This window comes from Triticum urartu, chromosome 5A (genome assembly GCF_056163025.1).
Source record: "Triticum urartu cultivar PI428250 chromosome 5A, HENAU_Tu73, whole genome shotgun sequence".
NCBI classification, from domain to species: Eukaryota; Viridiplantae; Streptophyta; class Magnoliopsida; order Poales; family Poaceae; genus Triticum; species Triticum urartu.
In genome coordinates, this window is record NC_141877.1 from 365,221,979 (window position 1) to 365,294,067 (window position 72,089).

The 72,089-nt window shown below is 49.1% G+C and overlaps 1 protein-coding gene across 1 annotated transcript; it reads right to left on the reverse strand.

The window, feature by feature from the left end:
* Positions 1-19,932: 19,932 nt before the first annotated feature.
* On the reverse strand, positions 19,933-27,869 carry LOC147971409 (uncharacterized). The gene is made up of 2 exons (XM_087523962.1): positions 26,936-27,869; positions 19,933-20,057 (listed from the first exon to the last, which is right to left on the reverse strand). Exons 1-2 carry the CDS (start codon positions 27,867-27,869, stop codon positions 19,933-19,935), a joined length of 1,059 nt encoding a protein of 352 aa, XP_087380088.1.
* Between the last annotated feature and the right edge of the window lie 44,220 nt (positions 27,870-72,089).

The following is a 72,089-nucleotide window of genomic DNA, read 5'->3' on the forward strand; positions in this document are numbered from 1 at the left end:
AAAGCAAATCATAAACTGTGCACAAATTTAGGGGGAGCTCTTGCTTTTCACATACTTCTCAAAGTGACAATGTTTTTCACTCTTATTATCATTCGTCGAAGCTTTGATCTATATGTTGTCATCAATTACCAAAAAGGGGGAGACTGAAAGGGCAACTATCCCTAGGTGGTTTTGGTAATTCCTAACAACATATAGCTCATTGAGCTAATGCTATTCCAAGATTAATATTTCAGGAAAAGCTCAATGAATGGCATGGCATGGATGAGGAAAGTGGACCCCTCAAAATACTAAGGACAAAAAGATTGGCTCAAGCTCAAAGCTCAAGACTCTACATTTTATATTTTAGTGATCCAAGATCACATTGAGTCTATAGGAAAAGCCAATACTATCAAGGAGGGATGAGGTTTTGCTTGATGAGGTTCTTGCTTCATAGTGCTTAGTGATATGCTCCAAAACCCTCAACTACCTTCCCACATCCACATATGACCAAAACCAAAAGTCAAACTCGGCCCCACCGATTCTTCCTATCCGGCGCCACCGAGTTCAGATGTCATAGCCACTGCCACAAACCCTAGGCAAATCGGTCTCACCGATAGGTATCTCGGTCACACCGAGATGGGATTGTAATCTCTCTGTTTCCCTTCGTAACGCTTCGGTCCTACCGAGATGAGAGATCAGTCTCACTGAGACTGCAATGTAAACTCTCTGTTTCCCTTTTGTAACATTTTGGTCCCACCGAAATGAGCGATTGGTCCCACCGAGTTTACCTGACCAACTCTCTGGTTAGCTTATTACCAAAATCGGTCCCACCGAGTTTGTGTAATCGGTCACACCGAGATTACGTTATGCCCTAACCCTAACCATATCGGTCCTACCGAGTTGCATCTCAGTCCCACCGAAAATCCTAACGGTCACTAGGTTTGCTAAATCGCTCCGACTGAGTTTCTAAATTTGGTCTCACCGAGATTGGTAAATTGTGTGTAACAGTTAGTTTTTGTGTGGAGGCTATATATACCCCTCCACCCACTCTTCATTCGTGGAGAGAGCCATCAGAACATACCTACACTTCCAATACACATTTTCTGAGAGAGAACCACCTACTCATGTGTTGAGGCCAAGATATTCCATTCTCACCATATGAATCTTGATCTCTAGCCTTTCCCAAGTTGCTTTCCACTCAAATATTCTTTCCACCAAATCCATATCCTGTGAGAGAGAGTTGAGTGTTGGGGAGACTATCATTTGAAGCACATGAGCAAGGACTTCATCATCAACACACCATTTGTTACTTCTTGGAGAGTGGTGTCTCCTAGATTGGCTAGGTGTCAATTGGGAGCCTCCGACAATATTGTGGAGTCGAACCAAGGAGTTTGTAAGGGCAAGGAGATCGCCTACTTCGTGAAGATCTACCGCTAGTGAGGCAAGTCCTTCGTGGGCGATGGCCATGGTGGGATAGACAAGGTTGCTTCTTCGTGGACCCTTCGTGGGTGGAGCCCTCCGTGGACTCGCGCAACCGTTACCCTTCGTGGGTTGAAGTCTCCATCAACGTGGATGTACGATAGCACCACCTATCGGAACCACGACAAAAACATCCGTGTCTCCAATTGCGTTTGAATTTTCCAAACCCTTCCCTTTACATTCTTGCAAGTTGCATGCTTTACTTTCCGCTGCTCATAGACTCTTTGCATGCTTGCTTGAATTGTGTTAAGATTGCTTGACTTGTGCTAAGATAGCTAAAATCTGCCAAAGACTAAAATTGGGAAAAGGATAGATTTTTAATTGGTCAAGTAGTCTAATCACCCCCCCTCTAGACATACTTTCGATCCTACAGAAGAACAGCCTCCTGAGGTTGAGGTGTTCTTGTGTTTTGTGGATGTGATTGTGGGGATGAACTAGTTCTAGTCTAAGTTGAGGTCGCCCTAGTCTCCGATGACGTTGCCCCCGACTACGGTGGTGGCTAGTTCTATTTATAGTGGCCTTGGTCCTCTTCCCAAATATTGAGCGGAAAGGGATGCCACAATGGCCAATGCGAAGGGGGACAACTAGTACAGCTTATCCTGACAGAAGTGTTCTTCGCCTGCAAAAGGCTCTGGTGGTGATGCCGCCTTGGGCTCCATGGTGACCTCCATCTTGCTGTCTTGCTGGTCTTGGTCTCGTTGCACCAATATGGAAACCTTTGCTTGATGCCTCGGTACTCCGTGCCTGCGCTTGCCCCCTTAGCACCAAAGAGGAAAAAAGGACGATGCGCACGCTGGCGCCCGCCTGGTCTCGATCGCCATGGCTCACGTCATGAGAACCTCGCAAGGTTTGCCTTGCCTTGATCTCTCTGCCCCTCGCGAGCCTGCCTGGGGAGGCCGCTCCCGAGGAGGTCTTGCACCATCCGCCTCGCGAGGCTTGGCCCCTCGCGAAGGTCTTGAATGCCTTGTTGATGAAGATGGGCCGGAGAGGCCTGCTAGCAAAGCCACGCCGTGGGCTGCAGGCAGGCAAGTCTGGGGACCCCCGTTCCCAGAACGCCGATAGTAGCCCCCGGGCCCAAGGCGTGCTGGGGCTTGGCTTCGAGGCGAAGCCAAAGGTGAAGTGCAGAGCGCCGCGGGCCCCAATAGCCTGCGGCCTTGGTTGACGCATGGCGGTTGATTGGACATGGGCATCTCCGCTTCCCCATGCTGCCTCGGCAGCTGCCCGACTTGTCGAGTCCCTACGAGGAATCAAGAAATGAACCCCGTGGGGGCGTGTATAGTGTCTTTAATGCCTTTTGTCAACATAGCCCTCATTATGAAGATTTGTGCGCGCATATCCTGTCAAGGCTCGGCATCCCCTTTCCAATCCCGCGACAGCTTGGTGCTCTACGCTCACAGGTCCCGGTTCCCAGGCAGGTTGCAGTCGTCGCTGGTATGCCAGGTCACAGGCTGTGGTCAAGGCCAGGAGGTGAGCGGCCCGAGGTCCAGTGAGAGCTCCTGAGGCGCGATGCTTAAGAGGCCCCCTTTAGCGCGCAAGCAGCTGTCTTAGGATGGGAAAGGAAGAAAACGTTGCTGCAGCAGGGCAGCGAAAGGAGTGAGCGAGGGTCTCTTGCCGTAGCGACTGGTGGATCCAGAGCAAGAACTTATCTTGGCTGCCTGGGGTCAGCTCCTCGAGTCGTGCCGAACTCGTACGTCGGCCACTATAGTGTAGCCTGGTCAGACCCGTGCGATTCTCCCCCTCCCCTCCATGTTCTTATTAGTGCTCTGCATCCTCAGGTCCTGGCCCTCGAGCGATCTCAGCCGCCGCTGGTATGCCAGGTCGCATGCCATGGTCAAGGCCAGGGGGTGAGGGCTGGAGAGCCAGTAAGAGCTCCTGAGGCGTGATGCTCAGGAGCCCCCCTTTTAACACGCAAGCAAATCGCATGAGAGAAGAGGGAGGGTCCGCGGTACCGCCTATTGTGTCCCTCAGGAAGTTCCTGCAAGTTAGCACGAGGAAGGGCACCGGTCGCTGTGGTGATTGCTGATTCGCTTCTAGTGCATGAGAGGGGACTCCCTACTGCGGAGAGCCCCCGGGGCGTGCATAGCCCCGCCCTAACATGTGGCTTGCACGGCAGGGCTAGACGAGGTGTGTCTGGGCACTCGTTAGCCGGCGCGGGACTCACGAGGCCCTACCTCATGGCGGGTTGCGCCTGGTCTTGGTTCTTGTTCGCTGTCTTGGTCCTGCGAGGTGGTTAGACAACCTGCGCCGAACGAATCTCCTGAGGTTATCGCGTGAGAAAGATAAGCACCAACGGCCCCGGGAGGTGATGTGAACGGGGCCGGCACGCCAGATAGAGCTCAACCGCTAGATTTATCAACACTGCAGGGACGGGCCCGAGCACAGACATCGTGCTTAACTTACTCATGCGAAGGGTCCTGAAGAAAGACGACCGGCGCGTGGCCCCCGTGATGGGTGACAATCAAGCAGGTGATAGTCACACATAGATTAAGCATGGAAGCAGCAGGCTTAAGTAAATGCAGGGAAGATGCATGCCACTGGGTCAGGCCCAAGCGGCTTGGGGATGATGCAGCCCGAGGGGCGCCCCCAACAAGGTAAGGTAAAGACATAAAAAGGGATACATGCCACAGGGACGGACCCACGCGGCCTGGGAATGATGCAGCCCTGGGGGCGCTCCCAACTGAATGAAGTTCGAAAATGTCACCTAGTACTGTTGATGAAGGAGAGTTGGGGCAGCTGAAGGTACGCGGCGAAGGGGCTACCCCTCATGAGCCACCGGGGCCCTGAGCCTCGGGAGGCTCTGGGGGTCTAGGTGGTTCCTTGAGGACCGTCTTCATCTCCGTCAGCGCAGCGTGGTGCCTGACCTCCTGAGCCACAAGGATGCTCCGTAGATTGCGCTGATAGGCGGCCGCCACGCTCAGCAGGCCAAAAGGCATGCGAACGTAGCTGTGAGGTGGGCCCTCGCAGCATCCCACGCGCGAAGGCCAGAATAGCTCCTGAGAGGTGGCCCGGTTGAGCCCTGGGACGTCAATGCAGACGCGCAGCCCGACATCCTCGCCTGGATGGGGAGCTACGCCTGGTGAGCGGCGGCTGCCGTGCATGGCCCTTGCGTCTTGCAGTTCCTGACTGGTCTTGGTGATGAACTCCTAAATGGTAGGCACTCCTTGCCCTGTGTTCTCCTGAGGGAAATGTGCCGCGAAGCACACCTCCAAGTGGTGCCCAAGCGCCTCCCTCGTGATGTTGGTAATGTCTGAGGCCCTCCAGAAGAGAGCCCCTGAGCCCTGCCTGAGAGGGGCGTTGGGCGCGCTTTCCTATGCGATGGAGGGAGGCGCCCCAGGCGCGGGCGCCGATCCTGACGAGGCGCCGCTTGCCTGAGGCCCTGCGTGGCGCATCTGCTTCTTCTTCTTGGGGGTGGCCTCAGGAGGGCGCTCGCCCTGGCTGTCAGGGTCGTCGATTGCTGCAGCTTGGAAGGCACGCTTGTCGGTGTCAAAACCGGCGGATCTCGGGTAGGGGGTCCCGAACTGTGCGTCTAAGGCGGATGGTAACAGGAGATGGGGGACACAATGTTTACCCAGGTTCGGGCCCTCTCGATGGAGGTAATACCCTACGCCCTGCTTGATTGATCTTCATGATATGAGTATTACAAGAGTTGATCTACCACGAGATCATAGAGGCTAAACCCAAGAAGCTAGCCTATGATTATGATTGTTGTTGTCCTACGGACTAAACCCTCCGGTTTATATAGACACCGGAGGGGGCTAGGGTTACACAGAGTCGGTTACAAGGGAGGAGATCTACATATCCGAACTGCCAAGCTTTCCTTCCATGCAAAGGAGAGTCCCACCCAGACACGAGACGAAGTCTTCAATCTTGTATCTTCATAGTCCAACAGTCCGGCCAAAGTATATAGTCTGGCTGTCCGAGGACCCCCTAATCTAGGACTCCCTCAGTAGCCCCTGAACCAGGCTTCAATGACGATGAATCCGGCGCGCAGATTGTCTTCGGCATTGCAGGGCGGGTTCCTTCTCCTAATACTCCATAGAAGATTTTTAACACAAGGATCATGTCTGGCTCTGCAAAACAAATTCCACATACCACCGTAGAGAGTATAATATTCCCACAAATCTAATCTGCTGACAACTTTTCATAACGTGACATCACTCCACGGCCCGGTCATTATTCGAACCGTTTTTCTCAACCAGCTACTACACGTATTGCAAGACGGTTTTCTTGGCACGTCTTGTCGAAGCAGAGATCGTGTCCCCTTATCACGGGATTCTCATCAATACGGGTGTGGGTAACCCAACCATGCCATCAATTACGGTGCTTGGGGAATAAGTGAGTTTACCAGGCAATTGAGGAGGCACATAGCTTCTTCCACCCTTATAAAGGGACAAGGACTCCTCCTTTTCATCCACGCCTTCTTCTTCCGTGCCCATCCATTCTTGCGCACTTGAGCTCCAGCGCCCAAGTTCGCATTTTCTCCGTAAAACCACTCCAAACATGTCTGGAGCAGGAGGCAAGTGGATGGTTTCCTCCGTTATGGAGGAGAACATTACGAAGCTCCGGGAAGCTGGATACCTGGCCGCGGACATAGCGCACCGGCTCCCAGATGAGGGGAAGATCGTCCCTACCCCCGAATCCCACGAAAGGGTTGTATTCCTTACCCATTTCGTCCGCGGGCTAGGATTTCCCCTCCACCCATTTGTTTGCGGGCTCATGTTCTACTACGGGCTGGAATTCCATGATCTAGCCCCCAATTTCATCCTCAACATCTCGGCGTTTATCGTCGTGTGCGAGGCCTTCGTCCGCATCAAGCCCCACTTCAGTCTGTGGCTGAAGACCTTCAATGTTAAACCGAATGGGGGGAGGGGAAATCCATAGTGGGAAAAATGCCCAACGTCACCTGGCTTGAAGGCTCCTATGTGGAGACAGTGAAGGGGTGGCAATCAGGGTGGTTCTACATCACTGAGCCGCGTGACACCAACTGGGTGGCAGCCCCCGAATTTCGATCTGGCATCCCCACGCGGCTCACCTCCTGGAAAGAGAAGGGCCTATCCTGGGGTTCATCGGTGGAGCTGACCGTACTCCAGAACTATGCTAAAAACATGATAAGCAAGAAAATCAAGCTTGTCAACATGGTCCAGGTCATGCTCTTCCGCCGGATCCTCCCATGTCAAATACGGGCATTCCATATGTGGGAGTTCGACCTGGCTAAGCACCAGACGCTGCGAGAGCTCTTCGACATGACACACCAGGACATCTCGAGGGTGCTGTTCAAGTCTGCCGAGGTACCCCCTCCCCTTACCGAGGATCGCGGACTCAGCGCAAAGCGCCCTGCCAATCCGGTAAGATTCTTATATCTCCTAAGACATTTCTTTCCCCAGTATAATCATGTGGGGGATCTAAGATTCCACGCCATTTAACAGGAATGGGTCGCGACAGCGTAGCGGATTGACTGTACGGCCCCACTGCCCAAGGATCAAGCAAGTGCTCTCTTAATGGAGATGCTGGTTTCGGTGCCCTATGAGGCGCCGGAGAAGAAGGCCAAGAAGAAGGCCACGGGGACCAGGAAAGGTCTCCGGCGCAAGGTCGTATCAGAATCATCGTCTGATAACACCGAGGCGCCCTCATCACACGAAAACGAGGAGGAGGAAGAGGAAAGTTCTCCCCCCAGCCGGGGGACACAAGAAAAGGAAGGCCGCCCTGTCAGGGGAACCCGAAGGGTCCAAGAAGGGAAGGACTCTCCTTCCGGACTGCTCCACGGCGGCCGCTTTTAGTGACGAGGAGTGGTTACCCAGGGACAAGCCCCTTGCGAAGTTGTAAGTATCCAGATACCGCAATAATTCTTGGTATACTTTATTTTATTACTTCTTATCATGCCGAACATGATCATGCAGCCCCTCCAAAGCCCGTATCGATCTATCCTCTTCGGATGAGTCTTTGGGCCCGTCGGAGATGAACAACGATTCACTCTCGACCGCCTCCTCCCCCCGCCCTACGGATGACGTCGAGGTGCTATCTAAAAGGGTACCGAACCAAGGGGAGACAGTTCCGGAAGCGCCCCTATAACACCCACGATGCGGCTATATCTCCTACGTGTCGGGGCACGACTTAGAGGCATAACCGCATTGTAGGCATGTCGCAAGAGGGGTAATCTTTACACATCCCATGTACTGAATAAGAAAGGGATAAAGAGTTGGCTTACAATCGCCACTTCACACAATACATGAATATAGCACTACATCACCCATAATACAATCAAGGTCCGACTACGGAACCAAAATAAAGAAAGACCACCCCTATTGCTATGTCCCCGATCGCCTCGACTGGGCTCCACTACTGAACGAAAAGAAACGAAACAATACAACGAACACGATCTTCGTCGAGCTCCTCCTTGAGCTCGGTTGCGTCACCTGCACGGTTATCATCGGCACCTACAACTGTTTGAAGTAGTCTGTTAGTCACGGGGACTCAGCAATCTTACACCCTCACGATCAAGACTATTTAAGCTTATGGGTAGGAAAAAGGTAGTGAGGTGGAGCTGCAGCAAGCACTAGAATATATGGTGGCTAACTTACGCAAATAAGAGCGAGAAGAGAAGCAAAGCAGCGTTCGTGAACTAGAAGTGATCAAGAAGTGATCCTGAATCTACTTACGTTCAAGCATAACACAAGAACCGTGTTCACTTCCCGGGCTCCGCCGAGAAGAGACCATCACGGCTACACATGCGGTTGATGCATTTTAATTACGTTAAGTGTCAGGTTCTCTACAACTGGATATTAACAAATTCCCATCTGCCCATAACCGCGAGCATGGCTTTCGAAAGTTCAAAACCCTGCAGGGGTGTCCCAACTTAGCCCATCACAAGCTCTCACGGTCAACGAAGGATATTCCTTCTCCCAGGAAGACCCGATCAGACTCGGAATCCTGGTTACAAGACATTTCAACAATGGTAAAACAAGACCAGCAAAGCCACCGATGCACTGACATCCTGATAGGAGCTGCACATATCTCATTCTCAGGGCAACACCGGATTGTCCAAGATTCCGGTAGGCCAGCCCAGAGTTGCCCTTGGTGGCCATCGGCTGCTGACAGGTTCGGACCAACACTTAGACAAGCAATAGCCCGGGGGGTTAAAATAAAGATGACCCTTGTGTCTGAAGAACCCAAGGGAAAAGGCTAGGTGGCAAATCGTAAAACCAAGGTTGGGCCTTGCTGGAGGAGTTTTATTCAAAGCGAACTGTCAAGGGGTTCCCATAACACCCAACCGCGTAAGGAACACAAAATCAAGGAACATAACACTGGTATGACGAAAACTAGGGCGGCAAGAGTGGAACAAAACACCAGGCATAAGTCCGAGCCTTCCACCCTTTACCAAGTATATAGGTGCATTAATTAAATAAGAGATATTGTGATATCCCAACAATATCCATGTTCCGACATGGAACAAAGTCCAATCTTCACCTGCAACTAACAACGCTATAAGAGGGGCTGAGCAAAGCGGTAACTTAGCCAAACAACGGTTTGCTAGGACAAGGTGGTTTAGAGGCTTGACATGGAAATATGGGAGGCATGATATAGCAAGTGGTAGGTATCGCAGCATAGCCATAGAGCGAGCAACTAGCAAGCAAAGATAGAAGTGATTTTGAGGGTATGGTCATCTTGCCTGAGATCCCGCAAGGAAGAAGAATGAGTCCATGAAGAAGACAAACAGACGTAGTCGAACGGATCCTCACAAACGCGACGTTATCGGAACTAACCCGAAGAAGCAACACCGGAAAGAAGCAAACAACATAGTAAACAACCACCACATAAGCATGACATGATGCACAATCAAGTATGATGCATGTCTGGTTTAAATATGCCTGGGATGGCAAAGGGCACAACAAAACTACAAGTTAAGTGGAGCTCAATATGCAACGAGTTGCATATTGACGGAACACCACATCAATTATTTAGTTCTCTCTCGTTTATGTACCCAACAATATTAAATATTGTTAAACATGGCAATAGGTGAAGCATAATAAAACTACCTAACTAGGCAAGTTTAAAAGAGGCCGGAAACATCAAACAACGATTTCCGGTAAATCCCCATGTGCAAAATATGGATTTGGTACTGTTCTGCCCTATACACAATTTTAGAGTTATTAAACATGCAAGGTACTGCCAGCATGTTAAACTAGGCATTTTCTATCCCATTTACATATAAAGTTTGTTAAGTTTGAAGCTACGGTTATTTAGTTATGAATTAAATCATTTTAACATGCCATTTAGCAAAAATATAAGAAAACATCATTTTAAACATTTTTAACATGGATGAAAGTTGGATATTATTAATCTACACAAAATTTTAAGCAAGTTTCATATATTAAGTTTTTACATGTGATGCATGGTTGGTGAGTTATTAAATGAATGAAGTAAGAGGGCTTTTCTGTAAAACAACTATCTCTGGATAAATAGGAAAAACGCAGATATGTAAAAAAACATAAGTGGGCCGAAATTGCTGGGCGGAGGATAGTATGCAGCGCACGGGGCAGGGAAAAAATGGTGGCTTCTCACATTGGGCCAACGGGCCGAAGGGAAGCAGAGCGGTGGGCCGGGGGATCTGGGCCGCCAGGTGAGGCCGAAGCGTGGCAGCGGTGACGCGGTCGATGGGGCACGGTCAACGAGCGGGCGAGTGGGCTCGATCCTGAACTGCTCGAAGCAGGGTAAGCAGAGGTTGCAGCGAGGGACTTGGACGACAGCGGCGGACTTGGCGCGATTCCGGCGGCTCCAGGTGAAGGAGGGCGACGAGGAGGAGTGAATTCACCTGGGGCGACGGTTCTGGCAGGATGCGGGCGCTGCTTGTGCTGCCCACCGGCGGGACTATGGTGAGGGCAGAGGAAGGCGACGGCGTGCATCCGGGTCGAGGAGGCTGCAGCAAAGGTGCTCACGGGCAGAGGATGCAGGGCCTTGGGAACGGCGGAGTCAACGGGCGCGGTCGCTGGAGTGGTCCACACAAGGAGCAGGGGTGCATCGTCCCGTCCGCTCGAAGTACGGGAAAATAGGGGCGGCGACAGGGACTTGGCATCGGCCAGGCAAGCAAAGGCGGACTTGGACGGGAGCAGACCGGGTGGAGGTCCGACGGGCGGAGAAACGGGTGGATCAGGTCGTCCATCACTGGATCCGGTCAACGGTGCCCGCGGACTAAGTTCGACGGCGGCGCTGTTCCAACTCCACGGCGAGCTCCTGTGAGAGGAACGGGAGGGAGAGAGATATTAGAGAAGAAAAGGAGCCTCGGGAAGGAGGATGAAGGACAGAGAGGAGGCCGGTCCTGGTGGCTGGGTTCGCCGGCTGCGACGGCGCCATGGAGGGAGGAGAGGTGGAGTTGAATCGAGGGGATGCCTCGAGTGCTGGTTGGGCCATTGGGGAAAAATGATGGGGTAGGTGGGTGGATCAGGAGGGATCCCGAGGAGGATTTGGAAGGTGGCGGCGAGTGATGGGACAAGGGAGCTAGATTTTAGGGTTTGTTCAAAAATAGGCTAGGTAGTTTTATATAAGGAAAGAGGGGAGTTTAGGGTAGATTCAGACCCTCCGATCAAAATCGGGTGGTTCATGAAAAACTAGGTTGGGAAGTCCAAAAAGAAAAACGGAGATGTTTTGTAGATATTTGGGGATGTTGTGAGTCCAACGGTGACAACTGTCCGGATCGGGTCCGGGACAGCTTTTGGACGCGCGCGAGAGGAGGGCCGGGGGCGGACAAGAGAGGTTAGGTTGGGCCTGGCGATATGTAGTGGACTGTGTAGACGGTCTAGGGAGGAAAGAGAGGGAAAGCCGGGCACATGTTTCCGGATACCGGAAACGTCCGACGTATGACAGGCTATACTGCCGCTATAGTTAATCGTTGGGGCGTCAAACGAACTCCGAATGCGATGAAATTTGGCAGGCGGCCTACTGACAACATAACAACACCGCATGTCAACTTTCAACCCATTCCGAGGAAATTTTCTGGCCACTTATAAAATAATATTTCGGACATGCCGCAGGCGCGTGCAAGCGTGTCTAGGCTCAGAACGGACAACGGAAGGAACGGGGAGACCGGGATGGATGCAAGTTTTGAAAACATGATGATGCAATTCATATGATGACAAGACAAGATGCAAGACGTAAGCGAAAGACATGGCAACAACGGCGAATAACTGGGAGACACCTGGCACATCAGTCTCGGAGCATCACAACACTCCACCACTACGAGAGGATCTCGTCCCGAGATCTAGGATGGCACCGGGGAAACGGAAGAGGAAGAGAAGAGGTAAAACTAAGTTGCTTCTTTGACAAACGAGTGAAACCAAAGAACCTTGAGAGGTTGAATAAATTGAAAAGAAGAATACAACGGAGATGAACAAAGTTGAAAACACTCCGTTAGAAAAGAGGAACAAGGAACATTACGGAAACCTTGTAGGTTGAAAGACATAAGAAAAAGGTTGCAATGGACAAGAAGTACATGCAAGCACTCCGGTTGAAACGAGATGCACAAGGAACGATAAAGATCAGTTACGACAACACTCCGGTTGGAAATGGAAGGCATAGAATATGCACTTGGCAAAATTATAGAACTTGGATGAGACTCCGGTTAGAATAGGAATGATAGACACAACACTCCGGTTAAAATAAGATAGAGAAGGAATAAGAATGATATAATTTGGGCAGCACTCCGATTGTAACAGGAAGGAATTGAACATGATCTTGACAAAACAAGATGATGGGTCGAAGAGAGCCACATCACAATGCCTCCGTAAGAAGAAAGAATATAGATCATTGAAATGAAAAGATGGAGAAGAAAAGGTAAACTTATGCCACAAATGAGCTTGAAGATCACCCTTCCAAGAAAATTATAACGGAGTTGTTGGAGAACCAACAACGAAAAGGATAAGCTTGATATGGACTTATAGAAAACATCTCAAGATTATGAGGTGACAACCTGCCACTAACGGAAACAATAAATTGGATTGATATGAATAAGGAGACAAGAAGCTTATATCACCGGGAGGATGAAAGAAAAACTTGGGTCATTTATGAGCACCATAAATAGCAACAATCCTTAGGGAAGGCTATAGGTGAAACATGACACAAGATAACTCCAATGAAGAGATTGGTGGATTTAAAATATCTCATTCTTGACAGCATGTGAATCATGAAACACGAGCTCAAATTGTCAAGAGTGGCATAACACCAACTCAAAAGATAAGGGAGAAACAATTGCACTCCGGATTTCAAGGTGAAGAATGCTTGAGCTCCTCTGAAAAGAATCTTGATGAACACTTCGAGATGGAATTAAATCATTGATGAACCATCATGTAGAGCCTCCATGAAGAACTCCGGCAACAAAAGGATGACCAAATGAAAGGAAAGAGAAGTTGACAACACAAGGTGAAACCTGCAATGATTTAGATGGATCTTCGCGACGATATAATGTGGAAAACTTGGAACTCTGGGAAAAGAAAGATGAAACAATTGAAACCGAGAACTTGATGAGCCTCCGGAATAAGGAATTGAATTTACTTGATGAAACAAGAATAAGAATTACATTATGCTTATCCTTCACCAATTAAATTGATGACAAGCAAACGGATTTGGCATACCACTTACTCTCGTAGAAAGGATTAAGAAGAGATATAGCACAATCTTGGGAAGGTCTCGACGAACCACCGGTAGGATTGGAAAGAACTAATGAATTAATATGATAATGAAGGAAGAGAAATCTTGAACGAACCACCGTAAGGATTGAAAATGAACGAAGTAAAGGGATGAATCACCGGTAAGAATTAGAGAACGAATGAAGATACTTGAGGGAATTTGGTACAAGTGAAACGAAGAGCTCATGAACTGACTAGAGAATACTTGAGCGATGCACCGGTAAGATTTGGAGAACGAGAGCTGAAGGCTGGAATGAATAATTCTGAGATGATGGGCTCTGGAGAAACAAACTGAAAAGACTCATGAATTACTCCAGATGGGTGAAAAGAATTCTCGCAATCGAAAAATATTTATGAGAGGATGGCATCAAACTAGAATCACGAATCTTTGAGAGAACTGATAAGATTTGGAGGAAAACTCTTCTTTGGTCTTCAAATGTTGATAATGATGATGAGAAACACCACCTTGAATTGTTGAGCCACCCGGAATGGAAATTAGAAAGGTTGAACCAACGATGAAAATAATTTGAAAGATCTTGGAGAAAGGCATTTGACTGATGACAAATCATTCTTACGTCAAACTTCGAAAAGAAATTTGAGGATAGCTCCGGGAAAATAAGAAGAGTCAGGTAAGATCCTGGGAAAAGACCTGTGGGTTAGGGCCCACTCAAAGAAACATCATTGAAAGATTTGAAAGAGAGATTGCGCCGGTTGAATTAAATGGCTTGAATGAGATAACAATCTCGAAAAGGCTTGAACGAATACAGAGTGGAAGCACGAATCTTCGAGATATCTTCAGCACTCCAGAGCAAATGAATAGCGAGGAGTGGATGATTAAGAGGTGCACCGGCATGAGAAAGCATTTGCGACAATGAAAAGGAATATAATCAACACTGAAAGCTTGAATTGAATCCACCAGAGAAGAAAAGAATGGAGAATGATGAACGGGTAGAGCATCTTCATTAGAAACACTGGGTAAGAACATGAACGGAAAATAATGGAGAGACTTCACATCAATAAAAGGATACTTGATTAAGATATATGAGTCCTTGAAGAAAAAGGGTGGGAGGGCGGTAAAAACAAAGGCAACTTGGCACGGATGAAGCAAACACCCTTGAGAAAACTTAGAGTTGATCTTGTGGATGTTGAAAAGATCGGATCCACTTGAAGAGAAACACACCGGTTGAAAAGGATTGACATGACAATCTTGATTATCATGAAGGATTAGTATTCACATAGAAATATGAGGACACTGCTTAAGGAAGGTATGGAATCAACATTTGACTTCGAAGCAACTCGAATACCACAACTGAAAACAAAACAAAGGATTGGCTTGCAAAATAAGCCGGAACAAACATATGATAGAGATTTCGTCCGAAGTTTTCGTGGTGGGGCCCACACGGGCTCGATCGTACAACACCATCATGTACAAGGCAGTGCACATGACATACGAAGCATCCCCGAGTCAGCATAGCCAAGGACTCTTTAAGACACAACGAGACCACTATAAAACCAACCATGGATGGGCGGACCACTAGACGTCGAACCCCAATCTCATATCATGCATCTGTCGGAAAGATATTATTAGGAGCTACTTGAATTCCCACTTATAAACTCCCGAAACTTTCTGGTTATGCAATCAGGTGTTGGGGATACAGGGGAAGCATAATATCTCACCCAAAACTAGCAAATCCTACATCAAGTTGTATCCATCCTTCAACACATAACCAAGAAACCTTCGGAAATCATTTACCTCAACCTTTGAAAAGCATCCGTTATACGAGTTATGGCAATACTCCTGAACTCCCGCCCCAGTACTGGGTGGAGTCGAGGTTATCTCACCAACAACTGCATAAAAGAGATTTTTGATGTCGGCGAACTTAGGTATTCCAGAACTACAACGATAAAATTGTGACAACAATACCTCGGAGCTCAACTCCCCGGGACACTGCCACAACCCCTAAATGTCAGGAGGCACCAAGAACAATGTTCTCATCACAAAAACATCGGAACGATTCCAAGATACCCGCGTGATCCTAAAAAAATTCGTGAAATTTTAGGAGAGAAGAGTCAAAACTCTACGTCAGGATACCTCACCAGAGCGACGAAGGGACTGAGTAGTATAAAGAATCCTACTCTCCGATATATATAATCCTATAAGACTCAAAACATTTTTCTAGACTCAACAACGCCAGTGACTCGATCAAGCAGGGGGCTCCTAAGTCGGGGAAGGCTCTGATACTAACTTGTAACACCCACGATGCAGCTATATCTCCTATGTGTCAGAGCATGACTTAGAGGCATAACTGCATTGTAGGCATGTCATAAGAGGGGTAATCTTTACATCCCATGTACTGAATAAGAAAGGGATAAAGAGTTGGCTTACAATCGCCACTTCACACAATACATGAATATAGCATTACATCACCCATAATACAATCAAGGTCTATCTACGAAACCAAAATAAAGAAAGACCACCCCTATTTCTAGGTCCCCGATCGCCCCGACTGGGCTCGACTACTGAACAAAAAGAAAACGAAACAACACAACGAACACGATCTTCATCGAGCTCCTCCTTGAGCTCGGTTGCGTCACCTGCACGGTTATCATCGGCACCTGCAACTGTTTGAAGTAATATGTGAGTCACGGGGACTCAGCAATCTCACACCCTCGCGATCAAGACTATTTAAGCTTATGGGTAGGAAAAAGGTAGTGAGGTGGAGCTACTGGAAGCACTAGCATATATGGTGGCTAACTTACGCAAATAAGAGCCAGAAGAGAAGCAAAGCAGCGGCCGTGAACTAGAAGTGATCAAGAAGTGATCCTGAAACTACTTACATTCAAGCATAACACAAGAACCGTGTTCACTTCCCGGGCTCTGCCGAGAAGAGACCATCATGGCTACACACGCGGTTGATGCATTTTAATTACGTTAAGTGTCAGGTTCTCTACAACCAGATATTAACAAATTCCCATCTGCCCATAACCGCGGGCATGGCTTTCGAAAGTTCAAAACCCTGCAGGGGTGTCCCAACTTAGCCCATCGCAAGCTCTCACGGTCAACGAAGGATATTCCTTCTCCCAGGAAGACCCGGTCAGACTCGGAATCCCGGTTACAAGACATTTCGACAATGGTAAAACAAGACCAGCAAAGCCACCCGATGCGCCGACATCCTGATAGGAGTTGCACATATCTCGTTCTCAGGGCAACACCGGATTGTCCAAGATTCCGGTAGGCCAGCCCAGAGTTGCCCCTGGTGGCCACCAGCTGCTGACAGGTTCGGACCAACACTTAGACAAGCACTGGACCGGGGGGGGGGGGTTAAAATAAAGATGACCCTTGAGTATGCAGAACCCAAGGGAAAAAGAGGTGGCAAATGGTAAAACCAAGGTTGGGCCTTGCTGGAGGAGTTTTTTTCAAAGCGAACTGTCAAGGGGTTCCCATAACACCCAACCGCGTAAGGAACGCAAAATCAAGGAACATAACACTGGTATGACGGAAACTAGGGCGGCAAGAGTGGAACAAAACACCAGCCATAAGGCCGAGCCTTCCACCCTTTACCAAGTATATAGGTGCATTAATTAAATAAGAGATATTGTGATATCCCAACAATATCCATGTTCCGACATGAAACAAACTCCAATCTTCACCTGCAACTAACAACACTATAAGAGGGGCTGAGCAAAGCGGTAACATAGCCAAACAATGATTTGCTAGGACAAGGTGGGTTAGAGGCTTGACATGGCAATATGGGAGGCATGATATAGCAAGTGGTAGGTATCGCAGCATAGCCATAGAGCGAGCAACTAGCAAGCAAAGATAGAAGTGATTTCGAGGGTATGGTCATCTTGCCTGAGATCCCGCAAGGAAGCAGAATGAGTCCATGAAGAAGACAAACGGACGTAGTCGAACGGATCCTCACAAAGACAACATTATCGGAACTAACCCGAAGAAGCAACACCGGAAAGAAGCAAACAACATAGTAAACAACCACCACATAAGCATGACATGATGCACAATCAAGTATGATGCATGTCCGGTTTAAATATGCATGGCATGGCAAAGGGCACAAACAAAACTACAAGTTAAGTGGAGCTCAATATGCAACGAGTTGCATATTGACGGAACACCACATCAATTATTTAGTTCTCCCCCGTTTATGTACCCAACAATATTAAATATTGTTAAACATGGCAATAGGTGAAACATAATAAAACTACCTAACTAGGCAAGTTTAAAAGAGGCCGGAAACATCAAACAACGATTCCGGTAAATCCCCATGTGCAAAATATGGATTTGGTACTGTTCTACCCTATACACAATTTTAGAGTTATTAAACATGCAAGGTACTGCCAGCATGTTAAACTAGGCATTTTCTACCCCATTTACATATAAAGTTTGTAAGTTTGAAGCTACGGTTATTTAGTTATGAATTAAATCATTTTAACATGGCATTTAGCAAAAATATAAGCAAACATCATTTTAAACATTTTTAAGATGGATGAAAGTTGGATATTGTTAATCTACACAAAATTTTAAGCAAGTTTCATATATTAAGTTTTTACATGTGATGCATGGTTGGTGAGTTATTGAATGAATGAAGTAAGAGGGCTTTTCTGTAAAACAGCTGTCTCTGGACAAATAAGAAAAAACGCAGATCTGTAAAAAAACATAAGTGGGCCGAAATTGCTGGACGCAGGATAGTATGCAGCGCACGGGGCGGGAGAAAAATGGTGGCTTCTCACATTGGGCCAACGGGCCGAAGGGAAGCAGAGCGGTGGGCCGGCGGATCTGGGCCGCCAGGTGAGGCCGAAGCATGGCAGCGGTGGCGCGGTCGATGGGGCACGGTCAACAAGCGGGCGAGCAGGCTCGATCCTGAACTGCTCGAAGCAGGGTAAGCAGAGGTTGCAGCGAGGGACTTGGACAACGGCGGTGGACTTGGCGCTATTCCGGCGGCTCCAGGCGAAGGAGGGCGACGAGGAGGAGTGAATCCACCTGGGGCGACGATTCTGGCAGGATGCGGGCGCTGCTTGTGCTGCCCACCGGCGGGACGACAGTGAGGGCGGAGGAAGGCGACGGCGTGAATCCGGGTCGAGGAGGCGGCAACAAAGGTGCTCACGGGCAAAGGATGCAGGGCCTTGGGAACGGTGGAGTCAACGGGCGCGGTCGCTGGAGCGGTCCACGCAAGGAGCAGGGGCGAATCGTCCCGTCCGCTCGAAGCAGGGGAAAACAGGGGCGGCGACAAGGACTTGGCGTCGGCCAGGCAAGCGAAGGCGGACTTGGACGGGAGCAGACCTGGGGGAGGTCTGGGGGGCGGCGAAACGGGTAAATCAGGTCGGCCATCACTGGATCCGGTCAACGGCGCACGCGGACTAAGTTCGACGGCGGCGTTGTTCCAACTCCACGGCGAGCTCTTGCGAGAGGAACGGGAGGGAGAGAGAGAGATTAGAGAAGAAAAGGAGCCTCGGGAAGGAGGAGGAATGACAAGGAGGAGGCCGGTCCTGGTGGCTGGGTTCGCCGGCTGCGACGGCGCTATGGAGGGAGGAGAGGTGGAGTTGAATCGAGGGGATGCCTCGAGTGCTGGTTGGGCCATTGGGGAAAAATGATGGGGTAGGTGGGTGGATCGGGAGGGATCCCGAGGAGGATTTGGAAGGTGGCGGCGAGTGATGGGACAAGGGAGCTAGATTTTAGGGTTTGTCCAAAAATAGGCTAGGTAGTTTTATATAAGGAAGGAGGGGAGTTTATGGTAGATTCGGACCCTCCGATCAAAATCGGGCGGTTTAAGAAAAACTAGGTTGGGAAGTCCAAAAAGAAAAACAGAGATGTTTTTTAGATGTTTGGGGATGTTCTAAGTCCAACGGTGACAACTGTCCGGGTCGGGTCCGGGACAGCTTTCGTACGCGCGTGCGAGGAGGTCCGCGGGCTGACGAGAGAGGTTAGGTTGGGCCTGGCGGTATATAGTGGACTGTGTAGACGTTCTAGGGAGGAAAGAGAGGGAAAGCCCGCACATGTTTCCGGATACCGGAAACGTCCGACGTATGACCGGATATACTGCCGCTATAGTTAATCGTTGGGGCGTCAAACGAACTCCGAATATGATGAAATTTGGCAGGCGGTCTACCGACAACATAACAACACCGCATGCCAACTTTGAACCCATTCCGAGAACATTTTCTTGCCACTTATAAAATAATATTTCGGACATGCCGCGGGCGCGTGCAAGTGTGTCTGGGCTCAGAACGGACAACAGAAGGAACGGGGAGACCGGGACAGATGCAAGTTTTTAAAACATGATGATGCAATGCATGTGATGACAAGACAAGATGCAACACGCAATCGAAAGACATGGCAACGATGGCGAATAACTGGGAGACACCTGGCACATCGGTAGCGGGGCGTCACGGCCCCAAGGCGACATTCCAGACGTTGGGCGCATGAGGGGCAAGACTCCCATGGGCTCTAATGCCGGGGGCAGAAAGTCTATGCCGATGGCCTCTGTCCATCCAGGGTCATCGGAAAATTTGCTGGAAGCGCTTCACGGCGCTTCCATTGACAAAGAGCACCGCACTATCATGAGTGCGGTGGTCAAGAAGATTCAGTCCGCCAAAAGCGGACTGACTGAAGCCTGTGCCAGCCTCCTAACAGGCTTTGAGGTAAGTAATCAAATTATGAGAAAATGTTATAGCATAGATAGTAGCCCCTGATGCTCTGTTTGGTGTTCAGAAGAAAGGCCGAACAGAGGATCAAATAATTACCATAGGAGTATAATCAGAATATGTCTATGTGAATAAGCAGGCTTCACTGCTGGCCGCTGTTGCTCACACTGCGGAGGTCTCCACACTGAAGCGGGACCTTGAGCGGTCTGAGGAAGAGCTCTGCCTTACCAAGAGGCAGCTCGAGAACAAAGGTAAGTGATACCTCGTCTGTTTATTGATAAAGAAAAAGGAAACTTGTTGTTAGATCACAGGATCGTCATGAACTTTTCTAGGGGCCACGACCGAAGTGGCGACCCTGAAGAAGGCGGTGTCCGAGGCCGAAGACAAAGCGGCCAAGGAACGCGCCGAGCGCGAAAAGCAAGAGGCCCGAGTCAGAGAGGTTCTGCAAGAGCTCCAGGAGTTTGTCAAGAAGTACGAGTCCTTGGAGTGTGACTCGAGGACGCAAGGGTCCGAGCTTGCGAAGTCCCTCTAGAACACATAGAATGCCAAGGCTGAAGCCCAAAAGGCCTTCCAGGAAATTGAGGCGGTCAGGAAGATAGCGGCGGGTAAGGCATTCTTTATGCAAAGCAAGCATGTGAAGGAAACTTTCCTTTTACTTACCCGAATTCAGAGCTCTCCAGGAGCGTTCGCAGATCTACCCAGCAGTGTGTCAGATGCCGCGGAGTTCTACCGGGCCGACGAAGGGAGCTCAGACTATTTGACATGTCTTATCCAAGGTCAAGCTGCGTGTGGGTATGCAAAACAGGTATATCGATCGTTATCAGAGACCACCTGAGGATTCCCTTGTACGTCAAAGCTTCTTGCTTCCTTGGTGTTTCCTTCCCGTGACGGGTCCGAGAATCAGACGATCGGAGAGGGCCTTCAAAGAATAGGGGCCTGAAAGGAAGAAAATGTTAAAGGTATACGGGTCCTGTAGTGGTTGAGCCGCATTGTGGGCCGTGCCATAGCTGTGACTCCGCCTATGCCCATGGTATCTTGAGTGCGTAGTTATGTACGCACGGCGCAAATTTCGCCGCTTGACTGGGACTTGGACAGAGGCCGAATAGGTAGGCGAGCTTAAACGTGCCTGGCGATCCTCTTGCAGGGTACTCCGGACTCGCTTGAAGGTGTCCGGGGTCTTTTTCGCCGAATTGGCGGTTTCCCTCATAAGGCTGCTTTTCGCTTCTGCTGCGAGGGCCACAGTTGTCACAGCCCCAGTTCAGCCCTTGCTTGACTTTGCTTGCTCATCATGTCATCATGTTTAAATTTCATGAAACTTGAAATGGGGATTGTTAAAACCCTAGCACCTAATGAATTCAACTAGGTTCGATAAAAATATTTTCAATGATCCCAAATGCCCTTTGAAAATGTTCAAGATTTCTGATAAAGGTGAAAACCTCTGCCAAAAATGATGAATATATTTCTAGGACATTCTGGATCTTTGAATTAACTCATATCGTATTTGAATTGGAGCATTTAAATCCTATTAATATTTTTAAATGCTCTAATAATTCTGAAACTAGTTGTGGGTCGTTGGAAATAATCCAAACACCGCCCACAATTATTTTCAGGATTTTACAAAATGGATTAGTATTTTTACTAATTCAATACAGAATAAAAGAAATAGAAAACTAAAACAAAAGGAAAAGAAAACTTACCTGGCGCTCACCTGCAGCAGAGCCGGCCCAGCTTCCGTTCTCGCCCAGCCCACCACCGCAAACACCCTCACCCCGTTGTCTACCTCTGCCTACTGGCAGAGGCGTGTCGCCCGCACGCGCAGCTACGGCCACCTCCTGCTTCACGCTGGAGGCCCATCCTTCTCCCTGATCCCGCGCTTGGAGGTGCCCTGGAGCCCCTCTGTCCTCCTCCTGCTTCTCTGGCCCCTCTCCCCCTCTCCAGCTCCTCCCCGAGCTCTGTCCGAGAGCAGCAGTCGGCCGCCATCGCGCGTACGCGTAGCCACCATTCCTCTCTCGCCACATCGCCATGTCCAGAAGCTCCTTCGTCGCGCACCTCGTCTCCACGCCAAAGGAATGAGCCGGAGTGCTCCGTTTCGCCGCCATCTTCGTCATCTTCACCACCGGACACCGGAGATCTCCCTCTCCGCTCCGCTCGCTCCGGTGCTTCCCCAAGCTCGCCGACCCGCCCATCGTGCTCACTGTGAGGCCACGGTCCGAACCCCCCTTTCCTTCTCCTCGCTTGCACGCCCTAGCCGCTGCTTCACCGATGACCGTAGCCGCCGCCGCCGCCTGAGCTCGTCGTCGGGATCGATTCCGGCCACCCTTCGCCCAAACGCAGCCACCACTAGATGCGCGCGAGTGCTAGCAAGCTGCAGCAGCAAACCACGCTCAAAACGGCACCCCGTGTTGTTGCTGTGAGCCAGCCAGCTATCCTCGCCCGCACAAAAGCGGGTCAAGAGTGTCGTGAGGGCTTCCATGGACTTCGGCTTTTCTTGGCCGAGGTGTCAGGAGAGCCACTCGTCGCGGATGTTATGCTTAAATGCCGCTAAGGCCTCTGCATCCGGATAATCGACAATTTGGTTCTTTTTAGTTAGGAACCGACTCCAGAATTTCCTGGCTGATTCCCCTGGCTGTTGGGTTATGTGACTCAAGTCATCGACATCCAGTGGTCGCACATAAGTGCCCTGGAAGTTATTAAGGAATGTGTCTTCCAAGTTCTCCCAACTGCCAATGGAGTTTGCCGGCGGGCTATTCAGCCAATGCCGAGCAGGTCCTTTAAGTTTTAATGGGAGGTACTTGATGGCATGTAGATCGTCACCACGGGCCATGTGGATGTGGAGGAGGAAATCTTCAATCCATACCGCGGGGTCTGTTGTGCCATCGTATGATTCAACATTCACGAGTTTAAAACCCTCTGGGAATTCGTGATCCATTACTTCATCAGTGAAGCATAGGAGGTGTGCGGCGCCTCTGTGCCGGGCTATACCACGACGTAGTTCATACGAGTCTTGTCTGCTATATTCGGCCCGGCCGGATTTGCTTTTAGTATATCCAGCGTGACGGTCGTCGTCATTCGTTGGGGCGCGCCCCGTGATCCATAGATCGATCTTGTGTGTCCCGCTTTGTTTTCCAATATGTCTCGCAGGTCCTGCGTGTTGCCCCTGGCCTTGGTGTTTTTGTTTGACTGGCGATGGGGTGCGGGCTGGACTTCGGGCTGATACGCCACTTTCTCTCGGCCACGAGGTGGCCGGTCAGCCACATCATACGCTGGTAGTGTAGGCTTTAATGCTTCCTCCTCAAGTTGGGGTAGCAACCTGCGCTTTGGGTAACTTTTGGTTGGGCGCTCGAGTTCGTATTCCACGGCTGCCAGTACTTCGGTCCATCTATCCGCTAGCAGATCTTGATCAGCTTGAAGCTGTTGTTGCTTTTTCTTCAGGCTTTTTGCTGTGGCTATAAGCCGCGCTTGAAGCGCTCCTGCTCGACGGGATCCTCAGGCATGATAAATTCTTCGTCGCCGAGGCTCACCTCATCATCGGAGAGAGGCATTTAATTGTCATCCTCTGATTCTCTGTCTCCCGCCTGTTCCTTAGGGCTAGCTTGCCCATCCTCCCGCTCGAAGCCTGGCTGGAGGGGATTGTCTTCGGCACTGTCCGCAGCTTTATTGTCTCTTTTGCCGGTATCGCTGCTTTCGCTATGACGGGGCTTAGAGCGGCGCCGATGACGCTGGTGTTTAGATTGCTTCTCGAGGGGATTATCCTCCATTGCCTTATAGACATCGCTTTCTTTGGGGATGTCCACCATGTATATGTCATATGATGAGGTGGTTGTCCAGCGCCCTGTGGGCGGTGGTTCCTGTTCTTCTCGTGCATCGTCGTCCATACCGTCGATGTCTTCGGAGCCGAAATGAAGCATGTCGGTTAAGTCGTCGACTGTGGCTATTAAGTGGGTGGCGGCTGGGGAATGAATTTCTTCGTCGTCCGCTTCCCACTCAAGCCGGACATAGTTCGGCCAAGGGTCTCCTGACAAGGAGAGAGACCTCAATGAATTTAGTACGTCACCCAAGGGCGAGTACTGAAAAATATCCGTGGAGGTAAACTCCATGATCGGTGCCCAATCAGATTCGGTAGGCACGGACGCAGGCGGTTCGGAGTCTGTGGCCGGGGACGAATCCAAGGGTCTGGCAACACAGGTCTCATAGGGGGTGAAGTCAGTATTCGGCTCTATCGTTGTTGAGTGTACGGCCTCCGTGGCGGGGTCCATCCACCCATCCTCGGACGACACGATCTGCTCCGGATTGAGGGCTGGAGTAGCCACATGGGTGATCGCCCGAACACCATCCGGTCGTAGAGCTAAGTCATGCTCGTCACGAGGTGCGGCGCACCTGACATGGGCTTGAATTCGTTGAGGATCAAGTCTCCGCGGATGTCGACGGTATAGTTCAAGCTTCCAAACCTGACCTGATGGCCAAGGGCGTAGCTCTCGATCTGCTCCAGATGGCCAAGCGAGTTGGCCCGTAGTACGAAGCCGCCGAATATGAAGATCTTTCCGGGGAGAAAAACCTCACCCTGGACCGCATCGTTGCCAATGATCGAAGGAGCCATCAAGCCTTACGGTGACGACACAGTGGAACTCCCAATCAAAGCACCAATGTCGGTGTCAAAACCGGCGGATCTTGGGTAGGGGAACCCGAACTGTGCGTCTAAGGCAGATGGTAACAGGAGACGGGGGACAAAATGTTTACCCAGGTTCAGGCCCTCTCGATGGAGGTAATACCTGCTACGTCTTGAGCTTGCGTTGGTTTTCCCCGAAGAGGAAGGGATGATGCAGCAGAGTAGCGTAAGTATTTCCCTCAGTTTTTGAGAACCAAGGTATCAATCCAGTAGGAGGCCACACTCAAGTCCCTCGTACCTGCACAAAATGATAGCTACTCGCAACCAACGCGATTAGGGGTTGTCAATCCCTTCACGGTCACTTACGAGAGTGAGATCTGATAGATATAATATTTTTGGTATTTTTGGTATAAAGATGCAAAGTAGAAAGTAAAAGCAAAGTAAAAAAGCAAAGCAAGATTAAAGTGATGGAGATTGATATGATGAGAATAGAACCGGGGGCCATAGGTTTCACTAGTGGCTTCTCTCAAGAGGATAAGTATTCTACGGTGGGTCAACAAGTTACTGTTGAGCAATTGACAGAATTGAGCATAGTTATGAAAATATCTAGGCATGATCATGTATATAGGCATCACGTCCGTGAGAAGTAGATCGAAACGATTCTGCATCTACTACTATTACTCCACTCATCGACCGCTATCCAGCATGCATCTAGAGTATTAAGTTAAAAACAGAGTAACGCCTTAAGCAAGATGACATGATGTAGAGAGATAGATTCATGCAATATGAAATAAACCCCATCTTGTTATCCTCGATGGCAACGATACAATACGTGCCTTGCTGCCCCTTCTGTCACTGGGTAAGGACACCGCAAGATCGAACCCAAAGCTAAGCACTTCTCCCATGGCAAGAACTACCAATCTAGTTGGCCAAACCAAACGGATAATTCGAAGAGACTTGCAAAGATAACCAATCATACATAAAAGAATTCAGAGAATATTCAAATATTATTCATAGATAGACTTGATCATGAACCCACAATTCATCAGTCTCAACAAACACACCGCAAAAAGAAAATTACATTGAATAGATCTCCACAAGAGAGGGGGAGAACTTTGTATTGAGATCCAAAAAGAGAGAAGAACCCATCTAGCTACTAACTATGGACCCGAAGGTCTGAGGTAAACTACTCACACTTCATCGGAGGGGCTAGGATGATGTAGAAGCCCTCCGTGATGACGTCCCTCTTCCGGCGGAGCTCCGGAACAGGCCCCAAGATGGGATCTTGTGGATACAGAAAGTTGCGGTGGTGGAATTAGGTTTTTGGCTCCTATTCTGATCGTTCGGGGGTACGTAGGTATATATAGGAGGAAGGAGTACGTCGGTGGAGCACCGAGGAGCCCACGAGGCAAGGGGGCGCGCCCTAGGAGGGGGGGGGCGCCCCCCACCCTCGTGACCTCCTCTTTGACCCCCTGGGGTAGGGTCCAAGTCTCCTGGATCAGGTTCGGTGAGAAAATCACGTTCCCGAAGATTTTATTCCATTTGGACTCCGTTTGATATTCTGTTTCTCCGAAACACCAAAATAGGCAAAAAACAGCAATTCTGGGCTGGGCCTCCGGTTAATAGGTTAGTCCCAAAAATAATATAAAAGTGGAAAATAAAGCCCAATATAGTCCAAAATAGTAGACAATATACATGGAGCAATCAAAAATTATAGATACGTTGGAGACGTATCAATACCCTACGTCCTGCTTGATTGATCTTGATAATATGAGTATTACAAGAGTTGATCTACCACGAGATCGTAGGGCTAAACCCTAGAAGCTATCCTATGATTATGATTGTTGTTGTCCTACGGACTAAACCCTTCGGTTTTATAGACACCGGAGGGGGCTAGGGTTACACAGAGTCGGTTAGAAGGGAGGAGATCTACATATCCGAACTGTCAAGCTTGCCTTCCACGCAAAGGAGAGTCCCACCCGGACACGGGACGGAGTCTTCAATCTTGTATCTTCATAGTCCAATAGTCCGGCCAAAGTATATAGTCCGGCTGTACAAGGACCCCCTAATCCAGGACTCCCTCAACGCTGGAGGGAGCACACCGCGTCTCTTTCCTCGCATGAGACTGTGATGATTCTGCCGCTTCCTGGCATCTTGAGGACATTGTAGCTATGATGGGTCACCGCCATGAACTTGGCCAGGGCTGGATACCCAAGGATGGCGTTGTATGGCAGGCGGATGTAGGCGACATCAAAGTCGATGAGTTCGGTGCGGTAGTTGTTGCGTTCTCCGAAGGTAACGGGGAGGCAGACCTGCCCGATCGGGATAGTAGAGCCGTCGGTCACTCCTGAGAAAGGCTTGGTAGGCTGAAGCTGGTCATATGGCACTTGGAGGTTGTCGAACGTGTCAACGGACAGGACATTGAGCCCTGCGCCGCCGTCGATGAGGGTCTTGCTAGCTTGCACGTTGCTGATGACTGGTGAACAAAGCATTGGGAGGACGCCTGTAGTAGCTACACACTTGAGCTGATCTGCCGAACTGAACTTGATGGGGCACTTGGACCATCTGAGCGGGCGTGTGGCCTCGAGGTTGGGGAGGACTACATTTACTTCGCGAGCAAACTGTTTGAAGATACACTGCGAGGCTTGGGCTTGAGCTCCGCCCAAGATGCAGGCGATAGCACGCGGCTCCTGGAAGCCCCCAGCCCCCTCGTCTTGATGGTGGTCATCATTCCTTCTGGGTGGTGGCGGTAGTGGAGGAAGGCCAGCGTTGCCTTCAGGACGATCCTCACGAGGCTGGTCCCTCCAGGCACCCTCGTGAGGCTGATCCTGCCAGCGGTCCTCACGAGGCCGGTCGCGCCACTCCTGGCGTGGGCCACGGTCATCCCAGCGTCCGCCACCATGTCCTCCTCCTCGGCCGTAGCCCCGTTCGCTGCGCTCAGGGCGTCGACCGAAGCGTCCTTCTCGAATGGCTCTAAGCTCTTGACAGTCGCTGGTGTTGTGGGTATGTAGGTTATGGAAGGCACAGAATGGTCGGCTGCTCTTGGATGACTTGGGCTGGTCTCTGCCGCGCTTGGTGTCCGGTTCCGCCGCGACCACAGCTGCTCCCTTGCGCTTCACGTCCTTGGCCTTGGCTTTCTTCTCCCCCGGGTCTGCAGCCAGGAGCTCGAGGAGGGAGAGGCGCCCCTCCTCAGCTCTGGCGCACTTGGTCGCCAGGTTGAACAACTCCAAAGACGTGCACATCTCCTCGTGGATGGCGATCTCCTCCTTCATCTTGACGTCACAGATGCCATTAGAGAACGCGGAGATGATGGCTTCGTCCGTCACCTTGGGTATCTTGAGACGAACGTTGTTGAAGCGCTGGATGTATTTCTGGAGGGTCTCTCCTGGTTGTTGCTTGACGCGACGCAGGTCACCCGCGGCCGGGGGGCGGTCGCGAGTGCCCTGGAAGTTGGCGACGAAGCGGTTGCGCATCTCGTCCCAGGAGGAGATCGAGCCTGGAGGCAGGTTCAGGAGCCAGGATCGGGTGTCATCCTTGAGGGCCATGGGAAACCAGTTCGCCATGACTTTCTCGTCACCGTTGGCCGCCTCGATGCTCAGCTCGTAGAGCTGCAGGAACTCCGCGGGGTCAGGGGTGCCGTCGTAGCGAGGAGGCAGATCTGGCTTGAACTTTCCCAGCCAGGCGATGCTACGCAGCTCTGGGGTGAAGGCGCGGTAGCCGGTCGTGGTCACCGGGGGCCGCCGTGGAGGGGGAACTTGGTCTTGGTGCCCGCACACCGCTACGGCAAGCGGCGCGGGGCCTTGCCGCAGCAAACGATCCTGGCGCAGCGGTGCGAGGAGTGGCGGAGCGTTCTCTTGCGGTCGAGGGACTTCTTGACAGCTTCTTTCTTCACGCGCGGGCGCTGGACGCGGTGGGTCACGCCGTGGAGACGCGCGCCTTTGCGCTAGGGCGCGGTCTTGGTGCAGAGGTGGTGGAGGTGCTTCGTGAGCTGCGTCGCCCGTGGCTGATGGAGGGCGAGGCAGAGAGAGGGACGGCGCAGGAGAGCCCCCTGCAGCGCGGACAAGCTCGGCCATGCGGTCAAGCCAGTCCTCATAAAGGTCGTCGGCTGGGCGGTAGCGCAGGAGCTCGTGCGCCATGAGGAGCGTAGCCAGTGCGTCCGTGGGAATGAGACAAGCGTGAGACAACGAACCAACGGGAGTCAGTGATGAAGTGGTGGTGCGGCCGTCCTGTCGCACCGAGGGGTGTAGCGAGGACGCTTGCTACTCGTTCCCCGTCGGGCCGGTGGCGGCGTTGGCGGCAGGCGACGGAGAGCGACCGGGTGGCCCGCCGACAGGGGCCGTCTGAGCAACGCGGGTGGCGAGGGCAGCCCGGCGCTCGGCGTGGGCGCGGCGTGCGTCCGCCATGGAGACGATGAAGCGATGTGACGGAGCAATGGAAGGGAAGCTTCGGCGCACCCCTACCTGGCGCGCCCAATGTTGGATCACGGGTTCTGGCAAAAACCTTAAGGTTCGAACAATGGGGTGTGCGTGAAGATTTCCCCCCTACCGATCCACGTCCTAACTCAGCTAAGATCTTACGAACTAACTCCATGAACTCGCAACACAAAGGACACAAGATTTATACTGGTTCGGGCCACCGTTGTGGTGTAATACCCTACTCCACTGTGGTGGTGGCGGATTGCCTCTCGGGATGAGGATGAACAGTACAATGGGAAGAACAACCTCCTGAGGTTGAGGTGTTCTTGTGTTTTGTGGATGTGATTGTGGGCATGAACTAGTTCTAGTCTAAGATGAGGTTGCCCAAGTCTCCGATGAAGTTGCCCCCAGCTATGATGGTGGCTAGTTCCATTTATAGTGCCCTTGGTCCTGTTCCCAAATATCGAGCGGGAAGGGATCCCACAACGGCCAATTCGAAGGGGGACAACTAGTACAGCTTATCCTGACAAAAGTGGTCTTCACCTGCAAAAGGCTCTGGTGGTGATGCCGCCTTGGGCTCCATGGTGACCTCCGTCTTGCCATCCTGCTGGTCTTGGTCTCGTTGGACTGATATGGAAACCTTTGCATGATGCCTCGGTACTCCGCGCCTGCGCTTGCCCCTTAGCACCAAAGAGGAAACAAGGACGCTGCGCGCGCTGGCGCCCGCCTGGTCTCGATCGTCATGGCTCCCGTCATGTGAACCTCGTGAGGTTTGCCTTGCCTTGATCTCTCCGCCCCTCGCGAGCCTGCCTGGCGAGGCCGCTCCTGAGGAGCTCTTGCACCGTCCGCCTCGCGAGTCTTGGCCCCTCGCGAAGGACATGAATGCCTTGTTGATGAAGATGGGTCGTACATGCCTGCTAGCAAAGCCACGCCGTGGGCCGCAGGCAGGCAAGTCTAGGGACCCCCGTTCCCAGAATGCCGATAGCTTTGGTGTAAGCTTCTTGCTAACCGGAGCTTCCCCGAAGAAGGCTCGTGGTTCTAAGAGGGAACATGTCACCTCCGTGTGTGAAACGACATACGTACACTACCTTCTCCCGCCTTAATTTTTTTACACAACCAGATTAGACCAAATAGAAGTACCATGCTAAAATTTGGAATTATTCCGGTTTAGTTTGGCCTTTTTTATACATTAATTGAGTTTCTGCGCATTTAATGTGCACAATTCAAATTTGAACTACAAGCACGTGCTCCAATGCACCAAAGTTGTTTGAAAAATCACATGTGTGTCCTTGGGTGAATTTCTAGGTCCCATGCAAGAGATGGGAGTGAAATTCAAACATCTGGGCGTTGTGGCTCGGCCGGAAAGATTGAGAAACTTGGTTTTTTAATTCTTGTAATTCCAAAACACGCCTGAAAATCATGAAACTTGGCATGGTGTCATCGAAGGAAATATGCCCTAGAGGCAATAATAAAGTTACTATTTATTTCCTTATATCAAGTTAAATTTTTATTATTCATGCTAGAATTGTATTAACCAAAAACTTAGTACATGTGTGAATATATAGACAAACAGAGTGTCCCTAGTATGCCTCTACTTGACTAGCTCGTTAATCAAAGATGGTTAAGTTTCCTAGCCACGGACATGTGTTGTCATTTGATGAACGGGATCACATCATTAGTGAATGATGTGATGGACTAGACCCATCCATTAGCTTAGCACTATGATCATTTAGTTTATTGCTATTACTTTCTTCATGACTTATACATATTCCTATGACTATGAGATTATGCAACTCCCGAATACTGGAGGAACACTTAGTGTGCTATCAAACGTCATAGCATAACTGGGTAATTATAAATATGCTCTACACGTGTCTCCGATGGTGTTTGTTGAGTTGGCATAGATTGAGATTAGGATTTGTTACTCCGATTGTCGGAGAGGTATCTCTGGGCCCTCTCGGTAATGCACATCACTATAAGCCTTGCAAGCAATGTGACAATGAGTTAGTTGTGGGATGATGCATTACGGAACGAGTAAAGAGACTTGCCGGTAACGAGATTGAACTAGCTATGAGGATACCGGCGATCGCATCTCGGGCAAGTAACATACCGATGACAAAGGGAACAACGTATGTTGTTATGCGGTTTGACCGATAAAGATCTTCGTAGAATATGTAGGAACCAATATGAGCATCCAGGTTCCGCTATTGGTTATTGACTGGAGATGAGTCTCGGTCATGTCTACATAGTTCTCAAACCTGTAGGGTCCGCACGCTTAACGTTCGATGATGATTTGTATTATGAGTTATGTGATTTGACGTACTGAAGGTTGTCCGGAGTCCCGGATGAGATCACGAACATGACGAGGAGTCTCTAAATGGTCGAGACGTAAGGATCGATATATTGGAAGGCTATATTCAGACATCTGAAAGGTTTCGAGTGATTCAGGTATTTTTCGGAGTACCGGAGAGTTATGGGAATTCACCGGAGGAAGTAGTGGGCCTTAATGGGCCATATGGAAAAGGAGAGAAGGGCCTCAAGGGGTGGCCGCCCCCCCATGGGCTTGTCCGAATTAGACTAGGGAGGGGGCTGCGCCCCCCTCTTTCCTTCTCCCTCTCCTCTCCTTCCTTCTTCTCCTAGTAGGACTAGGAAAGGGGGGAGTCCTACTCCTACTAGGAGGAGGATTCCTCCCCCCTTGGCGCGCCTATGAGGGTCAGCCGGCCTCCCCTCCCTCCTTTATATACGTGGGGAGGGGGCACCCTAGAACACACAAGTTGATTGTTTAACCGTGTGCGGTGCCCCCTCCACAGATTTCCACCTCGTTCATATCATTGTAGTGCTTAGGCAATGTCCCGCGTCGATAACTTCATCATCACCGTCATCACGCCATCGTGCTAAAAAAACTCTCCCTCAACCATAGCTGGATTTAGAGTTCGTGGGACGTCACCGAGCTGAATGTGTGCCGATCGCGGAGGTGTTGTACCTTCGGTGCTACGATCGGTCGGATCGTGAAGACGTACGACTACATCAACCGTGTTGTCATAACACTTCTGCTTTCGGTCTACGAGTGTACATGGACAACACTCTCCCCTCTCGCTTCTATACATCACCTAGATAGATCTTGCGTGTGCGTAGGATTTTTTTTGAAATTACTGCGTTCCCCAACAGCATCCAAGCCAGGTCTGTGCGTAGATGTTATATGCATGAGTAGAACACAAATGAGTTGTGGGCATGGGTATATACATATTGCTTGCCGTCACTAGTTGTTTCTTGATTCGATGGTATTGTTGGATGAAATGGCCCGGACCGACATTACATGACTGCGTTCATGAGACTGGTTCTACTGACGTGCTTTGCACATAGGTGGCTGGAGGGTGTCTGTTTCTCCAACTTTAGTTGAATCGGATTCAATGAATAGGGTTCTTTCTAAAGATCAAAAAGCAATCACTATACCACGTTGTGGTTTTTATGCCGTAGGTAAGAACGGTTCTTGCTAAGCCCGTAGCAGCCACGTAAAACTTGCAACAACAAAGTAGGGGACGTGTAACTTGTTTTTGCAGGGCATGTTGTGATGTGATATGGTCAAGACATGATGAGATATAAATTGTTGTATAAGATGATCATGTTTTGTTAAAGTTATCGGCAACTGGCAGGAGCCTTATGATTGTCTCATTATTGCATAAGATCCAAGCGCCATATAATTGCTTTACTTTATTACTATGTGATAGCAATAGTTGCAAGAGCAATAGTTGGCGAGACGACCATGTGATGACACGTTGATAAAGATCATGATGATCGAGATCGTGGTGTCATGCCGGTGACGATGGAGATCATGACGGTACTTTGGAGATGGAGATCAAAGGCACAAGATGATGATGGCCATATCATGTCACATATTTTGATTGCATGTGATGTTTATCTTTTACGCATCCTATTTTCCTTAGTACGACGGTAGCATTATGAGATGATCCCTTACTACAATTTCAAGGTATAAGTGTTCTCCCTAAGTATGCACCGTTGCGACAGTTCGTCGTGCCGAGACACCATGTGATGATCGGGTGTGATAAGCTCTACGTTCACATGCAATGGGTGCAAGCCAGTTTTGCACACGCAGAATACTCGGGTTAAACTTGACGAGCCTAGCATATGCAGATATGGCCTCAGAACACTGAGACCAAAAGTTCGAGCGTGAATCATATAGTAGATATCATCAACATAGTGATGTTCACCATTGAAAACTACTCCATCTCACGTGATGATCGGACATGGTTTAGTTGATATGGATCACGTGATCACTTAGATGATTAGAGGGATGTCTATCTAAGTGGGAGTTCTTAAGTAATATGATTAATTGAACTTAAATTTATCATGAACTTAGTCCTAATAGTATTTGCATATCTATGTTGTAGATCAACTACTCGTGTATAGCTTCCCCGTTTTATTTATGATATGTTCCTAGAGAAAACTATGTTGAAATATAATAGTAGCAATGATGCGGACTGGATCCGTGATCTGAGGATTATCCTCATTGCTGCACAGAAGAATTATGTCCTTGATGCACCGCTAGGTGATGGACCTTTTGCAGGAGCAGATGCAGACGTTATGAATGTTTGACAAGCTCGGTATGATGACTACTTGATAGTTTAGTGCGCCATACTTTACGGCTTAGAACCGGGACTTCAAAAACATTTTGAATGCCACGGAGCATATGAGATGTTCCAATAGCTGAAATTGGTATTTCAGACTCATGCCCGTGTTAAGAGGTATGAGACCTCTGACAAGTACTTTGCCTCCAAGATGGAGGAGAATAGCTCAGCTAGTGAGCATGTGCTACGAATGTCTGAGTACTACAATCACTTGAATCAAGTGGGAGTTAATCTTCCAGATAATATAGTGATTGATAGACTTCTCTAGTCACTATCACCAAGTTACTAGAACTTCGTGATGAACTATAATATGCAAGGGATAACGGAATAGATTCCCAAGCTCTTCGCAATGCTAAAATTGGCGAAGGTAGAAATCAAGAAAAAGCATCAAGTGCTGATGGTTGACAAGACCACTAGTTTCAAGTAAAAGGGCAAGGGAAATAAAGGGAACTTCGAGAAGAAGGGCAAGCAAGTTGCCACTCCCGTGAAGAAGCCCAAAGCTAGACCTAATCCTGAAACTGAGTGCTTCTACTGCAAAGGGAATGGTCACTAGAAGCGGAACTACCACAAATACTTGGCGGATAAGAAGGATGGCAAAGTGAACAAAAGTATATTTGATATACATGTTATTTATGTGTACTTTACTAGTGTTCATAGTAACCCCAGGGTATTTGATACTGGTTCAGTTGCTAAGATTAGTAACTCGAAACAGGAGTTGCAAAATGAACAGAGACTAGTTAAGGGCAAGGTGACGATGTGTGTTGGATATGATTCCAAGGTTGATAAGATCACCATCACACACTCCTTTTACCTTCGGGATTAGTGTTGAACCTAAAATAAATGTTATTTGGTGTTTGTGTTGAGCATAATATGATTGGATCATGTTTATTGCAATACAGTTATTCATTTAAGTCAAAGAATAATTGTTATTCTGTTTATATGAATAATACCTTCTGAGGTCATACACCCAAGGTGAATGGTTTACTGAATCTCGATTGTAGTGATACACATATTCATAATATTGATGCCAAAATATGCAAAGTTGATAATGATAGTGCAACATACTTATGGCACTGCCGTTTAGGTCATATTAGTGTAAAGCGCATGAAGAAACTCCATGCGGATGGACTTTTGGAATCACTTGATGCTTGTGAACCATGCCTCATGGGCAAGATGACTAACACTCTGTTCTCTGGAACAATGGAGCGAGCCACTGACTTATTGGAAATAATAGATACCGATGTATGCGGTCCAATGAGTGTTGAAGCTCGCGGCGGGTATCGTTATTTTCTTACCTTCATAGATGATTTGAGCAGATATGGGTATATATACTTGATGAAACATAAGTCTGAAACATTTGAAAAGTTCAAAGAAATTCAGAGTGAAGTGGAAAATCATCGTAACAAGAAAATAAAGTTTCTACGATCTGTTCGTGGAAACAAATATTTGAGTTACGAGTTTGGTCTTCATTTGAAACAATGTGGAATAGTTTCACAACTCATGCCAACTGGAACACCACAATGTAATAGTGTGTCTGAACATCATAATCATACTTTATTAGATATGGTGCAATCTATGATGTCTCTTACCAAATTACCACTATCGTTTTGGGGTTGTGCATTAGAGACATCTGCATTCACGTTAAATAGGGCACCGTCTAAAAATCCATTGAGACGACACCATATGAACTGTGGTTTAACAAGAAACCTAAGCTGTCGTTTCTTATAGTTTGGGGTTGCGATGCTTATGTGAAAAAGTTTCAACCTGATAAGCTCAAACCCGAATCGGAGAAGTGCGTCTTCATAGGATACCCAAAACAAACTGTTGGGTACACCTTTTATCACAGATTCGAAGGCAAGGTCTTTGTTTCTAAGAGTGGATCCTTTCTAGAGAAGAAGTTTCTCTCGAAAGAAGTGAGAGGGAGGAAAGTAGAACTTGATGAGGTAATTGTACTTGCTCCCTTATTGGAAAGTAGTTCATCACAGAAATCAGTTCGAGTGATTCCTACACTAATTAGTGAGGAAGCTAATGATGATGATCATGGAAACTTCTAATCAAGTAACTACCGAACCTCATAGGTCAACCAGAGTAAGATCCGCACCAGAGTGGTACGGTAATCCTGTTCTAGAGGCCATGCCACTTGACCATGACGAACCTACTAACTATGTGGAAGCGATGATGAGCCCAGATTCCGCAAAATGGCTTGAGGCCATCAAATCTGAGATAGAATCCATGTATGAGAACAAAGTGTGGACTTTGGTGGACTTGCCCGTTGATTGGCAAGCCATTGAGAATAAATGGATCTTCAAGAGGAAGACGGATGCTGATAGTAGTGTTACTATCTACAAAGTTCGAATTGTCGCAAAAAGTTTTCGACAAGTTCAAGGTGTTGAGTACAATGAGATTTTCTCACTCGTAGCGATGCTTAAAGTCTGTCCGAATCATGTTAGCAATTGCCACATTTTATGAAATCTAGCAAATGGATGTCAAAACTGCGTTCCTTAATGGATTTGTTAAAGAAGAGTTGTATATGATACAACAAGAAAGTTTTATCAATCCTAAAGGTGCTAACAAAGTGTGCAAGCTCCAGCGATCCATCTATGGACTGGTGCAAACATCTCGGAGTTGGAATATACGCTTTGATGAGTTGATCAAAGCATATAGTTTTATGCAGACTTGTGGTGACGCCTGTATTTACAAGAAAGTGAGTGGGAGCACTACAACATTTCTGATAAGTATATGTGAATGACATATTGATGATCAGAAATAATGTAGAATTTTCTGGAAAGCATAAAGGAGTGTTTGAAAGGATTTTCTCAAAGAAAGACCTTGGTGAAGCTGCTTACATATTGAGCATCAAGATCTATAGAGATAGAACAAGACGCTTGATAAATTTTTTCAATGAGTACAGACCTTGAAAAACTTTTGAAGTAGTTCAAAATGGAACAGTCAAAGAAGGATTCTTGCCTATGTTGCAAGGTGTGAAGTTGAGTAAAGACTCAAAACCAGACCACGGCAGAAAATAGAAAGAGAATGAAAAAGTCATTCCCTATGCCTCAGTCATAGGTTCTATAAAGTATGCTATGTTGTGTACCAGACCTATTGTATACCTTAGCATGATTTTGGCTAGGGAGTACAACAGTGATCTAGGAGTAGATCACTGAACAACGGTCAAAATTATCCTTAGAGGACTAAGGAAATATTTCTCGGTTATGGAGGTGATAAAAGAGTTCGTCGTAAGGAGTTACATCGATGCAAGCTTTTGACACCAATCTAGATTACTCTAAGCCTCGATCTATATACATATTGAAAGTGGCAGCAATTGGAGTTACCAATAAAGGGTCGGCAGTTTACTTGGTCCAATATGAAAGCAAATCCTCTTCTCGAATAGATTGACTGGTTTTTCACCACGGTATCTTGGACCTCTGATCATCCTAATACAATGGTTATGCCCCTCGCACGGACATCATCGGATCATGTACCTTGTGTAGTTTCTGTTGCCACTTCTATTCCGAAAGCCAAGGTCTTCCATTTTGAAAATTATTGGGTAAACCTCCCAGGTTTTGCTGAATGTGTTTCTGAAGTTTGGAACAAGCATGTTCAGAGGTCATCTGCTCCTGGTATAATTTCGGCCAAGTTTAAATCACTCTATTATGCTCTTAAGATGTGGCACGTAAGCCTTTCGAAGGTTAAAGCTCTAATTGCTGATTGCAACAAGGTGATCCTGCACTTTGATGGTTTGGAGGAACTTCGGGTGCTCACTTTGCGAGAGTTGAATTTTCGTAAAATTGTTAAACTCCATCTTGAGGATATTCTTCGTTTGCAATTCATCTAATGGAAGCAGCGCTGTACCATCAGATTCATCAAAGTGGGCGAGGAAAACACGGAATTTTTTCACACCATGGCTACAGAGCGCTACCGACGGAATACCATCACCTCGATTAAAAATGATGCAGGAGAGGTTGTGACTGATCATCATCAGTTAGCTTCCATGTTTTGGTGTGATTTCAAGCAGCGCATGGGTCAAGCCAAGGGTATTCGCATGACCTCCGACCTTGATAACCTCCTGACTAGAGTTGAAGGGCTTCAAGATTTATCCAAGCCATTCACTGATGATGAAGTGGAGGAGGTCATTAAACATTTACCGTCTGACCGAGCCCCTGGCCCGAATGGATTTACAGGCCTTTTCCTAAAGAAATGTTGGAGTGTTCTTAAACCAGATTTTATGAAGTTGGTTGCTGAGTTCTATGAGGTAAAATGCAGCTTGGAATGTCTTAACACATCTCTCATTACCCTCATTCCTAAGAAGTTAAGCCCTGAGACTGTTGGTGACTTTCGGCCAATCTCTTTAACTAATACATGTCTTAAGTTCTTAACCAAGCTTCTGGCAAATCGGTTGCAGAAAGTAATACTCCAATGCATCCACCGTAACCAATATGGCTTCCTCAAGTGTCGCTCTATCCAAGACTACCTTGCATGGTGTTTTGAATATATACACCAGTGCAAAGCTTCTAAGAGGACCATTGTTTTATTGAAACTGGATTTCACTAAAGCGTTGGACACGATTGAGCATGATGCCATACTCAGAATTCTTAAGTACAAGGGCTTTGATGATCGTTGGAATGGTTGGGTCAGTAACCTTCTCTCATCTGGTTCTTCTGCGGTATTGTTAAATGGGGTTCCTGGTCAACACTTTCAGTGAAAGTGCGGTGTTCGTCAAGGCGATCCTCTATCGCCTCTCCTCTTTGTCATTGCGGTGGATCTTCTGCAATCTGTGGTGAATGACATGTGCACTCGTAACATCCTCATCTTACCTATCCCAACAAGGTCTAACGACTATCCGATTGTTCAGTATGCGAATGACACACTGATTGTTTCGCCAGCAGTTGACAGCCAATTGATTGCTCTCAAGGATATGTTACACAATTTTGCTGAATCCACGGGTTTGCGGGTCAACTTCAGTAAATCTTCACTCATCCCAATGAACATGTCTAAGGAAGAAGGAATTCGTATTGCTGCCCTACTTGGATGCTCTGTTGGATCAATGCCTTTCACGTATCTTGGACTACCCATGGGTACCTCTAGGCCGACCATTTACGACCTTTTGCCTCTTGTTGATCGCATTGAGAGAAGATTATCTGCAACTTCTTGTCTCCTCAACCAAGGCAACCGGCTTCAACTACTGCAGTCAGCCCTCACGTCGATGCCCATTTACTTTCTCTGCTCTTTATCTATACCACAGGGTATCCTCAAGCAGATTGAAAGGATTGAACGGCAGTGTCTTTGGAGGGGGAATACTGAAAATCCAAGACAATATCTAGATGCTTGGGAGTTGGTTTGCGAGCCAAAGAAGTATGGAGGGCTAGGTGTCACTCATGTGGGCGTGCATAATGAAGCTCTTCTGATCAAACATCTGTTCAAGTTCTTCAATAAGAAAGATGTCCCATGGGTTAACCTCATTTGGGATTCATATTATCATTCCTCACCCCCACAAGTTACTCAGCTCTGTGGCTCGTTTTGGTGGCGCGATGTGCTCAAGTTGTATGAAAAGTTTTGTTTGCTTGCCACACCACAAGTGCATGCTGGAGATACTATTGTCTTCTGGCTTGATCGTTGGCAAATTGACAACAAAATGATTGCTCTTAAGGATCGAGTCCCTAGACTTCATTCATTTGCCATTGATGACACGATAACAGTCAAAGACTTTTTTCTTACCAGTCGACTGTTGAAGGTTTTCATTTACCTTTCTCTTTGGAGGCATATATGGAACTAACCCAACTCCAGACTTTGTTGCAACCCATAAACTTGTAGTCAGAAGAGAAGGATGTTTGGAAATGGCCATCAAAATCTGGAGAGTTTCAATCCAAACTCTACCATGAGTTCTCCTTCTCCCATTTGAGGATTGACCCAATTTTCAAATATGTTTGGAAATGCTCCTGTACCCTCAAGATCAAGGTTTTTGGATGGCTTTTATTGATGGACCGTCTTAACACACGGGACATGATGCAGAGAAGGCACTGGAATATCCAGGATGATACTTGTGTTCTTTGCCAATCTTCCTTTCATGAAGATAGAATCCACCTCTCACAATTTTAGTCAAGTAGTATGGAATTATCTTGGGATTTCCTGGCCAGCAGCGCCCAATCAGTCTACCTTCATGATGGCTTCAGCTTCTAGAAAGGATTTCAATAAGCCTTTCTATTCTGAGGCGGTTTTTATTGCCACATGGAACATTTGGACACAGAGGAATGGCAAGATCTTTAGAAACGAGACTCCAAGTTTTAGAGCTTGGAGGAGAAATTTTGTGCATGATCTCTCTTTACTAGCTCACAGAATCAAATGTAAATATAGGGACAGTCTATTAGCTTGGATAGCCTCTCTCCCCTAAATCTCTTTGTAAGTATGATAGCTCTCTTTGTAATTTTTTTCTTTCTCTTTAGTTGTACAGAGAACCTTTTGTTTGTTTTTGATATGAATAAAGGACTATGAGGCTGTTGCCTTGCAGTACATAGTCAAAAAAAGTGGCAGCAATTAGCTAGAGTAGCTCTGTGTAGAGAATTGTAGACACAGAAATTTGCAAAATACATACGGATCTGAATGTTGCAGACCCGTAGACTAAACTTCTCTCACAAGCAAAACATGATCACTCTTTGGGTGTTAATCACATAGCATGTGAACTAGATTATTGACTCTAGTAAACCCTTTGGGTATTAGTCACATGGAGATGTGAACTAATCACATAAAGATGTGAACTATTGGTGTTAAATCACATGACGATGTGAACTAGATTATTGACTCTAGTGCAAGTGGGAGACTGAAGGAAATATGCCCTAGAAGCAATAATAAAGTTATTGTTTATTTCCTTATATGATGAAAATTGTTTATTATTCATGCTAGAATTGTATTAACCGGAAACATAGTACATGTGTGAATACATAGACAAACAAAGTGTCCCTAGTATGCCTCTACTTGACTAGCTTGTTAATCAAAGATGGTTAAGTTTCCTAGCCATGGACATGTGTTGTCATTTGATGAACGGGATCACATCATTAGAGAATGATGTGATGGACTAGACCCATCTGTTAGCTTTAGCACTATGATCGTTTAGTTTATTGCTATTGCTTTCTTCATGACTTATACATGTTCCTATGACTATGAGATTATGCAACTCCTGAATACCGGAGGAACACTTAGTGTGCTATCAAACGTCACAACGTAACTGGGTGATTATAAAGATGCTCTACAGGTGTCTCCGATGGTGTTTGTTGAGTTGGCACAGATCGAGATTAGGATTTGTCACTTCGATTGTCGGAGAGGTATCTCTGGGGCCTCTCGGTTATGCATATCACTATAAGCCTTGCAAGCAATGTGACTAATGAGTTAGTTGCAGGATGATGCATTACGGGACGAGTAAAGAGACTTGCTAGTAATGAGATTGAACTAGGTATGAGGATACCGACGATCGAATCTCAGGCAAGTAACATACCGATGATAAAGGGAACAACGTATGTTGTTATGCGGTTTGACCAATAAAGATCGTCGTAGAATATGTAGGAACCAATATGAGCATCCAGGTTCCGCTATTGGTTATTGACTGGAGATGAGTCTCGGTCATGTCTACATAGTTCTCGAACCCGTAGGGTCCGCACGCTTAATGTTCGATGACAATTTGTATTATGAGTTATGTGATTTGATGTACCGAAGGTTGTTCGGAGTCCCGGATGGGATCACCGACATGACGAGGAGTCTTGAAATGGTCGAGATGTAAAGATCGATATATTGGAAGGCTATATTCGGACATCGGAAAGGTTCTGAGTGATTTGGGTATTTTTCGGAGTATCGGAGAGTTACGGGAATTCGCCGGAGGAAGTAATGGGCCTTAATGGGCCATACGGGAAAGGAGAGAAGGGCCTCAAGGGGTGGCCATGGGCCCCCCCATGGGCTAGTCCAAATTGAACTAGGGAGGGGGCGGCACCCCCCTCTTTCCTTCTCCCTCTCCTCTCCTTCCTTCTTCTCCTAGTAGGACTAGGAAAGGGGGGAGTCCTACTCCTACTAGGAGGAGGATTCATGCCCCCTTGGTGCGCCTAGGAGGGCCGGCCGGCCTCCCCCTCCGTCCTTTATATACGTGGGGAGGGGGCACCCTAGAACACACAAGTTGATTGTTTAACCGTGTGCGGTGGCCCCCTCCATAGATTTCCACCTCGATCATATCGTTGTAGTGCTTAGGCGAAGCCCTGCATCTGCAACTTTATCATCACCATCATCATGCCGTCGTGCTAATGAAACTCTCCCTCGACCTCAGATGGATCTAGAGTTCGTGGGACATCACCGAGCTAAACGTTTGCAGATCGCGGAGGTTCCGTACCTTCGGTGCTAGGATCGGTCGGATCATGAAGACGTACGACTACGTCAACCGCATTGTCATAACGCTTCCGCTTTCGGTCTACGAGTGTACGTGGACAACACTCTCCCATCTCATTGCTATACATCACCTAGATAGATCTTGCGTGTGCATAGGATTTTTTTTGAAATTACTGCGTTCCCCAATAGTCATGACATGGCACCAACATGCTGTAGTAATTTCTTTGGCCGAATTGGGACAAGCTTTGGTGTAAGCTTCTTCCAAACCGGAGCTTCCCTCAAGAAGGCTCGTGGTTCCGAGAGGGAACATGTCACCTCCGTGTGCGTAACGACATACGTACACTGGCTTCTCCTGTCTTAATTTTTTTTACACAGCCAGATTAGACCAAATAGAAGTATCGTGCTAAAATTTTGAATTATTCCAGGTTCGTTCGGCCTTTTTATACATTAATTGAGTTTCTGGGCATTTAATGTGCATAATTCAAATTTGAACTACAAGCATAGGCTGTAGTGCAACAAAGTTGTTTGAAAAAACACATGTGTGTCCTTGGGTGAATTTCTAGGTCCCATGCAAGAGATGTGAGTGAAATTCAAACATCTATGCCCGTGGCTCGGCCGGAAAGATTGAGAAACTTGGTTTTCTTAATTCTTGTAATTCCAGAACATGCCTGAAAATCATGAAAGTTGGCATGGTCTCATGACATGGCACAAACATGCTGCTATAATTTTTTTGGCCGAATTGGGACAAACTTTGGTGTAAGCTTCTTGCTAGCTGGAGCTTCTCTCAAGAAGGCTCGTGGTTCCGAGAGGGAATGTGTCACCTCCGTGTGCGAAACGACATACGTACACTGCCTTCTCCCGCCTTAATTTTCTTAGACAGCCAGATTAGACCAAAATGGAAGTATCGTGCTAATTTTGGAATTATACCGGGTTCGTTTGACCCTTTTTATACATTAATTGAGTTTCTGGGCATTTAATGTGCATAATTAAAATTTGAACTACAAGCACAGGCTCCAGTGCACCAAAGTTGTTTGAAAAATCACATGTGTGTCCTTGGGTGAATTTCTAGGTCCCATGCAAGAGATGTGACTGAAATTCAAACATCTTGGCATCGTGGCTCGGCCGGAAAGATTGAGAAACTTGGGTTTTTAATTCCTGTAATTCCAAAACACGTCTGAAAATCATGAAACTTGGCATGGTCTCATGACATGGACCCAACATATTGTGGTAATTTTCTGTCTGATTTTCGAAGGCGCACACATTAACAATCAACAAAGTCATTTTGGAACAAGTGCTGTCACGTTACAAATCGGAAACACAAGTATTATTGAAACCGTGGGAGTTCAACTTACCAATTACATGCGGCCACGCATCCCCTTTTTTTGTTGGCTAGGAGGTGCCGTGCGGGGTAGCTATTTGAGTACGGGAGGCGTTCTATCAGACCCCTGCACGTGCTTATCGGGAGGAGAGCCCTTTGACCGCTACCCGCCGCACACCTCCCTCCCAACGTCTCCATTAATGGCGCCTGAGCAACTGTTCTACGGCGTGGCTATATGTCTCACTGGACTGAGATTTAAGAGAGAAAAATGAAAAATCTGAAAATAAAGTTTTGCGCGGATCTTGATGTAAGATCCGACGGACCTATATGGCATCGACTGCGACTTATAGCTAGCATGATGAATATAAGGACGATGCTATTGGATAATAATTGTCTTACATATTTATAAACATAATTAAAAAAAGCCACATGCGGGAACGCCCGAAATACACAAGGGCAAAAGAAGAAGGAAGACAACGATCTGGCTCGCTGATCTCTACTTTCTTGACGCGTTGCTGCAGGCCGTGGGAACTAGTCTCCACGGCGAGCGATGACGAGCTCTTTCTTGTCGTCAAGATGCTGCTTGAGAGCATCCACGGATTCCTCCACCAGCCTTCTGCGCTCGATGCGCCGCATGGCATTCTCATCCATAAGTTTCTCGACGATGACGCCGGTCCTCTTCAACAAGGTAGTGGTCTGCTCCTACTACTCCGCACTTCCAACAATCTTCGTCCTCAGCAGGTCGCACTCGGCCTAGAGCTTCGCATTGCTCTCATTTAGTTACCGGATGACGTCGGGAGACTGTTCAAATGAGGCTTTCAGGTCATCCTGCAACCTCGCCCACCTAGAGATCTGATCCATCTGGCTAAGGACGAGGGCACACATGCGCCCGTAAGAGTCGTCGCCTACCCGCGAGACATTTTCCTGAGCTGCCGCGGCGCGGGAGGACATCTCTGCTGCATTCGCGGCGCTGCGGGACATCTCTTCTGCTTCTGCGGTGCAGCAGGACTAGTCTGCTGCATCGACGGCGCGGCAGGTCCTCCATGTTGCTTCGGCGGCATGGCGGGACCTCTCTGCTGCTATGGTCGTGCAGCGGGACATGTTGGCTGCTTTCGCAGCGAGTTGGGACATCTCTCGTGCTTCCGCTTCCAAGCTCGCCTCTCCCTGGTGGCAATCTCTCGACCCAGAACTCACGCTGGCCATGGCGGATGCAAGGGAACGATGATGAATGACTTGTTTGTTTTTGACTTTTTGTGGATGAGGAGTTGAGGAGGAATGTGCAGTCATCTTGGAGTAGTAGTATTTATAACCGCGTAGTAATACGCTCCTAAGTGGGAAACCGTTTAGCTTTTGATTGACGTGAACAGGTTTGCAATTCGGAATGTGATGGGACGCGGCCTCCCTGTTCTTCTAAAAAAATTGGGACGGGACGCATGCTCAAAATTTACTGACGGTTATAAGTGCGGCACTATTCCCGGAAGGCGTAACGTGGGCACGTACGCCTTCTAGGCCGCGTACGTGGCGTTTGCACCATAGGGTGCACCGCAATAGGCAATGTCAGCACACGTCTTGTTCCAACAACCATGCGCGCTCGTTATTACCATCGCGCACGCTTCTTTTAATTAGAATGGGTGTGCCCGTCTAGTGCACACACATTGATCTATCTAATTGTTTCGGTTTGTTGTGGCTAATCGCAAATAGTTCATCCATGTGAAGTGTATGCCATTAATCGCAGACACTTTTATCTGGCTTACCCGTTTATGTTCTGTTTCCTAATCGCAAACAGTTAATCGTTCTGAAGTGTATGCCCTCAATCACACGCACCTTGATCTGGCTGACCGTTTCTTTTGTGTTGCCTAATCACAAACAGTTCATCCGAGTGAACCGTATGCTCTATATCGCACACACCTTCATATGGCTGCCTGTTTCTCTTGTGTTGCCTAATCTCAAACAGTTCATTCGAGTGAACCATATGATGTACGTCGCACACGGCTTCATCTGGCTGGCCATTTCTTTTGTTCCTCCTCATCGAAAACGGTTAATTGAACTGAACCATATGCCCTGAATCACACACGCAACTAAAATCTGAACCATGTTTGATGCATCCTCCATCGTAAACGTTTTGCACATTTTTGATGGTTTTTTACACCACCGTTTGTGATTATGTCATCGCACACAGTTTCGTCGAAGGGTCTCTGATCGTAGTGTCACGTTAGCGGCATCCTGCAGTAGTGTCAACCCATACATGGATTAGTCTGCATGAAGTAGGGTTTACTTTAATAGTGCAAGTTAAGGTTTTCGTTTGCGTGACCAGCAGAGCAGAGGATAGCAAATTCGGAAGATGGAGTGGAAAAAGACCCACATGCAGCGACGTGGCAGATGGGGCAATAAAACAAGGGTATGGTTCGAAAAGAGGTAGCATACCGAGGGTCGGCGGGAAGTGGCTTCGCTCATGGTCGTCGTCCTCCGCACACACTACAACAACGAGCTTGGGGACGGAGGCCATCCCGCGCAGGCGCTAGGTCTGAGAGGACGGCCTTGTCGTCAGTGCATGACCTAGCTCGCCGACGATGAGTGCGTCAAAGCTGCACGTCCTTTTCTTCCCCGGCGGATCTGTGACCACCGGTGAGGAGGGATAGAGAGGCCGTCTTTTTTAGATCTGGAGAGAGGGTGATAGTGTGAGAAGCAAGTGGGCAACCCTGAGCAAGAAAGCATTGAAGCTCCAACCTATATATCTTTTTTATACTACTAGTACTAGAGGTGGAGTAGTGGTATACTGTTTATATTTTCTCTGCATACAGTACTAGTTAGCCGTGCTTCAAAACTGAATGGCACGCCATTAAAAAATAAAGGTCGATAACTAATGTGGCACCTCGGGCCAACGTGATCAGATCGCATTTTGCACGAGAAATTACACACCATGTTTCATTAACATGTGGTCCCGTTCCCACATGTCAGTGACACAACGGCGAGTCCTTTTGTACAATTTCCGAACGGACGTCTATGTAGGCCGGGGCGCCTCTTCGTGTATTGTGGCAACCGTCCATCGACTCTTCGCCTTTCACTCTCGATTTGGAACTGCTGTCGCACACTCTTCCTCCCACCTCCCTCCTCCATTTGCCTTCACCCTTCCTTCTGCCATTGTTCGATCGTCTTCTCCATGGAGGGAACAGGCCGGAAACGACCCCGTTATTCTTGCCTCGGTTTGAATGATGACGCGGTGGAGGAACTCATTGATCAATGCGACATCATCACCTCGGCTAGCATGACAGGTTCGTTCAAGACCATTCTCGACTCAACTAATAACGTCATTACAAGGAACCCAGGGGTCCAGGAGCGGTTTGATCTCCCCTATCTTCTTCACCATGACCCTGCTCACTGGCGCGGGGACGACGGAAGCCTTGCCTTGTGCAAGTTGATGCCTCTTGATAATGATATATTTGATGTTAAGATGCCATCGCTAGAGGGCAAGGCTTGGGCAGGCACAAATGAAGATTGGGTTGTTTATATTGGGTACAACTACAAGTGGGAACTTGTGAATGTGTACACTCGTCATCGGGTTCCACTTCCAAAAATCTCAGACTGCCCAGAGGTTGAGCACACGGATGATCTACGTGAGTTCAAATACGATCATGGTAACTATCGTCTATGAAAGATAGCAATTTGTCAAGGTCCCAACCGCTCTTGGGATTACACGAACTATGAAGTTGTTGCTATCTTCGACGAGCTTGTTGCCTTCCTTACTTCCACGCCTTGATGGATATTGCTGAAAAAATCAATTTCTGTACACGGATGAGTACTGTGATGTAATTCAATACGAGGGTCTTGTGTTTGTTGCCACCACTTGTGGCACTGTTTTTGCATGGAATCATCATGCTTTTGGTACGTTTGTCTTCCACCGTAATTATAATTGTTTCATCCACATGCATGCAGGTTAGCTAGTTTCCCTTTACTAATTAATTAACCTTCTTGTGTTTCCAAGGTCCTATGAACATTCCACCACATATACTTGAAATTTTTGTAACCAAGGGGGAGATGACGATGCTGATGATCACGAGCATGAGGACGAGCAGGGCCCATATACTCAGTGGCGCCTGGCAACTTATTCCCATGGATCACCTCTTCTTGTCTATATACAAGGCACTGTTGATGTTACTAAGGAAGCAGGTGTTGTCTCGCATGGTCGCACTCTCTAGACCTATTCCAACATCCGTTGCAGGGTATTCGGGATGGATACTAGTGTACTAGCGCCAACACCTTCTCCCTGGTTCAGTATTGAAAGTCTTGGAGGAAAATCGCTCTTCGTTGGACAAAACTATCCAATCATGGTGAAAGGGGTCCAACTGCTGTTGACACAATGTTACTACCATTTATGAGAAGCAACTGTATCTATACCTCGGTTATTGCTATGCTTCCCTACCATCGCACTATGGGTCCTGACATAGCCCGCTTCAGCCTGGATGATCAGTCCCGCGTTGGTCTCGAGACTGACAGTGGCTGGTGAGGGAGTCCTGGATTAGGGGGTCTCCAGACAGCCGGACTATATCCTTTGGCCGGACTGTTGGACCATGAAGATACAATATTGAAGACTTCATCTCGTGTCTGGATGGGACTTTACTTGGCGTGGAAGGCAAGCTAGGCAATACAGATATGTATATCTCCTCCTTTGTAACCGACCTTGTGTAACCCTAGCCCCCTCCGGTGTCTATATAAACCGAAGGGTTTTAGTCCGTAGGACAACAGACAATCATACGATAGGCTAGCTTCTAGGGTTTAGCCTCTCTGATCTCGTGGTAGATCTACTCTTGTAGTACTCATATCATCGAGAACAATCAAGCAGGACGTAGGGTTTTACCTCTATCAAGAGGGCCCGAACCTGGGTAAAACATCGTGTCCCATGCCTCGTGTTACCATCCACCTTAGACACACAGTTCGGGACCCCTACCCGAGATCCGCCGGTTTTGACACCGACATTGGTGCTTTCATTGAGAGTTCCACTTTGTCGTCACCATAAGGCTTGATGGCTCCTTCGATCATCACTAGCGATGCGGTCCAGGGTGAGGATTTCCTCCCCGGACAGATCTTCATATTCGGCGGCTTTGCACTGCGGGCCAATTTGCTTGGCCATCTGGAGCAGATTGAGAGCTACGCCCCTGGCCATCAGGTCAGATTTGGAAACTTGAACTACACGGCCGACATCCATGGAGACTTGATCTTCGGCGGATTCGAGCCCATGTCGGACGCGCCGTACAGTCTTGACGAGCATGACATAACTCTGCCGTCGGATATTATTTAGGAGATCGCATCCGCAACTACTCCATCCATCAATCCGGAGCAAGTCGTGCCATCCGAGAGCGGAGGGATGGACCCCGCCATGGAGGCCGCACTCTCAGTGGCGATAGAGCCGGATACTGACTTTACCCCTTACGAGAGCCGTGTCACCAAACCACTGGATTCATCCACGGCCACGGACTCCGAGCCGCTCATATCCGTGCCTGCCGAGTCTGACTGGGCGCCGATCATGGAGTTCACCTCCGCGGACATCTTTCAGCACTCACCCTTCAGGGATGTGCTAAATTCATTAAGGTCTCTCTCCCTGTCAGGAGAACCTTGGCTGAACTATGTCCGGCTAGAATGGGATGCGGGCGACGAGGAAATTCGCTGCCCTCCCACAACCCACTTAGTAGCCACTGTCGACGACTTAACCAACATGCTCGACTTCGGCTCCAAAGAATTCGACGGTATGGATGACGAAGCCGGAGACAAACAGGATCCACCACCCTCAGGGCACTGGACCGGCACCTCCTCATATGATATATACATGGTGGACACCCCCAAAGAAGCCAATGGCGACGAGAAAGCGGACGATGACCCCTCCAAAAAGCAACCCAAGCGCCAATGTCAGTGGCGCCGCTCTATGTCTCGCCACAGCAAGAGCAGTGATACCGGCACAGGAGATAATAACACTCTGGATAGCGCCGAAGAAAACAACAATCCCCTCTAGCACGGTGCAGAGCTAGAGGACGAACAAGCTAGCCCCCCAGAGTGGGCAGCAGATGGAGAACCGGAGGAGGAAAATTACATGCCTCTCTCCGAAGACGAGGTGAGCCTCGGCGACGACGAGTTTATCGTGCCCGAGGACCCCATTGAGCAAGAGCGCTTCAAGCGCTGGCTTATGGCCATGGCAAGTAGCCTAAAGAAGAAACAGCAACAGCTTCAAGCTGATCAAGAATTGCTAGCAGATAGATGGACCGAAGTCCTCGCGGCCCAAGAGCATGAATTCGAGCGCCCGTCCAAGAGTTACCCAAACGCAGGTTGCTACCTCACCTCGAGGAGGAAGCATTGAAGCCTCATTCACTAGTGTACGATGCGGCTGACCGGCCACTACGCGGCCGAGCCAGAGAGGCGTTTCAGCCTAAAGTTCAGTCCGCACCCCATCGCCACTCAGTCAAAGATACTAAGGCCTCGGGCAACACAGAGGACCTGCGAGACATCTTGGACAGCAAGGCAAAAATCGCAAGGTTAATATACGGGACACGAACACGTGCGCCCACACGGGACGATGATCGTCGCGTCGGATACACAAATAGTAAATCCGGTCGGGCCGAATACAGCAGACAAGACTCATACGAACTACGTCGGTATATAGCCCGGCATAGAGGCGCCGCACACCCCCTATGCTTCACTGATGAATTTATGAATCATGAATTCCCGGAGGGTGTCAAACCCGTAAACATCGAATCATACGATGGCACAACAGATCCCGCTGTATGGATTGAGGATTTCCTCCTTGACATCCACATGGCCCGCGGTGACGATCTACATGCCATCAAGTACCTCCCACTAAAACTCAAAGGACCAGCTCGGCATTGGCTGAATAGCTTGCCAGCAGATTCCATCGGCAGTTGGGAGGATTTGGAAGATGCATTTCTTGACAACTTCCAGGGCACTTATGTGCGGCCACCGGATGTTGATGACTTGAGACACATAACCCAGCAGCCAGGGGAATCGGTCAGACAATTATGGACACGGTTCCTGACCAAGAAAAATCAAATTGTAGACTGTCCGGATGCAGAAGCCCTAGCAGCATTTAAGCATAACATCCGCGACGAGTGGCTCGCCCGCCACCTCGACCAGGAGAAGCCGAAAACTATGGTAGCCCTCACAACACTCATGACCCGCTTTTGCGCGGGCGAGGACAGCTGGATGGCTCGTAGCAACAACACATCAAGGAATCCGGATACCTCGGATACCGAAGACGTTAACGGTAGGCCGCGTCGTAATAGACCAAAGCGCCGCAATAACGGCAATAAATCTGAAGATACGACAGTCAACGCCGGGTTCAAAGGTTCTAGATCTGGTCAGCGCAAAAAGGCATTCAAAAGAAATACTCCGGCTCCGTCCAGTCTAGATCGCATACTGGATTGCTCGTGTCAAATCCACGGCACCCCCGACAAGCCAGCCAATCACACCAACAGAGTATGTTGGGTGTTCAAGCAGGCTGGCAAGTTAAATGCTGAAAACAAGCAGGCCGGATAGCGATCACGAGGAGGAGCCACGACCGCCGAACCCAGGAGGACAGATGGGGTTTCCTGTAACACCCCGGATGTAATTTACCTTATATGTACTCCAACTCTTGCCGTTTCCGGCACTAAGTTATTTTATTTCCTCGGGTTCGGGTTTTTGTCTCCGTGTGTTGTTGTCGTTGTCATGCTTCTCATATCATGTCATCATGTGCATTGCATTTGCATACGTGTTCGTCTCATGCATCCGAGCATTTTCCCCATTGTCCGTTTTGCATTCCGGCGCTCCTATCTCCTCCGGTGGTCCTTTCTACCTTCTTTCGTGTGTGTGGGGGTTAAACATTTCCGGATTGGACCGAGACTTCCAAGCGGCCTTGGTTTACTACTGGTAGACCGCCTATCAAGTTTCGTACCATTTGGACTTCGTTTGATGCTCCAACAGTTAACCGAGGGACCGAGAAGGCCTCGTGTGTGTTGCAGCCCAACACCCTTCCAATTTGGCCCAAAACCCACCAAAACCCTCTCCATCATCTAGAGCGTTCGATCACGATCGCGTGGCCGAAAACCGCACCTCTTTTGGACTCTCCTAGCTCCCTCTATGCCTATATAAAGACCCCCCCTCCTAACCCTAGATCAGCTCCACCTCGCCGCCGGACGCGTCCGATTCAGACCGGACGTTGTCCGCCCGCCGCCGCCGACCCACATCGCCGCCCCCTCCGCCGCCGGCCCGCCAGGCCCGCGTGGGGCCCTCCCCGGCCTGCGCGCCCGCCGCCGCTTGTCGCCCGCTTCGCCACGACGCCTCCCGCGCCCGGCCGCGCGCACCCGCCGCCGACGAGCTCCGCACCCCCGCCCCTGCTTCGCCGGCCGCCGCCTCTCGCCCGCCGCCCGAGATCCGCGCCACCGCGACCTGCCTCCTCCCCCGGCGCCGACCTCGCCTGCCCGCGCCGCCGCAACTCCCTCCGACTCCGGCCTCCTCCCCGAGCTCTCCGACAAGCCCTAGCTCTGGCCACCGCATGGGAACTCCGGCGAACCTCCTTCTCCGGCCATCCTTGGCTTCCATGCGCACCGGATCTGGATCGGGTCAAGACCTAGGGTTGACCCCGAGATATTTCTAAGTCATTCTTCTGCAGTATTTTTATGCCATGTTCATCGCATCGTAACTTCGTATCCGTAGCTCCGTTTTGGGTGTGTAGCATATCACAATGTTCGTCTCAGAGAGCACATCATTTCATCTCATTGCATCATGTTCATTTGAGCTCACCTTGATGCCCGAAATGCTGTTGGAAGAGAGCTATTTGAGTTAATTGTCAGATCTGTTGGACCAAATAGCTATTTGTCATTTTTGACATGATTAATGTGTGCATGATATGCTCCTGAGCTCTACATGAGTTTTGTTATATGCTTTTCCATCTTTACATAGGTGCTATCCATGTATTTTTGTGATATGTGTGGTGACTAGCACAAGCTTGCAAAGTAGTCCTTGATCTGTTTTTACCAATATGCCATATGTTCAGTTGTTTCCTAGTGATCCGTGCCTCTTTTGAGGATGATCAGTAAGGATGATTTGTTAATATTTTGGTGCTCTATCTATACATGTCTTTGTTTGCAATTATGGAGCACCCTAGTTTGATTCAATCGAGTTCTACTTTTGCTATTTCGTGAATCCTGGCAGATTGTTTACTTGTTAGCGATTTTGCCGAGGATGTTGTTGTTGATCCATGCATGCTATGTTGTTGTTCTTGACATGTCTAGCTTCTATGATATGTATTCTTGATGGGTGTATGCTTTGTTTTCCATGTCTTTCTCTTTAGTGAGTGCATCGAGCTCGTAAACATGCCTACTCGTTAACAGATTTGCATGCTCCAGTTTTTCTAAGTCTGTAATCTGTTTATGTTTTTGCCATGTTCACATGCTTGCAAATGTATTTTCTGATCACTTTCGGCTCAAGGTAACTAAGGGAATTTTGTTAAGTGCTTTGATTAGCTTCATTTCATGCCTTGCTTTTCCATGTTAAGTTCCTGTAGCATATAGTTTTCATGCTCCAAAGTGTGCTACCTGATCTGAAATTCCAGACTAGTGTTAATTTCACCAAGTCTGAAACCTGTTTATCAATTGCACTTTTGCCATGCTTGTTTGAACCTGTTAATGGATGAATTGGCCGTAGCTTAGTGTTCATCTTTTGTCAAGCATTATGAGTGTATCCCTTCCATGTATTTTGTTGTCATGTTTGAGTGCTGTAGCATATTTATCTTGATGCTTTTAGTTGGCTACTTGCTGTTTATCGCAGACCGGTGCCATATTTGTTTTGCTTGCCATTTCCAAACCGTGCATCCGATTCCGGTGATCTTTATATCGATTTCAACCGAAATCACCTCTTATTTCCAGTGGCACTCTTGGATTTCCAAGTTGAGGCCAGGTTCAATCATTCCTTGCCAAATCTTGCATATGCATCACATATCGCATCCCGCATCGCATACCATGTTTGCATCATGTTGTTTGAGCTTTGCACGGGGTTGATTGTGTTCCTTTTGCTTGGTTGTCTTGTTTGGGTAGAGCTGGGAGACGAGTTCTCTAACGAGGAGCCCGTTGAGTTTGCTTTCGAGGATCTAGTCAACTCTGACAACTTTGCAGGCAAGATGATCATACCCTCGAAATCACTTCTGTCTTTGCTTGCTAGATGCTCTCTCTTTTGCTATGCCTATGCTACGATGCCTACCACCTGCTTATCATGCCTCCCAAATTGCCATGTCAAACCTCTAACCCACCATGTCCTAGCAAACCGTTGATTGGCTATGTTACCGCTTTGCTCAGCCCCTCTTATAGCGTTGCTAGTTGCAGGTGAAGATTGGAGATCGTTCCTTGTTGGAACATTGTTTAGTATTGGGATATCATTATATTATATTGTTATCTTATTGCATCTATATACTTGGTAAAGGGTGGAAGGCTTGGCCTTTTGCCTAGTGTTTTGTTCCACTCTTGCCGCCCTAGTTTCCGTCATATCGGTGTTATGTTCCCGGATTTTGCGTTCCTTACGCGGTTGGGTGATAATGGGAACCCCTTGACAGTTCCCCTTGAATAAAACTCCTCCAGCAATGCCCAACCTTGGTTTTACCATTTGCCACCTAGCCTCTTTTTCCCTTGGGTTTCCGGAGCCCAAGGGTCATCTTATTTAAACCCCCCCGGGCCAGTGCTCCTCTGAGTGTTGGTCCAAACTAGAGCCCTGTGCAGCGCCCCCTCGGGGAAACTCGAGGTTTGGTTTTTAGTTGTATGGAGCGCTCATCTGAGTGTGCCCTGAGAACGAGATATGTGCAGCTCCTATCGGGATTTGTCGGCACATTCAGGCGGTGTTGCTGGATTTGTTTTATCTTTGTCGAGGTTGTCTTGTAGAACCGGGATACCGATGTCGGCGTTCTGGGAACGGGGGTCCCCAGACTTGCCTGCCTGCGGCCTGCGGCATGGCTCAAAGGGGGCCCAGCACAGCCCATCTTCATCAACACAGACCCAAGACCCTCGCGAGGGGCCAAGCCTCGCGGGGCAGACAACATGGAGCTTCCTCAGGCACGGCCTCATCAGGCTGGCTCGTGAGGAGGCGGAGAGATCAAGGTCGGGTACCTCACGAGGTGCCCGTGACGCAAGCCATGACGACCAAAGGCGCCAGACGGGCGCCAGCCGTGCAGTGTCCTCCTTTCCTCTTTGGTGCAAAGGGAGCAAGCGCAGGCGAGAGCATCAAGCAAAGGCACCCGTTTCGGTGCAACGAGACCAAGACCAGCCCAACGGCAGGGAGGAAGTCATTGTGGAGCCCAAGCCAGCGTCACCGCCAGAGCCTTTGGCAGGCGAGGACCAACTTTAGTCAGGATAAGTGTACCAGATGTTCCCCTTCAAAATGGCCAATTGTTGGCACCCTTCCCGCTTAATATTTGGGAAGAGGCCCAGGGCCTTTGCCTATAAATAGGACTAGCCACCCCCAGGTTAGAGGGGATCTAGAATTGGCCAACCCAGAAACAAGCTGGGATCGAGTAGCATCACAGAGAGAGAATCGAGAAGAGAGAGAGAGAGAGAGAAGGGTGACTGAACTCCTCCTAGCAGTTCATCCCCCCAGCCAAGAACAGACCCTCGCGAGGCTGTTCTTCCTTGTATTGCTCATCATCATCAGCCCAAGAGGCAATCCACCACACCACACACTGGAGTAGGGTATTACACCACAACGGTGGCCCGAACCAGTATAAACCCTGTGTCTCTCGTGCTGTTCTTTCCATAGCTTAGATCTTGGCGAGGCGGAGGGGTGCAGGTAGGTAGAAGGCGAAATCTCCATGCGCACCCCAGTGTTCGAACCTCAAGGGTCTGCCGGAACCCGAAATACGACATTTGGCGCGCCAGGTAGGGGTGCGCCGGAATTCGTCTTCCACCACCCCGTTCTCCTCCGACCATCGCGTCCATGTGTGACGCTCGTCGGGCCCGCGCCGAGCGCCGAGCCGCTCTCGCTTCCCGCGTCGCCCAGACGGCTCCTGTCGGCGGGTGTCCTCGCCGTTCCCCGTCACCTGCCGTCAACGCCGCCACCGGCCCGGCGGGGGACGAGCAGCAAGCGTCGTCTCAGCATCCGTCCGTGCGGAAAGACGGCCGCACCACTACTCCCTCGCTCACCCCAGCTGGTTCTTCGTCCCGCGCGCTCCGCGCACCCATGGAGGCTCGAGCTGTGCTCATCGCGGCAAATGAGCTCCTGCGCTACCGTCCCGTCGACGACGTCTACGAAGAATGGCTCGACCGCGTCGCCAAGCTCGTCCGCGCCGCAGGGGGCTCTCCTGCGCCGTCCGTTTTGCTGCACCACACCCGCTCGCGCGGGCGACGAAGCTCCGGCGGCGCCCCGGCCGCCTCCTCCTCAAGAAGGCGCCATGGCTCCAAGGCGCGTGGCCCCTGGGCGGAACCCGCTCCGTCAGGTGCCAGCGCGGCAAGAGCAGAGCTGCCAAGAAGTCCCTCGCCCGCAAGAAGCTGCCCGGGCGCTCCCTGCTCCAGCACGTCGCGACCATGCTCCTGCTCCCGCACGTCAAGACCCCGCGCTGCTCCCAGCTGCAGCACGTGGGGACATGCAAGACCAAGCTCTCCGTCACCCAAGGCCTCCCGTGGCCACAGCCGGCTGCCGTGCCTTCACCACCGAGCTACGCAGCGTCGCGTGGCCCGGCAAGTTCAAGCCAGACCTGCCTCCTCGTTATGACGGCACGACCGACCCTGCGGAGTTCCTCCAGCTCTATGAGCGGGGAATCGAAGCTGCCAACGGAGATGAGACGGTCATGGCGAACTGGTTTCCCATGGCGCTCAAGGACGGGGCCCGCACCTGGCTCCTGAACCTGGCTCCAGGCACGATCTCCTCCTGGGACGAGATGCGCACCCGCTTCATCGCCAACTTCCAAGGTACTTGCGACCGGCCACCCGCCGTGAGCGACATGCGCCGCATCAAGCAACAACCCGGAGAGACCCTGCAGAAGTACATCTAGCGCTTCAACAACGCACGCCTCAAGATTCCCAAGGTGACCGAGGAGGCCATCATCTCAGCCTTCTCCGACGGCGTGCGCGATGTCAAGATGAAGGAGGAGTTGGCGATGCATGAAGACCTGTGCACTTCCTTGGAGTTGTTCAACTTGGCAACCAAGTGCGCCAAGGCTGAGGAAGGGCGTCTTTCCCTCCTCGAGCTACCTGCCGCAGACCCAGAAGAGAAGATGCCCAAGGCCAAGGATGTGAAGCGCAAGGGGGCTGCCATGCTCGCGGCAGAACCAGACACCAAGCGGGGCAGAGATCAGCCCGAACCTTCCAAGGGCAGTCGGTACTGTGTGTACCACGACCTCCACACCCACAACACCAACGAATGTCAAGAGCTCCGAGCCGTGCGAGAAGGAAGGATCGGCCGTCGCCCCGACTGCGGTGACCGGGGCTACGGTCGAGGAGGAGGAAGGAACGCAGGACGCTGGGAAGACCGCTGCCCGCGCCAAGGGTAGCGCGATCGACCTCGCGAGGATCGCTGGCAAGACCCGCCTCACGAGGGAGACTGGAGGGATCAGCCTCGCGAGGATCGCCCGCAAGGCAACGCAGGCCTCCCTCCGCTGCCGCCGCAGCCAAGGAGAAACGAGGACCGCCATCAGGACAAGGGGGCTGGGGGCTTCCAAGAGCCGCGCGCGGTCGCCTGCATCCTGGGCGGGGCTCAAGCCCCAGCCTCTCAACGCATCTTCAAGCAGTTCGCCCGCGAAGTGAATGCAGTCCTCCCCAAGCTGGAAGCCACGCGCCCTCTCAGGTGGTCGGCGTACGCCATCACGTTCAGCTCAGTAGATCAGCTCAAGTGTGCGGCTACAACCGGAGTCCTCCCGATGCTTTGTTCCCCAATCATCAGCAACGTGGTGGTCACCAGGACCCTCATCGATGGTGGGGCAGGGCTCAACGTCTTGTCCATGGAAACATTCAACAATCTCCAAGTGCCCTACAACCAGCTTCAGCCAACCAAGCCTTTCTCCGGAGTCACCGACGGCTCCACGGTCCCGATTGGGCAGGTCCGCCTCCCTGTCACCTTCGGGGCACGCGACAACTACCGCACGAGCTCATCGACTTCGACGTCGCTCACATTCGCCTACCGTACAACGCTATCCTTGGGTACCCAGCGTCGGCCAAGTTCATGGCTGTAACTCACGACGGCTACAACGTCCTCAAGATGCCAGGAAGTGGCGGAGTCATCACGGTGCCCTGTGAAGAGAAGGACGCGGTGTGTTCCCAGGAACGAGCCTTTCAGGCCGCATCACTGGAAGACCCGGGTCGCGGAAGCAGGAGGCTTCCCGAGACCACACCCAAGAAGAAGAAGACATCGTCCGGCCCGGCCCCTCAGGAGGCAGGCCCCTCAGGGCCCGCGCCTGCCCAGGGGGAACCTCCTTCCATCGCATTGGAAAGTGCGCCCGGTGCCCTCCTCAGGCAAGGCTCGGGGGCTCTCCCCTGGAGGGCCACCGACCTGGCTAAGGTCACGAGGGAGGCGCTTGGGCACCACATGGAGGCGTGTTTTGAAGCACATTTCCCTCAAGAAGGAGTAAGGCAAGGAGAGCCAGACCCTCAGGAGTTCATCAGCAAGGCCATTCAGGAGCTACAGGAGTCAAGAGTCATGAAAGGCGGCCGCCGCTTACTAGCTGTGGCTCCCCATCCAGGCGAGGATGGTGGGCTGCGCGTCTGCATCGACATACAAGGGCTCAATCGAGTCGCCTCTCTGGAGCGCCTCTGGCCCTCGCGAGTGGGGCGCTGCGAAGGTCCACCCCACAGCTACGTTCGCATGCCTTACGGCTTGCCGAATGCGGCTGCCACGTACCAGCGCCTCATGAGGGGCATCATGGAGGCTCAAGAGGCCAGGCGTTCCGCATACCTGGCAGAGATGGAGATGGTCCGCGAAGAGCCACCAGCGCCTCCGGAGCCTCCTGAGGCCCCTGAGCCTGGGGGCTCGTGAGGATCGGCTTCCGCAGCCCACCGAGTCTGCTACACCAACACTCCTTCGTCCTCGACATCATCAGGTGACATCTTTCAAGTTTCATTTCCAGCTGGGAGCGCCCCCCAGGGCTGCATTATTCCCAGGCCGCGTGGGTCCGTCCCTGCGGCATGAATCCCTTTTATTTCATGTTGTTAGCTTACTTTGTGGGGGCGCCCCACGGGCTGCATCATACCCAAGTCGCTCGGGCCTGACCCAGTGATGTCCGCCTTCCCAGCATCTATTTGAATGAATCCACTCCTTCGTGGCTAATGTGTTTGACCTAGTTGCCCGCTCAACTGATGCCAACTGACGGAGCTGCTCCCAAACGGCACGACGTTTGTGCATGGGTCCGTCCCTGCAACGCCGACAAACCTGAATGGCTGAGCTCTGGCCGCGGCAGCCCTACATGGCACCACCTCGTCAAGCCTTCAGTGCCTCATCGCCCCTCGGAAGCAACCAACAGCTGACTGTCAATTGTCATGGCAACCCCTCGTTCTTTCTATGATGGGTCTACAGGATCTCCTAAAGGAGCTGCGTCAGGCGAGGCCCTTGCGGTGTCTCCTTCACTCTCATCCGCGCGAACTGCTTGCACGTTAAAGGGGGGGGGTGCCTGAGCATCGCGACTCAGGGCTCCTACTGGCTCTCCAGCCCTCACCCTCTGGCCTTGTCCACGGCATCGCGACCTGGCATACCAGTGACGGCTGAGACTCGCTCGAGGGCCGGGACCCGAGGACGTAGAGCAGAAAGGGGAGCAAAGGTGATAGGGGAGGGACACGCAAGGACCTCGCCAAGCAACCTCACGCCTGCCGATGCACGGACCCGGCGACACACCAGAGAGCGGCCCCTGATTCTCGAGATAAGTGACCACCCGGAAGCACCAGCTACCGTGGCACCATCCCCGCACCTAATGCAATCCCGTGTTAGCGACGCCGCTCTCCTTTCTCACCGAACGATGGCTGCTTGAGCGCCAAAGGGGACCTCCTAAGCATCGCGACTCAGGGGCTCTTACTGGACCCCAGGTCGCTCACCTCCTGGCCTTGACCACGGCATCGTGACCTGGCATACCAGCGACGGTTGAAGCCGCCTTGGGACTGGGACCTGTCGGCGCAGAGCACCAAGCCCTCGCGAGGTTCGAAAGGGAGAACTGAGCTAAGACGGAATGAGCAACTCGCACAGTTCTACGACAAGGGTTATATTAACAAAACAGGATCACAGGCACCTTACAAGCCCCCACGGGACGCGTCTTTGATTCCTCGCAGGGAACAGATCCTAAAAGGACGATAACTACACGCGCCCCTGCAAAAGACGCCATCATCAACAGTGGGCCGTCAAGCACCGGCACCAACCCCATCCAGATCAGAGTCGGCGATGGCCTGACGAGCCCGCCCTGCTCCAGGAGCAGCGCCGGCTCGGGGGCTTATAGCTGTCGTCACTCATCTCTGGAGTCGCGAAGAGCTCACCGGAGTCGCTGGAACCTCCGACGCCTCCGTCGCTTGAGCAGCCGCCAAGGGAGCGATCGGCGGGCCCAGTCCTCGCCGTAGCAGGGTCCCGACCACCTCTCCCAGGGTAGCACTCCAGTCGGCGCCCATTCGCATCGAAGACCTTGAAGAACATCACTGAAGCACCGCCGTACTCCAAGTGGATCGCGAAGGTGCCTCTTGTCCCACAAACCCGGGCGATTTCGCTCCAGCCTCGAGTCATGAAGACCTCGCCCAGGGCAACGACCGCGACCTCTGCCTCGGTCGCGAGGGCGCTGCAGCCGGCGTGCTACAGCCAAAGCTCCAGGAGCTCTCCATGCGGGATGATGGAGGCGAAGAAGGGAGGAAGGCGAATCCAGGACTGAGGAGGCATGGCGCCGTGGAGCATGAACTCTCGGGAGGAGCCCTCGGTGTGGACCCCAGGGGGGACGACTGAAAGCACAAGTGCTCCCTAGGTGGTTTTGATAATTGATGACAACATATCTCTTGTTGGACTAACACTTCTATCTAGCATGTTTCAGATAAGTTCAACAATGGAGTGGCATGGACTAAAGGTTGTGGGAACTCCTTAGATGCTAAGGACAAAGGATTGGCTAAAGCTTCAAGCTCAAGACTCTTCATTTTACATTTAGTGATCCAAGATCACATTGAGTCCATAGGAAAAGCCAATACAATCAAGGAGGGATGAGGTGTTGCTTAATGAGCCTCTTGCTTCATGTGCTTAATGATATGCTCCAAAATTCTCAACTACTTTCCCATATCCACATTTGACCTAAACCCTAAGCCAAACTCGGTCCCACCGATTCTTCCCATCCGGCGCCACCGAGTTTCACTTGTCATTAGCCACTACCAAACCCTAGCAATTCGGTTCTACCGAGTCTACCGAGCCACTACCAAACCCTAACGTAATCGGTCTCACCGAGATTACGTTATGCCCAAACCCTAACCGAATCGGTCCTACCGAGTTGCATGTCAGTCCCACCGAAATTCCTAACGGTCACTAGGTTTACTATTTCGGTCAGACCGAGTTCTCTGATTCGGTCCCACCGAGATTGGAAAACTGTGTAACGGTTGGATTTTGTGTGGAGGCTATATATACCCCTCCACCTCCTTCTCATTCGAGGAGAGAGCCACCAGAACACACACACCATTCCTACTCATATGTTCTGAGAGAAAACCACCTACTCATGTGTTGAGACCAAGACATTCCATTCCTACCATATGAATCTTGATCTCTAGCCTTCCCAAGTTGCTTTCCACTCAAATCTTCTTTCCACCAAATCCAAATCCTATGAGAGAGAGTTGAGTGTTGGGGAGACTATCATTTGAAGCACAAGAGCAAGGAGTTCATTACCTACACACCATTTGTTACTTCTTGGAGAGTGGTGTCTCCTAGATTGGCTAGGTGTCACTTGGGAGCCTCCGACAAGATTGTGTAGTTGAACCAAGGAGTTTGTAAGGGCAAGGAGATCGCCTACTTCGTGAAGATCTACCGCTAGTGAGGCAAGTCCTTCGTGGGCGATGGCCATGGTGGGATAGACAAGGTTGCTTCTTCGTGGACCCTTTGTGGGTGGTTGCTTCTTCGTGGACCCTTCGTGGGTGGAGCCCTGTGTGGACTCGCGCAACCGTTGCCCTTGGGTGGAGCCCTGTGTGGACTCGCGCAACCGTTACCCTTCGCGGGTTGAAGTCCCCATCAACGTGGATGTAGGATAGCACCACCTATCCGAACCACGGGAAAAACATCCGTGTCTCCAATTGCGTTTGAAATCTCCAAACCCATCCCTTTACATTCTTGCAAGTTGCATGCTTTACATTCCGCTGCTCATATACTCTTTGCATGCTTTCTTGATATGTATTGTGTGTATTGAAATTGTGCCTAAACTCCACTTGAACCGAAAAGGATTAAAAATTGCAACTTTAGCACGAAGTGTCTAATCCCCCCCTTTAGACACATCTACTTCTAGATCCTACAAGTGGTATCAGAGCTTTGGTCTCCATTGCCTTGGTTTAATCACCATTGGAGGAAGATGGATGTGTCTACTCTAGGGAGTCTTAGACATAGAGTGCCTATTCTTGATGGAAAGTATTTTCATGAGTGGAAAAATGAGATGCTTGTAATCTTCATTCAATATCATTTGAACAAGTATATTGCTAGCCCTTGTGCACCCCATATTGATCCCTTGCATCCTACCCTAGATGCAGATATTGACATGATTCGCAATCTTAGAACTATTGAGCTCATCACTAGAGGATTGCCCAAAAATCTGATTGCTAGTTTGCCTACTCAAGATTGTGCCTATACTATATGGAAATTTCTTGAGGAACGATTTCCCAATCATTCCTTGAAAACTTTGGATGAAATTCTCCATAAATCCATTGCCTTGAGTAAGATGAACTCTAGTGATCCTAGTTTTGGTAAATGTCTTCTTGAACTTGCCAATCTTAAGCATGCTAAAGGGGATGTTGGAATCATTAATGATATCATACTCAAAGCCATAAGAATTCATAAAAGCGACCACTTTGATGATCATTTGTCTGATGAATTACCCTCTCTAGGAAATGATGAATCACAAGATCATGATGAACATGAATATTATGATGATGATGATGATAGTGACTTCGATCTCGACGATGCAATGAGACATTTTGGTCTTATGGCAAATCTTCGGGGATATGAATCAGGAGGAAAGGAATGGTTTCTTGATAGTGGATGTACTGATCATATGACCGGAGATGAAGAGATGTTTCGTGAGCTTGCTGAAAACAACGGCCCTCGAAAATATGTCACCTTTGGTGATAATTCAAAGGGTAAAGTGGTTGGCCTTGGTAAGGTGGCCATCTCACATGATAGTTCCATTCAAAATGTCATGCTCGTTGAATCTCTTGGCTACAACTTACTTTCAGTATCTAGACTTGCTGATTTCGGGTTGAATGTCCTATTTACTGAGGTAGATTTCCAAGTATTTCGTCGAGACAATCATAAAATGGTCTTTACTGGTATGCGTAGAGGTGATCTTTACATTGTCGATTTCTCTAAAAAGGCGCAACCTAAAACTTGCTTTGTTGCTAAATCCTCAAAAGGTTGGTTGTGGCATAGACGACTAGGTCACGTTGGCATGAGAAGCCTTGACAAGCTTATTAAAGGAAATCATATCCTTGGAATTAATGATGTCATATTTGATAAGGATAGACTTTGCAGTGCTTGTCAAGCAGGTAAACAGGTTGGAGGAAGACATCCCGTGAAGAACATCATGACCACAAGAAGGCCACTCGAGCTACCTCACATGGATCTTTTTGGTCCCAACGCCTACAAGAGTCTCGGTGGAAATTCTTTTGGTCTAGTTATAGTTGATGATTTTTCAAGATTTACGTGGGTGTTCTTTCTTAATGACAAGTCGCAGGTCCAGAAGATCTTCAGAAACTTCGCTAGGAAGGCCCAAAATCAGTTTGATGTGAAGATCAAGAAGGTTCGGAGTGACAACGGAACGGAGTTCAAGAACGCAAATGTGGACACCTTTCTTGACGAAGAAGGGATTTCACACGAGTTCTCGGCCACGTACACACCTCAACAAAATGGAGTTGTTGAGAGGAAGAACCGGACGCTCATCGAAATGGCAAGAACGATGCTTGATGAATACAAGACGCCAAAGCACTTTTGGGCAGAAGCGGTCGAGACAGCTTGTCACGCAACAAATCTCTTATATGTTCACAAGCTACTCGGCAAGACGGCATACGAGCTTCTCACCGGTAACAAACCCCAAGTTGGATACTTTCGAGTATTCGGCTCAAAGTGCTACATTCTTGATAAGCATCGTCGTTCAAAGTTTGCTCCTAAATCTCATGAAGGTTTTCTACTTGGTTATGGATCAAACTCTCACCCTTACCGTGTCTACAACAATTTCACCCGAAAGGTTGAAGAGACGGTAGATGTGAAGTTTGATGAATCTAATGGCTCGCAAGTAGAGCAATTGCCAATTGATGTAGGAGACAAAGATCCTTCAGAAGCAATTCGAGACTTGTCCATTGGCAAAATTCGTCCAACGGAGGTGAAGGAGAGTACTTCATCCGTCCAAGTGGAAGCTTCTACTTCACGTCAAGGTGAACCAAGAATCGATACAGAAGCATCCACAAGTGGGACACATCAAGATGAAGAAAACGAGGAAATACGTCAAGACGAACATCAACAACCTCCTTCTCCACCACGACAAGAGAACGACGACGTCAACAATGAAGAAGGCCAAGAAGAAGAACAAGATGAAGAAGATGTTCAACGAAGACCCAAGCAAAAGCTCTCACGAGTTCGGGCAGGAATTGCCAAAGATCATCCCGTCGAGCAAATCCTCAATGATATACAAACCGGGAGAATCACTCGCTCAAAAACTCGTTTAGCTAACTTTTGTGAAAACTATTCATTCATCTCTAGCATTGAACCAATGAAGGTTGAAGAAGCATTGGAAGATCCGGATTGGATAAACGCTATGCATGAAGAGCTACATAATTTTGAGAGAAACCAAGTTTGGACATTGGTTGAGAGGCCCGACAACAACCACAACATCATTGGTACCAAATGGGTGTTTCGCAACAAGCAAGATGAAGATGGACAAGTGGTCCGCAACAAAGCACGTCTCGTCGCCCAAGGATACACACAAGTCGAAGGTATGGACTATGGTGAGACGTATGCTCCCGTTGCTAGACTTGAGTCCATTCGCATCTTACTTGCCTATGCTAATCACCATAATATCACCTTGTACCAAATGGACATTAAGAGTGCTTTTCTAAATGGAGAAATAGAGGAGGAGGTTTATGTCAAACAACCTCCCGGCTTTGTCAATCCTAAGAAACCAAATCATGTTTACAAACTTCACAAAGCTCTTTATGGTCTTAAACAAGCTCCTAGAGCATGGTATAAATGCTTGACCAAGTTCCTTACTACAAGTGGTTTTGAAATTGGTAAAATTGACTCTACTCTTTTTACTAAAAAGGTTAATGGAGAACTTTTTGTATGCCAAATTTATGTTGATGACATCATATTTGGTTCAACTAACCCTCTCTTTAGTGAAAAGTTTGGAAAGCTAATGTCAGAGAAGTTTGAGATGTCTATGATGAGTGAACTCAAATTCTTTCTTGGATTGCAAATCAAGCAAACTAAGGAAGGTACATTTGTCTCTCAAACAAAGTACACCAAGGACTTATTCAAGAAGTTCAATATGCAAGAATGCAAAGGTATGTCTACACCCATGCCTACTAGTGGACATAATGATTTGACCAAAGATGGTGAACCTGTTGATCAAAAGGTTTATCGCTCTATGATTGGTTCATTGTTATACCTATGTGCTTCACGTCCCGATATTATGCTAAGTGTGTGCATGTGTGCACGATATGAAGCTGCTCCTAAAGATTGTCATCTTAAGGCTGTGAAAAGGATAGTGAGATATTTAATCCATACACCAAATTTTGGCATTTGGTATCCTAAGAGGTCTTCTTTTGATCTTGTTGGCTATTCCGACTCAGATTATGCCGGAGACAAGGTTGATAGAAAGTCCACTTCGGGTACTTGTCAATTTCTTGGTAGATCTCTTGTGTATTGGTCTTCCAAGAAACAAAACTCGGTATCCTTATCCACCGCCGAAGCGGAATACATTGCCGCTGGTTCATGTTGTGCTCAATTACTTTGGATGACCCAAACTCTTAAAGATTATGGGATTTATGTGAAACATGTTCCACTGCTTTGTGACAATGAAAGTGCTATCAAAATTGGTCATAATCCTGTACAACATTCTCGAACTAAGCATATTGAAGTTCGTCATCATTTCATTCGAGATCATGTTGCTAAGGGTGACATCAATCTTAAGCATGTTCGCACCGATAAGCAATTAGCAGATATATTCACTAAACCGCTTGATGAGAAAGTGTTTTGCAGGTTGAGAGGAGAATTGAACATCATTGATGCTTCGAACTTGGAGTAGAAACTCCATTGGCTACATGCAAGACATGAGCTTATAACTAATCCATGATGTATCTCTTATGATAACTATCTTATGTCTTGGATATATTTGCACCTTGCATGTTGTCTAACCCATGTAGGTGCTTGGTTGAATTTAATTCCATGAGATTGCGACTCACTCACATCTTGAGCAATCTCTACAAGACCAAGACTCTACACAATAGTGGTTGAAGACAAGGAAGCACAAAACCATTCAAACATATCCTTTGACAAATTCTATGTTAAGCTTCATGATTGTCATTTTTGGATACACAAGTGCTCTTCCTTGCAAGAACTAACCCATGTAGGTAGATGAACTCAAACTCCAAGTGGTGCTCCCAACTCTTGATGAACTACATCAACCCTGAGCACCCACACAAGTTCAACTACATGAGCAAGAACCACATCACCACCCAAGGTATGTCATTCCATCTTAGAGAAGCTTTACTCCAAGACATGAGTCAAAGCAACTCAACAAGATGTGAATACATCAAGATGCTTAAACGAAAAATGGTAACCCCATTTTGAGCTTAAACAATGAGTATGACCTATGATCAAGTGTTCTCACTTGACTCCTAAGTCAATATACTCTAACATAGGTGACTATGTCGCCGCCCAATTCTAGATGAAGTTCTCTTGTGTCCTTTTCTGAGTTATTGCATTTGTTCCTTGCATATTTGTTTCCTTCTCTCTCAAACAAAAAAAACTTCATCTAGAAACTTTCACTTTTTCCTGTTTGTTTTGTTCTGCATATTTCTGCATCAAATTTCTTGCAAATCCTTCAGCTAATTCATTGCAAATCTTTGTGAGATCTTACTTGACTAGTGAGCTGAGGTGACAAGTGTTTTTCTCTGTGTAAACTCGGTTTCACCGACTTGAAAATTTCGGTCCAACCGAATCTTTTCGGTACCACCGAAATGTGCCACTCGGTGCCACCGAGTTTGTAATCAGAAAACCATTTTGCCACTTGTTCTACATTACTTCTGATCCAGCTCCACTCAATGAATCTTGTCCTCCACAAGCATCACAATTTTATCCTCTGCTTTGTGCTGAATCTCAAGGACCAAACCTATTCTACGGATTCCAGGAAAAACCTTCTTTGAAATTGATGTCAAAGGGGGAGAGAGAGATCACATCAAAGCTTGTAGGAAAGAGAGATCACACCAAGAGAGAAAAAATATTAAGGGGGAGAGAAAGTCTCAAGGATCCCAGATGTTGTTAAGGGGGAGAGAGAGATCTCCAGGGAGAGAAAAATACTCAAGGATCCCATGCTTGATGTTCAAGAGGAGAGATGCCACATGTCTTTTTGGGGGAAAGACATGTTCATATGAACTCATTTGAATTTAGTTCTATTCATCTCTGATTTTCTGTTTCCTATCTTCTCCCAATATCCCATGTAAGATTCAGGGGGAGCAAGACACCTAAAGGAAAAGAAATCAGCCAAATTCATTGCATATCTTTATTCGTGGGGACATGTTGAATCCAATGTGGTACCTTGTACTCACTCTCCACATGTCATCCCAGTCCTGGTATTCTTGTGGTCTCTTTTGTTTGCTCTGGCTAGTGGACGTACCTGTGCTATCTAACCTTGTTTGTGCAGGTTCATTCCATCCTAAGCCAACTCGAGACCACAAGGTAAGTATATGCATCAAAATCATGAGTATGAGGAGCTCTTGCTTATGTACATACTGTTTGCAAGAAGGACTCATGCGCATGAAGGTATTTTTCTTGATAATCTTTTGCTCTGATGCATATGGCCAAGATACATGTAACACATTGCCTACTCTGTCATGTTTATGCTCTCACATGCCTCTATATTTCATATTTACATGAGTGCATACATGTAGGGGGAGCCTATGCTTGCTACATGTTCTTCCAAAGCTTTACTTGCTGTTCTTTATATCTTTATCTAAAGCTTTGATGTATGTTGCCATCAATTACCAAAAAGGGGGAGATTGAAAGCACAAGTGCTCCCTAGGTGGTTTTGATAATTGATGACAACATATCTCTTGTTGGACTAACACTTCTATCTAGCATGTTTCAGATAAGTTCAACAATGGAGTGGCATGGACTAAAGGTTATGGGAACTCCTTAGATGCTAAGGACAAAGGATTGGCTAAAGCTTCAAGCTTAAGACTCTTCATTTTACATTTAGTGATCCAAGATCACATTGAGTCCATAGGAAAAGCCAATACTATCAAGGAGGGATGAGGTGTTGCTTAATGAGCCTCTTGCTTCATGTGCTTAATGATATGCTCCAAAATTCTCAACTACTTTCCCATATCCACATTTGACCTAAACCCTAAGCCAAACTCGGTCCCGCCGATTCTTCCCATCCTGCGCCACCGAGTTTCACTTGTCATTAGCCACTACCAAACCCTAGCAATTCGGTTCTACCGATAAGGATCTCGGTCTCACCGAGATGGGCTTGCAAACTCTCTGTTACCTATGGCAATATTCTCGGTCCCACCGAGATATGCAATCGGTCCCATCGAGATTGCAATGTAAACTCAGTGTTTCCCCTTTGTAACTTTTCGGTCTCACCGAGTTCCACTCGGTCTCACCGAAAGAGCAAATCGGTCCCACCGAATTTGCCTGACCAACTCTCTGGTTAGCTAATTACCAAATTCGGTCTCACCGAGTTTGTGTAATCGATCTCACCGAGATTACGTTATGCCCAAACCCTAACCGAATCGGTCCTACCGAGTTGCATGTCAGTCCCACCGAAATTCCTAACAGTCACTAGGTTTACTATTTCGGTCAGACCGAGTTCTCTGATTCGGTCCCACCGAGATTGGAAAACTGTGTAACGGTTGGATTTTGTGTGGAGGCTATATATACCCCTCCACCTCCTTCTCATTCGAGGAGAGAGCCATCAGAACACACACACCATTCCTACTCATATGTTCTGAGAGAAAACCACCTACTCATGTGTTGAGACCAAGACATTCCATTCCTACCATATGAATCTTGATCTCTAGCCTTCCCAAGTTGCTTTCCACTCAAATCTTCTTTCCACCAAATCCAAATCCTATGAGAGAGAGTTCAGTGTTGGGGAGACTATCATTTGAAGCACAAGAGCAAGGAGTTCATTACCTACACACCATTTGTTACTTCTTGGAGAGTGGTGTCTCCTAGATTGGCTAGGTGTCACTTGGGAGCCTCCGACAAGATTGTGGAGTTGAACCAAGGAGTTTGTAAGGGCAAGGAGATTGCCTACTTCGGAAGATCTACCGCTAGTGAGGCAAGTCCTTCGTGGGCGATGGCCATGGTGGGATAGACAAGGTTGCTTCTTCGTGGACCCTTTGTGGGTGGTTGCTTCTTCGTGGACCCTTCGTGGGTGGAGCCCTGTGTGGACTCGCGCAACCGTTGCCCTTGGGTGGAGCCCTGTGTGGACTCGCGCAACCGTTACCCTTCGCGGGTTGAAGTCTCCATCAACGTGGATGTAGGATAGCACCACCTATCCGAACCACGGGAAAAACATCCGTGTCTCGAATTGCGTTTGAAATCTCCAAACCCCTCCCTTTACATTCTTGCAAGTTGCATGCTTTACATTCCGCTGCTCATATACTCTTTGCATGCTTGCTTGATATGTATTGTGTGTATTGAAATTGTGCCTAAACTCCACTTGAACCGAAAAGGATTAAAAATTGCAACTTTAGCACGAAGTGTCTAATCCCCCCCTTTAGACACATCTACTTCTAGATCGTACAACGACCCACGCCTTCGTGACCCGTCGGCGCCGACGGCGACGCCGCCCGTGGCGATCGGCTTCGACTCTTTCAGAGCCCTCGATGTGGGCGTACAAGGGAAGCGGGAACCCCGGCGGTGGCCGCTCGCACCAGGGCCTCGACACCACCTGATGGGCCCCCTCGTCCCGGCCGCGGAGGGCGAGCCGTTTCTTCGGCGGGAGCAGGTCTGGTTCCTCTCGGGGAGCCTTTCCCTTCTCTGACGTCGAGAACCGGCGGATCGGAGCCATTGCAGCAAGACGGAGCAAGGACCGGGAAGAAGGAGAAGCAAGAAGGGATGGACTGGAAGGGCGCGCGCCATTCCGTACTTATGGCCGGCGAAGGCCAACCGCCGACCTCCACAATCGCAGGTAATCATGACCCGCTTTGCATGCAGGGACGTGTCCAATCCGTGCAGTTGCCGAGGCGCCGTGGGGAAGTGGAGATGCCCACATCCAATCAACCGCCACGCGGCGCCCAAGGCCGCAAGCTGTTAGGGCCCGCGGTGCTTCACCCTTGCCCTTTCGCCTCCCTGCATGGCCAAGTCCGGGCGCGCCTTGGGCCCGGGGGCTACTGTCGGCGTTCTGGGAACGGGGGTCCCCAGACTTGCCTGTCTGCGGCCTGCGGCGTGGCTCAAAGGGGGCCCAGCATGGCCCATCTTCATCAACACAGACCCAAGACCCTCGCGAGGGGCCAAGCCTCGTGGGGCGGACGACACGGAGCTTCCTCAGGCACGGCCTCATCAGGCTGGCTCGCGACGAGGTGCCCGTGACGCAAGCCATGACGACCAAAGGCGCCAGGCGGGCGCTAGCCGCGCAGTGTCCTCCTTTCCTCTTTGGTGCAAAGGGAGCAAGAGCAGGCGAGAGCATCAAGCAAAGGCACCCGTTTCGGTGCAATGAGACCAAGACTAGCCCAACGGCAGAGAGGAAGTCATTGTGGAGCCCAAGCCAGCGTCACCGCCAGAGCCTTTGGCAGGCGAGGACCAACTTTAGTCAAGATAAGTGTACCAGATGTTCCCCTTCAAAATGGCCAATTGTTGGCGCCCTTCCCGCTCAATATTTGGGAAGAGGCCCAGGGCCTTTGCCTATAAATAGGACTAGCCACCCCCAGGGTAGAGGGGATCTAGAATCGGCCAACCTAGAAACAAGCTAGGATCGAGTAGCATCACAGAGAGAGAATCGAGAAGAGAGAGAGAAGGGTGACTGAACTCCTCCTAGCAGTTCATCCCCCCAGCCAAGAACAGACCCTCGCGAGGCTGTTCTTCCTTGTATTTCTCATCATCATCATCCCAAGAGGCAATCCACCACACCACACACTGGAGTAGGGTATTACACCACAACGGTGGCCCGAACAAGTATAAACCCTGTGTCTCTCATGCTGTTCTTTCCATAGCTTAGATCTTGGCGAGGCGGAGGGGTGCAGGTAGGTAGAAGGCGATATCTCCGTGCGCATCCCAGTGTTCGAACCTCAAGAGTCTGCCGGAACCCGAAATCCGACAACCGAGTCTGATTGGAATGTGTCGGGAGAAGGTTTATCCTTCGTTGACCGTGAGATCTTGTGATGGGATAAGTTAGGACCCCCCTGCAGGGATTTGAACTTTCGAAAGTCGTGCCCGCGGTTATGGGCAGATGGGAATTTGTTAATGTCCGGTTGTAGATAACTTGAACCTTAACTTAAATAAAATGAATCAACTGAGTGTGTAACCGTGATGGTCTCTTCTCGATGGAGTCCGGGAAGTGAACACGGTGTTGGAGTAATGTTTGCCATAGGTTGTCTCTTTAGTTCTTCGTTCATGCTTTCCCTTCTCTTCTCGCTCTCTTTTGCGAATAGGTTAGCCACCATATATGCTAGTCACTTGCTGCAGCTCCACATATTACCTTGCCTTACCTATAAGCTTAAATAGTCTTGATCGCGAGGGTGCGAGATTGCTGAGTCCCCGTGGCTCACATATTACTTCTAAACCAGATGCAGGGCCCGATGACTCCATTCCAGATGATGCGCTTGAGCTCAAGTGGGAGTTCGACAAAGACTCACGCTGTTACTATGTGTCTTTCCCTGATGATCAGTAGTGGTGCCCAGTTAGGGCGATCGGGACCATGTCGCTTGTTGGGGTTGATCTTTTATTTTGGTACCGTAGTCGGACCATGAGTGATTGGATGATTGTAATGCTATTTATGTACTTTGTGTGACGTGGTGAGTGTAAGCCAACTATTGTACCTTTCCCCTTATTATCTATTTACATGGGTTGTTGTGAAGATTACCTTACTTGCGACATTGCTTTCAATGCGGTTATGCCTCTAAGTCGTGCTCCGACACGTAGGAGATATAGCCTCATCGAGGGCGTTACATTTCCCCCACAAGTGAAGATAGTAAACATGATATACGCAACCCACATTCCCAAGAGGGAGCGGAAGCGTGCACTAAGGGACGTCTACGCGATGGAGCCCGTCGCCCCGAAGTTCAACCCATGGTTTGCTTGTCCGATCACCTTCGATCGCAGGGACCACCCCACTAGCGTCCATCATGGCGGATCCGCCGCACTGGTCCTAGACCCCATCATTGACGGATTTCACCTCACTCGAGTCCTTATGGATGGCGGCAGCAGCCTGAACCTGCTTTATTAGGATACAATGCGAAAAATGGGTATTGATCCCTCAAGGATCAAATCCAGCAAAACCACCTTTAAAGGTGTCATCCCAGGTGTAGAGGCCCATTGCACATGCTCAATCACACTAGAAGTGGTCTTCAAATCACC

What these genes read in the sequence shown, in the direction of transcription:
- LOC147971409 (XM_087523962.1), bottom strand. Translation starts at nt 27,869, where the DNA reads ATGCGCAACCGCTTCGTCGCCAACTTCCAGGGCACTCGCGACCGCCCC. An exon ending in CAAGTGCCCCATCAAGTTCA is followed by an intron (nt 20,058 to 26,935) that starts GTTCGGCAGATC and finishes ATCAATAAACAG; the next exon opens with ACGAGGTATCACTTACCTTT.